The sequence below is a fragment of the Dama dama genome, chromosome 11 (assembly GCF_033118175.1).
Source record: "Dama dama isolate Ldn47 chromosome 11, ASM3311817v1, whole genome shotgun sequence".
Classification (NCBI taxonomy): Eukaryota; Metazoa; Chordata; class Mammalia; order Artiodactyla; family Cervidae; genus Dama; species Dama dama.
Window position 1 is genome coordinate 92,137,272 of NC_083691.1, and position 70,947 is coordinate 92,208,218.

General features: G+C 45.1%; 2 protein-coding genes across 7 annotated transcripts in view; both read left to right on the top strand.

Moving 5' to 3' along the window:
- The first annotated feature begins 1,402 nt into the window (after nt 1-1,402).
- DGUOK (deoxyguanosine kinase) lies at nt 1,403-37,181 on the top strand. 3 transcript variants are annotated; one of them, XM_061155745.1, is made up of 7 exons: nt 1,405-1,616; nt 12,020-12,132; nt 25,797-25,984; nt 30,126-30,273; nt 35,730-35,845; nt 36,407-36,506; nt 36,940-37,181. In XM_061155745.1, the coding sequence occupies exons 1-7, from the start codon at nt 1,475-1,477 to the stop codon at nt 36,964-36,966; spliced, it is 834 nt and encodes a 277-aa protein (XP_061011728.1). In that variant the 5' UTR covers nt 1,405-1,474; the 3' UTR covers nt 36,967-37,181. The 3 variants fall into 3 exon arrangements, with proteins under 3 accessions (XP_061011729.1, XP_061011728.1, XP_061011730.1); XM_061155746.1 differs by lacking the exon at nt 35,730-35,845 and having other exon boundaries at nt 1,403-1,616; nt 30,217-30,273; XM_061155747.1 differs by lacking the exon at nt 12,020-12,132 and having other exon boundaries at nt 1,477-1,616.
- Nucleotides 37,182-61,571: 24,390 nt separating this feature from the next.
- TET3 (tet methylcytosine dioxygenase 3) overlaps nt 61,572-70,947 on the top strand; it is a 111,783-nt gene continuing 102,407 nt past the window's right edge. Inside the window, exons 1-2 of one of the 4 annotated variants that reach the window (XM_061155748.1) lie at nt 61,796-62,193; nt 64,204-64,930. In XM_061155748.1, coding sequence (XP_061011731.1) covers nt 64,628-64,930 — 303 coding nt within the window. In that variant the 5' untranslated portion in view covers nt 61,796-62,193; nt 64,204-64,627. The other 3 variants (XM_061155749.1, XM_061155751.1, XM_061155753.1) reach the window with 3 other exon arrangements.

Sequence of the window (70,947 nt, forward strand, 5' to 3'; positions counted from 1 at the left end):
ATCTCCTTCTTCAGGGATTGAACCTATATCTAAATATACGAATGTCACTTCAGCCATCCCATATAAACATCAATATAGGAAAAAGATCTTGGCCCTGCTTTGCAAATAGTTGTCCTGAGCCTGGCAGGAAGGCAGCAGGGCACAACCATTAAAAGAATGGCACAGTTAATAAGAACAGATCACAAAAACAGGTTAGAACCTCCTAAGCCCAAGACGGCAAAAGATTTGACTTCCAGTAGATGAACCTCATTATATGCTCATTGTAATACATTAACATCTAAATGACACCCACAGGCACCATGACAGTTTTGAGGCTGACCATAAATGGGCAAAAAGTGGGTGGTGCTCCAATTTCTGGAAATTCTTGCCCCTTCTTTAAGATGTTAGAATATTCCACCCACTCCTTAGCCTATGAAATTACCCAGCCCATGAAAACTAACCACCTCCACACCTCTGGTGCTCTTGCCTTTTGAGACAGCCCATACATTGTGGAGCCTATATCTTCCTAAATACACCCGCTTTCACTTTACTATGGCTAGCTCTTGAATTCTTCCTGCAAGAAGCCAAAGACTCTCACTTTGCAACCTTTCCCAGGGATTCAGTCATGTCTCTGCTCTTTTTGACCCCATGGATTGTAGCACACTGGGTCCCCTGGTCCATGGAATTTTCCAGGCAAGAATACTGGAGTGGGTTGCCATTTTCTACTCCAGGGGATCTTCCCCACCCAGGGATCGAAACCAGCTGTTAGTCTCCTGCAATGGCGGGTTGATTCTTTACCACTGCACCACTTGGAAGCCCTCCACCCTCTTCACCCTTATGGAATTTTTGCTTACTCCTAAAAATCAACTGATTGAACTTTATATTTATTCGAGAGGCAAAACAAGAGGTGGAGTGTAACTGACAAACTAACTTGCTAATTTATTCAATAAGATACCAGCATTGCGGTGGAAGTTATACGGAATGTGAAGTTAACTTGTGTAAATCATCAGCCTGCATCATTTTCCTACTTAAAACTGTCCAATTTCTTCCCACGTAAGAACAAAAGCCAAAAAAACGAACGCTTGGGGGAAAAACTCGTTTAAAATTACAATTATTTTTACTTGTCTTTAGTTACGAAATTTATTCTAAAGTGAGACAAATATGCAAAGGTGATGAGTTGTTGGCTTATAGCAGTTTTTAAATGTTGCTTTTCCAATGAACACAAACACAGGAGCGAATAAAGCGGCTGCTACTCCAGATTTCAGTAATCTCTCCAGTATCCCACATTAGAAGTCTTTCTTGCAACACTTTCCTACAAATATCGCGAGAACAGAGAGGTTTTTTTTCCCCCCTCCCCCCCGGCCCCTCCCTTCGAGCCAACTCAACCCCACCTACTTCCCGCCTGACGTCAAAGGTGCGCCGGAGTGTCTAAACAGCAGTATCGGGGGCGGAAGTGCTCTCGACGGAAGTGATCGCTGCGTGAATCGTGGGTGGGATGACCGCTGGCCGGCTCTATCTAAGGTTGCTGCGCGCATCCTCGAAGTTCATGGCTCAGCGCTTACTCGAGGGTGTGCCCCCTTCCAGGGGTCTACACGCGGGGCGTGGTCCCCGAAGGCTCTCCATCGAAGGCAACATTGGTAAGGGCCAGAAAGTAGCTGCCAGGCTTCGGCCTCCGCAGAGCAGGTTCCTGAGAGGCTAGGAAAGGGAGCTGGGCCCAGAACCCCTTCTTTTTCGATATGATGTGGCCAGGCTCCTTGTTCTGAGCTGCCAGACCTTTCCCCACTCAAAGTGCGCTGTGTGCCTTTGCCTCTTGGATTTTTCAGACGTCAGGCCTTCGTACTGCCCCAGAGGGATACCCGTTTATTAAGGCATAAAAGCCACGCAGTCTGTTAATGGGACACGAGCTAGCTTGTTTTGGTAGATCAAAATGGAAGCGACAAAGCGAAGGGTGCAATTTCTTTGTTCTCCTAAGATGAGGTTGCTAGATTGAGGGGAGGAAAAAAGGATGTCCATTTAAAATAGCATTTCAGATAACGAGTAATATTTTAGTGCGTGTCCCATGCAGTATTTGGAACATACCCCCCCAATCTAAAATTCAAATTTAACTGAATGTCCTTATTTTATCTGGCAACCCTACCCTAAATTCATAAACTCCAGTCATTCAGATATCACTTTCACTGTTTTTGTCATGTCTCTGCTGGTCCAACTATAGTTTCTTAACATTTTTATTAGAACAGCTCACTTTTAAACTTAAAAACGTGTGTTAAATTAAAAATAACTGCTATAAGAGTGAATAGAAGTCCAGTACCTTAAATAAAAATATTTCAAAATAAAATGAAAGCACAATATTCAATTAGTTACTGTTAGTTATTAATGTTGCTAAAGTCTGACTTGAAGCTTTTACCTGTAGGGTGCTGAGCCCTAAAAAGGGGTTAGGAAGTTTTAAGTATTGAAGACATTTGGCAGCAAACTGACAATTTCTCAACTTGTTCATTCAACAAATAGTCCTTTGAGCAACTGTCATATTTCAGCACTGCTTTCGGCCCTGAGGATACAGCAGTGAACAGAACAAATAAAAATCTCTGCTCTCACGGGACTCTAGTAGAGAGAGATATACAATAAACAACATAAATAAATAGCATGTTAGATATTAAAAAGTGTGAGGGAGGGAATACAGGATTGAGAAATTGAAGGAAGTTGCAATTTTTAAGTTGAGTTGTCAAGGCAGGCCTCACTGAGAAGGTGTTAATTTGAGCAAAAGCCTGAAGAAGGTGAGGGAGTGAACCATGTGGATAATGTGGAGAAGAATCTTCCAGGCAGAGGAAAGATCAAGTGCAAAGGCCCTAAGGTGGGAAGTGTGTTCAGGGAACAAGAGGAAAGCTGCTGTGGCTGGAGTGGAGTGAGGCAAGGGGCAGGTGAGAGAAATGAGGTCAGAAGGTAAGGGGTGGCTTGATTGTATAGGCCTTGTAGTGCATTATGGAATTTTACTCTGACTGAGAGGAGAAACTGTTGGAAGATTTGAGGAGTCAAGTGACTTGATTTGACTAAGATTATAAAAAGATCACTCTGGCTGATATGTTGAAAATAGAAGGTGTCAGGAAATTGCTGCAGTGATGAGTTATGGTGTGTAGGACCAGGATGTTAACAGTGGAGGTGGTGAGAAGTGACTCGATTCTAATTTCATTTAGGGTAGGGCACACAGGATTTGGTAACAGGAAATTGTGGAGTAAAACATAAAAGGGGTCAGTGATGACTCGAATCATTCTGGCCTGAGCAACTTGAAAGATGGAGTTCCAATTTTCTTAGGTAGAGAAAAGTGGGAATAACAGCCTGGGGACAGAAAGGTGGTTTCAAGTTTTTGGTTTTAGGCATGTTAGGTTTTTATATGCTTATTAGATATCTAAGTAAGGCTGTTTTATAGTTAGTTTGATATATGAGTCTAGAGTTGAGAGTCTCCCTGGATTGTAGTTATACATGTAGATGGTATTTAAAGCCAGGAGCCTATGTATGTTGATAGAGAGGACCATGTCCTGGGCATGCAAATGTTAAGAGAGATTGAGACGATGGGAAGGAACCAGCAAAAGAGACAAAGAAAGAATGACCACTGAGATGAGAGGAGAGCCGAAACATGGTATACTGGAAACTAAGTGAAGAAGGTGTTTGGGAAAGAAATGATCAGCTGTGTAATGCTGTTTGAGTAATGGAACTCTTTGGTGAACTTGAACAATTTATAGGAGTGGGGTCATGAAAGTCTGATTGTAGAGGTTCAAGGAGAATGGGAAGTGAGGAATTGGAAACAGTGGGTTAAGACCACTGTTTGCAGTTTTCCTTGAAAGGGGAGGTGTGGAATAATAGCTCAAATGGGACGAGGGTTTGAGAGAGTTAGGATTTTTTTTTTTCCCTTTTCTTTTCATAAGAGGAATTAGATCATATTTATAAGCTGGTAGAAGGGGAGAAAACTGGTGAAACAGGAGAGAGGATAGACTTGCCAGAGTCATTTTAGTAAGCAGGAAGGAATGGAATTTCTTGCTCAAATTAAGAAAGAGAGATTGGCTTTAGCTAGGAGCAGTTTATCCCTAATAAACAGGGAGAATGGCAACATAAATTATTACTGACTTGAGTAGGTGCGGTGGGAACTTGGGGAACATTCTGGTTGTGTCAGTTTCTCAGTAGAATAGGAAGAAAGATCAGCTGAGTGTGAGGAGAGAGGAAAGACATGAAATAGTCTGGCAAGTGAGCAGGAGAAATGTAGAACTGCTGGGAGGCATTAAGGACCCATTTGGACTCAGTGGTCTTGAATTTTAAGTGAGACCAGTCACCACAGATGTATGTTTTTCTCCAGCTAAATCAGAAACATTGAAGGGAATGAGAGGGGCTACCTGCCTCATGGTTTTTGTTTTTGTTTTTTTTTTAATGGTGTTTTTTTAAAAAAGATTTTCTGTCCTATACTTTGGGAAACATGCTGCTAAAGGAAACTTTGTCCTCAGAGCCCAGAGAGGTACAGAGTACTTCACAAAATGAGTGGTCTGGACAGATGATCAAGTGAAATTTGAACTGCCTATCCCAGTTTTCCTGCCTTTTGCTTCTCTTATCCTTTCCAGATTTCTGTGCCTCCTCCTTGCTTTCTCCTGCAGCCAAAGCTCAATGAGTGCCTACTGTGGAGGTAGACTCAGATGTGGTCCAGGCCTTCTCCTTTAAGGAACTCACAGCTAAGTGGGAGGAGCAGACTTCTAAACATAATTTCTATACCAAATGATGAGTGCTATGTTCGGACATGGAAACTTGGAATCTCTGGGGTAGGAATTCCTCCCCCAGAGGAAAGAGTGTTCCAGGCACAGGAAGTAATATTTGCCAACACAGAGCCTCAGGAAACATGCAGTTTTAATATCAGGCTTGTGTCTGGAGTTTGAAGGGCCTGTGAGAGGATAGCAGAACAAGAATTTGGAAGGGTAGGATTTGCCAGATGTTGAACAGCTAGGAATTTCTCATGTAGGCTGTGGGAGGCTACTGAAGACTTAAAGCTAGTGTGTGCCATGGCCAGATTAATTTTTAAAAGGAAATGGACTAGAGTGAATGAATAAAAATAAAGCTTCATAAAGTGGGCATTTTGAATGTCTTATTTGCTGCAGTACCCATCATGCCTTGCATCCAGTTTGTTGAATGAATGTTGGGGTAGACAGACTAGGTGTTGTGGCCACTGTAGTTGTTGGAGGGAGGGAAGCTGCAGGCCTGAACAGAGAGAATGGTGGACATCATCAGACATCATGATGGTTTGAGAAAGATTTTGGAAATGGAATTGACAGGACCTCTCACTTGGCAGTGAGAGATAAGGAGCCTTAATTTAGACACTGACTGAACACTGAGGATGGGAATGAAGGAAGAAGTAGTCTGGGGACGTAAGAGTGATATTTGGAGGAGGTGCCTCTGAGACAAGATAGATGTTCTGAGGTAGATTAGAGAACCTGAGGTAGGTTAGAGTAAGTGCCTCAAGTGAATAGACAGATTGGAGCTGCAATCCCAGACTTGGAAGTTGTTGACTTGTCAGGATAGTTGTTGAAGTCTTGGAAGTGAATGCAGTTGCCCAAAGGAAGTGTGACTAATGCAAAGTGGACTGGGGGATCTTAATCTGGCTCTTTCTAGTTTTATCTCCCATTATATTATTCTCCATCACCCCCACACGGTGATGACTCTCCCCAGACAGAATTGGGCACTGCCTCCTCTGTGCTCACATAACATTTTGTACCCACAACTTCTGCAGCACTTGAGTTCTGTTGAGATTGTTGACACCCTCAGTACTTTTCCTGGATTAGCCACATAGTGTCTTGTTCATCTTTGTGTCACCAGCATCTAACCCATGTGTGGCCTATTGTACTCATTCAGTGTTTGCTAGATGCTTGAATCCTGGGCTGTGATAGCCATGTGCAAGTTAGTCATTGGTATCCACAGAGGAAATACAATAAACTGCTTTTACAATCAGATCAAACAGTTATCTTGTTCTCTAACCACAGGAGGCATTTCCCCCTGCTCCCCCCCAAAAAATCAGAGTATCCATTCAGGAAACCTGAACAGGGGAAGGTGAACCCCTGTCCCAGCTGGAGTTAGATAGGTTTAGAGGGACTTTTCTTGTTCTGCTGCTCTAAATCTTGTGAATCTGATCCTGCAGGTACACACAGTAGCACATAAGGAAAATAGATCAGTGAAGCAGCAGGTAATGGCATCTAGCATGAGTTGTGAGCCATATGTTATAATTAAAAGTCAAAGCTTGGGTCTTAGAATCCCTTAAAATCTAAAAAATAAAATACCTAGTCTGTCTTTTTAAAATAAGTGTATCCATCACTAAAGTGTATTATCACCTTCCAAAGTCAGTTATTTTGTGTTTCCAAACCTAAATTGAAGAAAGGATTGCTGGAGAAACTATTGTTAGTGAGTCATCTCAGACTAGTCTCTCTCTTTTTTTTTTTTCATTTTGGTTTTCAAAGACCCAACAGAGAAGAAGAAACCTCCCTTTTGCCATTTAGAGGCGTGTATGTAAAGCAATAGAGAGCATTCCTAATAACATATCCTCCAGCATTCAGAATTAGTGATTTAACATCACTAGTGTCATCTGTTATTTTCATTAAGTGTAAACATTTGGGCAAGATTCCTAGGGAAAAAAGGAATCTTTGTATATTGGATACAGTGTTGGGAATAAATTGGATTCTCTGTTTCTGTGATTTACATCATTCCATCCGTCCATCTCATTCTTAGCACCTGGCCAGATACTCAGGATGCAGAGGAAATAAGGTTAGTCCCTGTCTTCAAAACATGAGTTCCCAGTCTAGCTGGAGAGACTGATGAGTCAACAAATAATTACACTGTGATGCCTTTTAAACCAGCACAGGCAGTAATTAACGATGCCCAGGGATAAAGTGGAGCTGGAGAGAGTTCAAGGAGACCTCACTGAGAAGGCGACAGTGAAAGGATGAATCAGCTGGTGGGCAGAGCTGGGGAGGGCATTACGGATCAGCGAGGGTCTTGTGCTGAATGCAGAAGCTTAACTTACACTTTGGAAGTTGTGAGGAATGTTTTTTTTTCTTCTTTAACAATGATTTTTTTTTTTTCTTCTCATGAAAAGAAGACAAAAGTAATCAGGGCTGAAATATATCAAGTTTCTTTTAAGTCAGCTGATGTTTTTTTCCCAGAATGCTTTTAGGCTCAGAGCCTGTCTGATTGTGGGTATTTAGTCTCAATATAAGTTCCTTGAGGGCAGCATCTCAGCTTACTTCATTTTATAGTACCCACCATTAGTGGCTACTCTGTAAACATCTGTTGGTTGAATGAATGAATATAGCATCAGATATAGTTCCTGAAATAAAGGCTTTAAATTTTCTTTGGAAGAATTTTTTTGCTTAAAGATAGGCAGTTTTATGTTTACTGCTTTTGCTTGCTTCTTGGTAAAGGATTTTACATCTTGTTCAGAAGAAAATGCCTGGAGTTGATGGTATATTTAAGAGGCCCCCATGAACTATGGCTATATTAAATTCAAAATGATAAATCATTTTGAGTGTTAATCAAAATACTATCTTAACTATAGGCTTTAGTATAATGTAGTTGTAACAGGCATTGTATTGCTAGTTTATAGAAAAACTTGTGGGAGGAAAAAAAAGCATGATTTAGGAAAAGATGAATGGTAACAACAGAACTGTTTGATCCAGCCTGTGGAATGACAATACTGGTGCTAATAAAAATCCACTTGTTGATGTAATGTGCTCCAATAACAAAGTACCTCCCACCCTTTCTCAAGTCACAGCACGCATAATGAAGTACATCGGTGGCCACGGCCCTAAGGGAAGGTTTGATGCTGCTCATGAGGTCTGATACCTCCCAAATTTCATGATATCAGAAGTATACTGAAAGAGAGCGGTTAATTGTGATAAGTCTGAGATAATGATATCAGAGGACGCTGGTGCTCAGCATAGAGACCAGACAAGGGAGGCGTTTTTCAGTTGGCCCAGTATCATTCTGAAGAAGAGAACATCTGGACACAGATGTTCTGGTCACTAGGAGGAGACCAGTGTAGCAGTGGAGAACCAGACAGCACCATTCTTATGAAACCCCTGGGAACATTTTAAAACCTAAGTCTTAAAAAAATAAAAAAAACTTAAAAGGAAAAAAAAACTATTATGGTCAAGTATCATAACCTAAAAAAAAGTTATGTGTTATAAATACATAATTTTGAATTATTTTTTTTAAATAATTCTGTATTGGTCGGTGGTGCTTGGCACAAATGAGCTCCATTGGAGTGCAGTTCTGTGGTCATTCTATGATAAATTACCCAGGCTGTCCGAGCCCTACAGTGACATGGATGGCAAAGTTCCTAGAACCTTCCATCAGCATTCACTGTTATTCTTTGCTGAAAGTCTAGCTTCTCATTTCTAAAGTGGCTTTCCAAAATTTTTGGAGTGGGGAGTGGTGTGCAAGTTGGGGGTGTTACATTGGTGTGATTGTTCCAGTAATTGGGACTGTATTTTTCCCATTACATCTCATTTATTGGCATTCCGGCTTTTGTGTGTTTAAATAGCACCAGTCGGTTTCTCAGAGTACTGACTGCCCTTGGATGAACTAATAGTGTCTGATCTCAGAGATGAAGTTGGCACACCCTACCCCTCAGGGCCCTTCTTCCCATCTGCACTTGTTCCTTGGGTAGTTGTTTTTAACTTTTAAAAAATTTAATTCTAACAACCATTTTACCCCAAACATGTAAGAAATCAGTTACCTTCATCTTTTCATGTGAATTAAAATAGTTTTTCAGCCCATAGCCAGAAACCATGTTTTAACCTTTATCAACAACCTGCAATCTAAATATTGACCATCTCTGCCAAATATTTTGAACTAGGGACGATTCAGGGCAGGCAGCTGTCTGATAATAGAAAATTCAACCAGCTAGTAGTTTCTACGACCTTGTTGGGCACTCCATCACAAGCCTAGAAGGTCTTATTTGGTAGTCTGGGATGTGGTTTTGGAACCTGTATTTTTTAAAAACCCCTCTCTGTTGATTGTGATCAGATTGTTCTGGATAGCAATCTGAAATGTAAGTCTACATCACAGTCACGTGGGGCATACTTTAAAAATGTGGATTCCTGGGATCCAGCCTCAGAGATTCAGATTCTGTTAGGAAACCAAAATTGAGACCCATGAAAAATCAAACCAATTAAATGCTAAATGTATCAGAGGCAGTTAATAAATATTTGAGTCATCTGCCCAACATGGTAGGAATTTGGTGTGAGCTAGAGATGTCCTGAACTTTGTGGAAGAGGTGGGCCTTGGGCATGGTGGGGAAAGGGATTTAGACACAGGCCGAGCAGAGCAGGGGAAGGCGTTTTTATTCATTGAAGTGTGGGAGGAGCAGAGGCACACGGGAGCTTGGTGGACGTGGGATTGAGAGATGAGCATGACTGTACAAAATGCACAGGTTTCTGTGTGTGTTCTTCACCCCCTGTGTTCAGAGAGGAGTTGGAGCAGTGTGTAATAAAATGTCACATATTGGATGTGTGGGCTCTTGTGCTGAGACATCTCTTTACTCCCAATCATCAACCATGAATGGCTGATAGAATCGACTGGAAGGATGCCTCCCCTTTCCTTCTCTTGGTTCCATTTGGGTTCCTCCTAAGGGTAGAATTCACTTGAGAAAGGTCATCTCTGATAGGGGACATTGAGCTCCAAGTGCTCAATTGTTTTGGTTCATGTTTTGGTTTTTAACAGTTGTGGGTTTCATAGGGAACTGAAATTAATAATGTATGTTTTATTCACTCGGCTAGGTGATTAGTCTGGGCTTTGGTTCCTGCCTTGGAGGAACCCCATCTTCTATCTAGAGAAACAGAATTACAGTGGCAGTGGTGGAGTCTTATCCACATTGCCAGGCCAAGCACAAGCATTGCCAGGCCAATCCAGCTTATAGGTGTAAGGTCCTGAAAGGCTGCACACAGGCTGTGTATCTAAGCAGAATCTTGAAGACTGGGTAGCAGTTGGTCAGAGGAGGAGAGGAGGCGCTCTAGGAAGTGGTAAAGCATATCATAGTCACATTTGCAGCAGACAACACAGCCTGGTTAAAGTTGCAAGGTGTTTGGTCCAGCATGGGCTCAGGATGTCTGCAGAGAAGCCGAGGCGGAGCGATCTCTGCAGGGGCCAGGGTTTGATACGTCTTACAGGCCATGCTGGGCTTCCCTGGCGGCTCAGGCAGTGAAGAATCTGCCTGCAATACAGGAGACCTGGGTTCGATCCCTGGATCAGGAAGATCCCCTGGAACAGAAAGTGGCAACCCACTCCAACCTATTCTTGCCTGGGGAATGCCATGAACAGAGAAGCTTGGTGGGCTGCAGTCCATGGGGTCATAAAGAGTTGGGCACGAGTGAGAGACTTTCATCGTCACCACCACCAAGATAGGCCACGCTAAAGGGTTTGAGTTTTGTCGTGAAGGGAGTAGGGACCTGTCAGAGGATTTTAAGCAGGGTTATTTTGTGTAGTGTGGCTGCTGCAGTATGAATAATGGATTGAAGAGGGCAAGGCCAGAGTTTTGAGAGGCAAGAAATGAGAGCCTGGTCTTGAGCGGGAAGTGGGATTAGAGAGAAAAGGACAGATGGGGAAATTTTAGAAGGCATGTTCAAAAGCACTTGGTGGCCACTTGAAGTTCGGCAGAGGAGGAAGAAGTTGTGACTGAGGGGATAGTGCTGTTGTACCCTGAGGTTGGGATGTGGGAGGAAGCTCAGTTTGGTGGGGAAGATGGCGAGTTCATTTGGCGAATGCCAGTACTTGGAGGTGCTTGTGGGACATTCAAGTGGAAATGTCTGGAGGGCTCTTAGATAGTGAGTCTGGAATTCAGGAGGGTGTGGGCTAGATGTTGGTGTAAATAGGAAAAGAGAACGTAAATGCTGTGGTACTAGGTTAATTTCATCCCCAGAATATTTCTCATAGCAGTCACTACTTTCCACCTCCTCTGCTATTGCCTTGGTTGAAGCTACTGTCACGTTCCAACTGGTCTACCTACGTCTCCATCAGTCCCTTCTTACCTAGCTGGGGGAGTGTCTTCTAAAAATGGGATGGTAACTTGTCACTTCCCTGCTTAGAACTCTTCCTCAATGATTTCCCATTGCCCTTAGAACAGAATTCAGACTTCTTGCCATGGTACAAGGCCCCGTGTGACCTGGCCCTGCCCTGCCTGCTGCCCCCTCCTCAGTCATTTTGAGCCATTCTTCTCCCTGTTTTGACCACACTGTCGCTGCAGTGCCTTCTTCAAGGCCAAAGATTTCTCTTCTGTCTTCTTGTGCACTCTTTTTCTCTTTTCCTGACCTTTCCCCCCACCCTTGGTCTGGCTGCTCCCTCTCCGTTTACCCCTCCCTTGACCTGACCAGTCCTCATCTTTTAGCTCTCACCTCAGGTCATATTTTTCGGAGGACCCTTCCTTGATCTTTTGAGCGACATTAGAGTCAACATGCATTTTTCTTTCCTAGCACTTAACACGGTTTGTTATTAGTTACTCATGTGTTTATTTGGTGTCTGTCTCTCATACAAGCTCGATGAGGGCAGAATCCATCCTGTGTTTTGTTTACCGTTGTACCACCAGTGCCAGACAGTTCTGAGCACGTAATAGCACTCCCTGAATGTTGGCTAGATTTGTTGAATGAATGAGGGTCATTGTCTTCATTTTCTACTGAAAAGCTTGCAATTTTATACTGTCACAGAATAAATGACTGTGATTCAAGGTTTACAACATAAGTGGTTGATTTCATCTACTTTTGAGAGTCTATTCCATTTTTAACTGTTATTAAACACTCTGTTTCCTCTGGGAGGTTGGGGCGTTAAAATTACAAATCAAATCTTAGGGGTATTTTTCCTCCCTGTTACCTGCATTCATTATAGTGACTCTGGTTAGCGTGGCATGATCCATCGTCAGTCTGACAATGATTTGGCTGCTAAGTTGGGCATTTGTGGAAGAGTTGAGTAGCAGCCTTCTCCTGTGACTCTGATTTGGGAAGTGTCCCAATACATGCTGTTTGCATTGCAGCTGTGGGAAAATCCACCTTTGTGAAGTTACTCACGAAAACTTACCCAGAGTGGCACACAGCTACAGAACCTGTAGCAACATGGCAGAATGTCCAGGCTGCTGGCTCCCAAAAAGTAAGTTTTCAGTTGTGGTGGGTAGTTGGCAGGCTTGGGTTCATAAACTAGTTGTAGTAATCTAATTTGCTCCGAGTAGGTAAAGTAGTCCATTTTGGTGCCTCCTTTTTAAAATACCTTCATTTCAGAAAGCAGACCATGTACATCAGGGAGGGATGACTTGTTTGAATGAGTTTAGTTTTCATTTTTTACATTTCTGTTTAAGTGATTGCCTCTGTTCTTTCCGGTTTCCCAAAGCATGGCCAGCCATCCTGGCATTGAAGATTAATTTTGTCATTCCTACCCTTAAGTATTTCATTGCAACTGACCATCAGGATTAGTAGTTAATTACAGTGATTTTAGCTTATTTTTGAAGTCTTAGAAATTGAAAGGAACCTTAGGGAACATCTTGTCACGTTTTGAGTCGATGCAGAAATCATAGCTCACTTTTATAAAGTGCCTACTGTGTGGCAGGCACTATGCTGCCCCAGACACTGTACATTTCACGGATGCCTCTTGGCTTACGCCCTGCTGTCAGGTGTGTTGCTATGGGAGAGGCCGTAGCGTTGGTTTCTCACCAGCTACGTCAGTGTGAGTAGGGAACAACCAGCTGGACGTGAACCTCAAGCAGCTGAGGGAGTGGCAGCATCCCCACAGACTCTGTAGTTCCAGGAACAGTCATGAGCACCGCATTCTTGGTTTTATCAACCTGTTGTTAGAAAGTTCTTGTATGAGCCACTTTGCATACCTGTGACTCTGATTCATTGGTTCAAGTTCTGATCTTAAGTCTTTTAACTTTTCCACATGGCAACTTTTCATTCATTTCTAAGGCAGCGATTTCTTGCTTTTTTGCCCCCTCGCGTCTTCTCTTTGAAACCAAATACCATTTCCCTCCAGACTGTTTCTCATGCAGAAGTAGCTTTGTCTAGGAGGTGCACTCCTGTTTGTTGGTTTTCCACTGAGCTTTTGCTAAGAGCAGCGCTCAGAGCTGAACGGGACATGTTGGAGGTCGTCCTCACGGCACAGAATACCACAGCACTGGCACTCGCTGCCCTTTTCTTGTTCTTCCAACTTAGGATCGTGTTGCCTTTTTTGGCAGACACTTACACTTATTGAGGATATTTGGTTTTTTTAGCTGTCTCCATCTATGTATGTGCATGTGTGTGTATATTTGTGAAATTAACTTTTTTACTTAGTAAATAAGTTATCTTTTTCTGAGTATGCCACAAGGCACCTGCTTTGGGGATTTAATATATCCACAGATTTGGTAGTATTTCCTTCAAGAAGTAAATAGTATTAATTCGTATATTCACAATTCTCCCCTGGAGTGTGATCTGGACTTAGTGACTTGCTTCTAAGGAATACAGTGTAGCAGGGTTAACAGTGTGACTTTCTGTGGGAGGTGGTAAAAGACATTGCATCTTCCATCTTGCTCTCTCTTGATCACTTTTGGCTCTGGGGCTGCCAGCTGCCCTGTGATGCAGCATAGCTGTCTGTGAAGAGGTCCACACAGCAAGGAACTGGTCCTGCCAGAAACCGTGTGACCGTCTTCTTGGAAGCAAATCCGTGGATCCCCAGTTAAGTCTTTAGATGACTGTAGCCTCAGCCAGTATCCTGACTGAAATCTCATGGAAAACCCTAACGCAGAACCACCTGGCTAAGCTGTGTCCCAGATTCGTTTCCCGTAGAAGTGGGTTTAATGAATGTCTCTTTTGTTTAAGCCACTAAATTTTGGCACAACTTAGATAATTACTACTCTCATAATCGCATTGTCTGGAAATAAAACAGTTAACATTTTTGTCCTTTAAAATTTTTTTCCTATAAAGAAGAAAATGTATATATTAACACACATAAATGTATGAAACATACACACATTTCATCTTTTTTAACAAATTGTTTATTGATTTATGGCTGTGCTGGGTCTTCATTGCTGCGCAGGCTTTTTCTCTAGTTGCAGCAAGCGGGGACTACTCTCGTTGCGGTGCTCAGGCTTCTCACTGTGTGGCTTCTCTTGTCGCGGAGCACGGGCTCTGGGTGAGCAGGCTTCGTTAGTTGCAGTGTGTGTGCTCAGTAGGAGGTGGCGCATGGGCTTACTTGCTCCAAGGCATGTGAGATCTTGCCGGCCCAGGGATCCAACCGGTGCCCCTGCATTGGCAAGTGGATTCTTCACATTGAGCCACCAGTGATGCCCGCATTTCCTCTTTTAAAATAAGAATTGTGATCGTCACTTGCATGTCACTTGGTTCACAAGGTCTTCTTCCTTTCGTGGTAATGTCGTTTTAATGGTTGCTGTACTCTGTGTAATATGCTGTACTGTCATTTACTGATCCAGTCTTATTTTCAATGTTTACTTTTCTAATTTCTGCTTATTGTAAACAATGTCACAATGATGACTATTTTTGAGGCTATATCCTTTTTTCTTTTTAATGGCTTGATTTTGAGGATAATCTGGAAGTGGTATTTTGATGTCTAAAAATTACATGTTTTGTTGAGACTTTTGTTATATTTTGTAAAACCTTCCTTCAGAAAAGTTTTGCTATTTTTCTCATATTTTCAGCAACACTGGGTATTATTTTTTTTATCCTTTCTGACTTGAGAGTGAAGAAAACGAATGGTATGTTATTTTATTTTACATTTATCTAATTACCAATTTGTAAGGCCCTCCTCAGACACCCATTTTGCTTTTTTTGCATTTCTTTTTCTTGGGGATGGTCTTGATTCCTGTCTCCTGTACAGTGTCATGAACCTCCATCCATAGTTCATCAGGCACTCTGTCTATCAGATCTAGTCCCTTAAATCTATTTCTCACTTCCACTCTATAATCATAAGGGATTTGATTTAGGTCATACCTGAATGGTCTAGTGGTTTTCTCCACTTTCTTCAATTTCAGTCTGAATTTGGCAATAAGGAGTTCATGATCTGAGCCACAGTCAGCTCCTGGTCTTCTTTTTGCTGACTGTATAGAGCTTCTCCATCTTTGGCTGCAAAGAATATAATCAGTCTGATTTTAATGTTGACCATTTGGTGATGTCCATGTGTAGAGTCTTCTCTTGTGTTGTTGGAAGAGGGTGTTTGCTATGACCAGTGCCTTCTCTTGGCAGAACTCTATTAGCCTTTGCCCTGCTTCATTCTGTACTCCAAGGCCAAATTTGCCTGTCACTCCAGGTGTTTCTTGGCTTCCTACTTCTGCATTCCAGTCCCCTATAATGAAAAGGACATCTTTTTTGGGTGTTGGTTATAGAAGGTCTTGTAGGTCTTCATAGACCTGTTCAACTTCAACTGTTAACAGCATTACTGGTTGGGGTATACACTTGGATTACTGTGATGTTGAATGGTTTGCCTTGGAAACGAACAGATATCATCCTGTCGTTTTTGAGATTGCATCCAAGTACTGCATTTCGGACTCTTTTGTTGACTATGATGGCTCCTCCATTTCTTCTAAGGGATTCTTGCCCACAGTAGTAGATAAAACAGTCATCTGAGTTAAATTCACCCATTCCAGTCCATCTTAGTTCACTGATTCCTAGAATGTTGATGTTCACTCTTGCCATCTCCTGTTTGACCGCTTCCAATTTGCCTTGATTCATGGACCTAACATTCCAGGTTCCTATGCAATATTGCTCTTTACAGCATCGAACCTTGCTTCTATCACCAGTCCCATCCACAACTGGGTGGTGTTTTTGCTTTGGCTGCATCCCTTCATTCTTTCTGGAGTTATTTCTCCACTGATTTCCAGTAGCATATTGGGCACCTACTGACCTGGGGAGTTCATCTTTTAGTGTCCTGTCTTTTTGCTTTTTCCTACTGTTCATGGGGTTCTCAAGGCAAGAATACTGAAGTGGTTTTCCATTCCCTTCTCCAGTGGACCACATTCTGTCAGACCTCTCCACCATGACCTCGCCATCTTGGGTGGCCCCACACGGCATGGCTTAGTTTCATTGAGTTAGACAAGACTGTGGTCAGTGTGCTCAGATTGGCTAGTTGTCTGTGATTGTGGTTTCAGTCTCTGTCCTCTGATGCCCTCTCTCAGTGCCTACCATCTTACTTGGGTTTCTCTTACCTTGGAAAGGCAAAAAAGCAAAATACTGTCTGAGGAGGCCTTACAAATAGCTGTGAAAAGAAGGGAAGTGAAAAGCAGGAGAAAAGGAGAAAGGAAAAAAGGAGAAAAGGAAAGATATACCTTTTGAATGCAGAGTTCCAAAGAACAGCAAGGAGAGATAAGAAAGCCTTCCTCCGCGATCAGTGCAAAGAAATAGAGGAAAACAACAGAATGGGAAAGACTAGAGATCTCTTCAAGAAAATTAGAGATACCAAGGAAACATTTCATGCAAAGATGGGCTGGATAAAGGACAGAAATGGTATGGACCTTACAGAAGCAGAAGATATTAAGAAAAGGTGGCAAGAATGCACAGAAGAACTGTACAAAAAAGATCTTCACCACCTAGATAATCATCATGGCATGATCACTCACCTTGAGCCAGACATCCTAGAATCTGAAGTCAAGTGGGCCTTAGGAAGCATCCCTACAAACAAAGCTAGTGGAGGTGATGGAATTCCAGTTGAGCTATTTCAAATCCTGAAAGATGATGCTGTGTAAGTGCTACACTTAATATGCCAGCAAATTTGGAAAACTCAGCAGTGGCCACAGGACTGGAAAAAGTCGGTTTTCATTCCAATCCCTAAGAAAGGCAATGCCAAAGAATGCTCAAACTACCACACAGTTGCACTCATCTCACACACTAGTAAAGTAATGCTCAAAATTCTCCAAGCCAGGCTTCAGCAATACATGAACCATGAACTTCCAGATGTTCAAGCTAGTTTTAGAAAAGGCAGAGGAACCAGAGATCAAATTGCCAACATCCGCTGGATCATCAAAAAAGCAAGAGACTTCCAGAAAAACATTTTTGCTTGATTGACTATTCCAAAGCCTTTGACTGTGTGGATCACAATAAACTCTGGAAAATTCTGAAAGAGATGGGAATATCAGACCACCTGACCTGCCTCTTGAGAAATCTGTATGCAGGTCAGGAAGCAACAGTTAGAACTGGACATGGACCAACAGACTGGTTCCAAATAGGAAAAGGAGTATGTCAAGGCTGTATATTGTCACCCTGCTTATTTAACTTATATGCAGAGTACATCATGAGAAACGCTGGGCTGGAGGAAGCACAAGCTGGAGTCACGATTCCTGGGAGAAATATCAATAACCTCAGATATGCAGATGACACCACCCTTATGGCAGAAAGTGAAGAAGAACTAAAGAGCCTCTTGATGAAAGTGAAAGAGGAGAGTGAAAAAGTTGGCTTAAAGCTCAACATTCAGAAAACTAAGATCATGGCATCTGGTCCCATCACTTCATGGCAAATAGATGGGGAAACAGTGGCTGACTTTATTTTTCTGGGCTACAAAATCACTGCAGATGGTGGTTGCAGCCATGAAATTAAAAGACGCATACTCCTTGGAAGGAAAGTTAGGACCAACCTAGATAGCATATGAAAAAGCAGAGACATCACTTTGTCAACAAAGGTCTGTCTAGTCAAGGCTATGGTTTTTCCAGTGGTCATGTATGGATGTGAGAGTTGGACTATAAAGAAAGCTGAGCGCCGAAGAATTGATGCTTTTGAACTGTGGTGTTGGAGAAGACTCTTGAGAGTTCGTTTTACTGCAAGGAGATCCAGTCAGTCCATCCTAAAGGAGAGCAGTCCTGGGTGTTCATTGGTAGGACTGATGTTGAAGCTGAAACTCCAATACTTTGGCCACCTGATGTGAAGAGCTGACTCATTTGAAAAGACCCTGATGCTGGGAAAGATTAAGGGCAGGAGGAGAAGGGGATGACAGAAGATGAGATGGCTGGATGGCATCACCGACTCAATGGACATGGGTTTGGGTGGACTCTGGGAGTTGGTGACGGACAGGGAGGTCTGGCGTGCTGCGGTTCATGGGGTTGCAAAGAGTCGGACGCGACTGAGCGACTGAACTGAACTGCTTACTAATTAATTGAACAACTTTTTAATGTTTATTGGCTATTTTTTAGTGTTCTTTAGTGAACTGCTTGTTCAAAGCTCTTGCCATTATCCACCCCCCCCCCCATTGAGATCTTTAGGCTTTTGTAATGGCTTCATAAGAACTCACTGTATAGTTAAATATCTTAACTCTTTGTCATATACTGTCGATTCTTTGCCCAGTTTTGTCATTTTTTCCTTTCCTTTTCTATATGGTATATTTTGCAATATAATACTTCTAAGTTTTTATGTGGTCAGATCTACATTTTCTTCGTAGTTACTGCCTTTGATGTGAAAGTTTAAAAGACCTCTTACAAGCCCAAGATTATAAAAACATGCACTTGTTTTTCTTTCTTTTTCTTTTAAGGTTTTACCCTTTATGTGACTTTAAAAGTTACAGAAGTCTAATTTTCCCCCAATTGTTATCTGCATTTCCAGTAATAGTCTTGTTGACTATTCCTGAGTGGTTATATGTTTTGTGGTTATTGTGACTGGGAACTGTTTTTTCATCATCTTTTTCAAACTGGTTATTGCTGTTTTAAAGAAAAGCAGTTGATTGTTGTATATGTCTTGTGTGACTTAATTCCCTCTCTCTCTCTCTCTCTTTTTTTTTTTTTTTGCTTTATTTGTTTGAGGTTTTAGAAAATAATAGTTTTTCCTAAATACTAATGACTTGTAAGGGCTTTTGAATATCCAAACCTCATTTCTGTTTTCTTTTGTTGGAAAGAAGTTCCAGAATAATATTAAATAATAGCAGTGATGGTAGCCACCTTTATCTTCTCTATCTTTAGTGAAACTACCTCTAATGTATCATCATTAAGTTCTGTGCTGGTCGTTCATTTCAATAGGCTGTGTGGAGGAGGTCCCCTTCTATTACTAAGATAGTGACTGTTTTTATCAGTATCAGATGTTAAGTTTTCATCAAAAGCCTTTTTTATCATCTAGTGAGATAATCGTGGGATTTTTCTTTCTTTTGCTTTTTTCTCTTCGTGTTAGTCATAGATTTGATAATGATGTCATCCTCACATTCCTAGAATGAACCCTTTTGATCATGGTGTACTGTTGCATTAATTTGCTAATACATTGTTTGAACTTTTGCGTGTGTATTTATAAATTTAATTGGTATTACTATTTGGGTATACAGTTTTTGACAGGTTTTACCATCAAGGTTATGAAAATGAATTGAGCTTTGTATCATTTTTAGTATAGAAATTATCTATTCCTTGAAGGTATGATAGAAATTAGTTTCAAAATTACATGGACTAGTGTTGTTTGGGGGGAATATTGGACAACTGTTTCTTCCTCAGTTATTATTCAGGGTTTTTAGTCACTTTTGATAATCTTTTTCCAAAGAATTGCCTTTTATTAAGATTTTCAAATTTAATAATGTAAAATTAGCACATGTCTTCTTTTATGCTTTAAATTCTTCTGTATTGAGAGTTAATTTATTGTTTGTCTGATGTTGCTTATCTGTGTGAATATTTTGAAAGGGATAGACTTGGTAGATGATGATTCTTTTTTAAAAGGTGCAATTAATAGATTGTAATTTTTAATTCTGTTGGGAATTGCATTCTAGTTCATTACTTTTTGCTTTTAAATTTATATCTCAGAATTTTTGTATTTTTAAAACTCTTTAATAAAGTTAATGATTAATTTGTGTATTTTCCCCTTTTTTCTGCCTTAATAATACTGTTGGCCAAAAAGGTTCATTAGGTTTTTTCCCACCCATTTTTGGCCAACCCAATAAAAGCATTTGCAATGGGAAGTTTTCTTCATAGAATAAGTTCTGGCCCTATCTTCTAGATTTGACATATGAGACTGTAATTGAAATTTCTAAAAAATATGTAATTGTAGTTTTAACTTATTTTATGCTTAAGAATTATTTTTAGTGTTTTACATATTCTGAGTAGATTTTGTATGTCTATTATTTTGTTAATTCTAGTTTTATTTTGTTATGATCAGTGTGGCTTATACAGTTTCTCATTGGGGAAACTGACTGAGGTTTTCTTCATAGCCTGTGTATGGTCAGTTTTCATAAGTTTGCCATGGACTTTTAAGAAGAGTATGTATTTCCTGTAAATTCTGTGTAGTTGGATGTGACATATTTTATCCATTCTAAGATGCCATTGATTATGAGACATTATCAATTTAGTGACACTCCTAAGGAATAATTAAAATGTCTGTTATGTTTAGTAAGCATTGTACTATGTATCCCAGTTTCTGATATGTGAAAAAAATGAGTCTAATCCTCAAAGTTCTCTACTTTTTTTTTTATTAAATTCTAAGAGAAGTGTACCAAAGTTTTGTGCTTTTATTATGTTTTGTCCATTTCTCCTTGTATTTTTAAAAATGTTTATTTACTTACTTTTTATTTTTAAAATAAAATAAATGGGTCTTTGTTGCTGCAGACTGGCCTTCTCTGGTTGCGGCGGGCAGCGGGGAGCTCCTCTCTAGTCCAGCGCGTGGTCTTATCGTGATGGCTGCTCCTGTGCGGAGCACCGACTCTGTAGTTTCAGCCTCGGTAGTTTCAGCGCACAGGCTCAGGAGCTGTGGCTCCCCAGCTCTCCAGCACAGGCTTAGTTGCTCCAAGGCGTGTGGGATCTTCCCGGACCAGGGATTGAATCCATGTTTCCTGCGTTGGCAGGCAGATTCTTAACCACTGGATCACCAAGGAAGTCCCTAGTGCTTTTTTCTTAATACAGCTTTACCACATCTGCTTTCTTTTTACTTGCACCTGCTTGATGGATTTTTCTGCCCCTTTGTTTTCGACTAATCTATGTCATCTTGTTCTGGTGTCTCACTTACGGACAGGATTTTTAGCTTTGACCCATTTTGAGGGTCTGCTTCCCATTCCTGGGAATTTTTCTCTTTGATCATGATTATATTTAACTTCTTCCTGCCACCCCTTATTTTTGTGCTTTCATCTCCTTTTTTTCCTTTTTTCTGTATTTAAATATTTGTTTCATCTTTCTCCCCTTCATTCCTGTGGAAATTTTTACTATTTTTACTCTGCTAGTGGAAACATTTAAACTAAAAATATACATGTTAAATATATATATATATATATATATAATACATGTTAAATATGCATGTTAAATAAATAATAAATATATATATGTATGTTTAAGACTCACATATACAGAAAACAAACTTGTGGTCACCAAAGAGGAGAGGGGAAGGGGAAGAACAAGTGAGGAATGCAGGATTAACAAATACAGACTACTACATATTAAATAGCAACAAGAATGTACTATATAGCACAGGGAATTGTAGCCATTTATGTTGTAATAAGCTATAGTGGAGTATAATCTGCAAAAATACAGAATCACTGTGTGGTACACCTGAAACTAATATAATATTGTACATCAACTATATATACTTCAATTAAAAAATATATATATATATATATATTCATGTTTAAACCTATTTATTAATGTTAATGGCGTCTCCATGAAAGAAAAAAATAAATTTCACTACTTTTTTTTATTACTTTTTTCTCCAGGCTCTACCACCCAAGCATAGAAATCTGTAATTTTTTAGTTCTGAAATGTTTGTACATAGTGAAATTTCTCCCTTTTTTTTCTGGCTAGGCTGTATATCTTCTGAGATCTTAGTTTCCTAATCAGGGATTGAACTTGGACCCTACCAGTAAAATCACCAAGTCCTAACCACTGAACCACCAAGGAATTCCTGGAAATTTCTCTTTTAACTATAGAAATGGGCAGTAAACTTCTTAACCGCATTAATAATAATTTATACTTAACTCTCTTCTGCTGGTCATTCATTGAACACTGTTTTCTTATTGCCACTTCTTCCCATTTCTTAATTCTTTGATTCGTTTTTCAATTGGTTGAAGTTTATTTTAGAGGAATTTTTTTTTCTTTTAGAATGTAGATGGTATTAATATAGTCTCTGAGTGATTGCTTATCTTAAAATGTCTTTAGTTTCTGTTGTGATGTTCAGTTGCTTAGTTGTGTCTGACTCTTTGTGACCCCACAGACTGCAGCACACCAGGCCTCCCTGTCCTTCATCATACCCTGGAGCCTGCTCAGACTCATGTCCATTGAGTTGGTGATGCCATCCAACCATCTCATCCTCTGTCAGCTCCTTCTCCTGCTTTCTGTCTTTCCCAGCATCAGGGTCTTTTCCCATGAGTTGGCTCTTTGCACCAGGTGGCCAAAGTATTGGAGCTTCAGCTTCAGCATCAGCCCTTCCAATGACTGTTCAGGAACTGATTTCCTTTAGGATTGACTGGTTTGGTCTCCTTGCAGTCCAAGGGACTCTCAACAGTCTTCTACAACACCACAGTTCAAAAGCATCAATTCTTGGTGCTCAGTCTTCTTTATGGTCCAACTCTCACATCCACACATGAATACTGGAAAAACCATAGCTTTGACTCTAGGGACCTTTATTGGCAGAGTAATGTCTCTGCCTTTTAATACACTACCTAGGTTTCTGCTGTAGGGAAGTGTTATGTGGTTCTGATCCTTTTTTAAATGTAAGAAATTAATATTTCCCCCTCCTTAGGTTTTTGTTTTGTTTTTATGAATTATTGACATCTTGCCAGGATAGATCTGGGTGCGTGTGTGTATGTGAGAGAGAGAGAGAAAGAGAAAATATGAAAGCCACATATGTAAATCCGTATTAAATCTTTTCTGGTACTCAGCAAATTTCTCTGGTGGAAAGTCACGTCTTCAGAGATACTCTTTAATTTTTTTCTTTGGTTTTGGCTTCTTTTTCACCTGAACGGTACCATAGTAAAAATACCATGATTTTAAAATTTATTTTTGTCCTAAAATACCTAGAGATATGTCATGTTTCTAGCAGACAGTGATTCTCGGTGACAGTAAACTTTGATGAGAGACAGACCTTATAAGTAGTGGTCTTCCTCTGGGAGGGAGTGGCATTTCACCTCTCTGTATTGGGCTCATCACTTGAGAAAGAAAATTGTTTACTTTGGGTAGGTAGTTTTACATGAAATATGGGTACTGTGAAGTTGCACATCATTTTAGCTCTTGTTTGAAAAGTTATTTGATACAAAATTGTATTAACTGCTGTGGGACAAGGTGACATTACAGCTTGATGTATCTTTCCAGGAGAAAGAAAAAACAAAAAATACCCTACCACTGTGTAACAGTGTATATTGGATCTCCTAAACTGTTTCTTTTTATTTCTTAACTTACTGCTTTTTTCCTCTTAGTTTAGGAAAAATCTTGAGTTGATACTCTGTCTGTGCTGTGCTGTGTTTAGTCGCTCGGTCGTGTCTGACTCTGCTCAGTCGTGTCCGACCCTTTGCGACCCCATGGACTGTAGCCCGCCAGGCTCCTCTGTCCATGAATTCTCCAGGCAAGAGTACTGGAGTGGGTTGCCATGCCCTCCTCCAGGGCATCTTCCTAACCCAGGAATCAAACCCAGGTTTCCCACACTGGAGGCAGATTCTTTACTAATCTGAGCCACGAGGAAACCAGTATTCTGTTTGATACTCACTAATTAGGTTTAGTGCAGTTTACAGTCTGCTGGTTACTATCTTCACTGGGAGTTTTGTTTTGGCAATTTCATTTTTTTCCTCTAAGAATGTTCTTTTGATATTGTTCCATTTGGAGCATGGCTTCATTTCTTTTGTTGGGGGGCATGCCATGCAGTCTGTGGGATCTTAGTTCCCCAACCAGGGATCAGACCCGTGCCCCTGTAATGGAAGTGTGGGGTCTTAACCTCCAGGGAAGTCTCTGGCTCCTTTTTTTGATGACCTGTTCTTATCAATGTGGCAGTCTCTTGAATCTCATTGAGCTTTTTCCGTTTTCTCCTGTTTCTGGCAATAGCTCTGTCTCCTGAGAGGCTGCTTGTCCTGAGCACATTGATGAGTTCACTCCTTTTGAATTGCTGAGTATTTTTTATCCACTGATTGTCCCCTTTTTTGTTTATATGTCTGAAGGGATATGTGCTTCATGTTCTGTAGTTGAGATAGGTTCTTTAGAAATCGTGTAGGCCTCTGTACAGATTTTTCTTCTACAGCAGGCTCCCTTTGGTACCCAAAGCCTGCTGGTAGAAGCCCCCACCCAGTCAGCCTGGTGCCTCTGCCAGCAGAGTGCCCCACTCCAGTCAGCTGGCTTTCCTGCCATCTCAGAACTATGCCACGCACCACGGGCTCCCTACAGTCTCCAGTGACCCTGCCAGAGACCCTAGTAGATCCACATTTGTCTTCCTGCTTCACCCTCCAGCTCTCAGCCAGGGGCCGTTTGTGAGGCTGGTTGTGTTTGTGGGTTGGGACTGGAAGGAGGGAAGTTGTTTTGTGATCTGTGTGCTCTACCTGCATTGTTCCTGATGAAACCTTCCAAAGCGTAAGACCCTTCTTTGGAATCCAGGGTTGATATTCTGTGAAACTGGACCACTCGTGGTTGTCTAACCTCCCCTTCCCCACCCCCCCCACCCCAATATTTTTGTCTCTACGTGAACTTCTTTCTTCTTAATCCCCATTTCCATCTATGGAGATTCCATGTACCATTTACTTCCCAGCTTAATGCCACTTTTTTCCAGAAACTTACCAGATTCTCTCCACCATATGTGATCACCCCTTTGTTGTATGTTCTGCTTTATAGCCCAGTTTTCCATATTTTTGTCACCCCCTTTCTGTTTGCATTATGAGCTCCTTAAATTTAGGAACCATGTCTTGCTCACTTTTATATAGAGAAGTATCAGAATGAAGAAGTTAGCGGAAGCCAGGTTTGAGTCCCCATTCAACACTTACCATGAAACCTTAAACAAGTTCCGTCTCCTTTCTGAGTGGATATTCTCCTCAAGGAAATGGGCATAACAGTGGTACCTACCTCATGGTGCTGTTTTGAAGATTAAATGAGACAGCATAGCGCAGTGAACACTGAGATAAATCTTAATTTTGTTTTCTGTACCCCTTACAGCACCTAGCTCACGTAGCGCCTCATCCACACAGGCCTTCAGTTAATGGTGACTAAATGAACACAGATGAGAGTGCTTTGCGCAAAACTCACTTTTGCACTGAGTCTGTGGCAGAGCCCAGGAAAGAATCCAGGGTTCCTGAGTATCTTACACACGTTCCCACCTGCACATGCTGAGTAAGTGGGTCTTCACGTGCCTTTCGTAAAGTGTCTGGAATCCAGGAGGAAGGATTTGTGTGTTTTTGTTTGTGTGTGTGTTTGCTTAACAACTTGTAGCTCCGCCATAAGAGAGACAGAACTCTGTTTTGTCGGTTGGATTTTATAGTCAGTTACTTTCTTGTCTGGGTTAGTTTTAGAAAGAAAGAACCACAAATGAGAAGCAACATAGTGTTGCAGTAGGAGCAATATGATTCCAAGTAGAGCTTTAGATGGTCGTCGTTGTTAACTCTCCCTCCGACACGCTCTGCAAACGCGTCTGTCGGTGAATGTGCTTATTCTGTGGATGGTTCTACCTCTGCTCTTCTTTGCCATGTTGAAGGTGGCATGTCACCTCCATCTATCAGATTCTCATCTAATAAAGGAGGAAAATCTCTTGCTTGATTGTGTAGCTTTGACTACACAAATGGTAAGGGATGCAGTATCTTTTTAGCGGGAGGAAACTTCTGTTAATTGCTTCTCTCAGTGACCACAAGGTACAAGGTAGAAGGATGGTAAGCACTGTGAAGGAAATGTGCCTCCTAAGAAGTTCTTCTCTTTTGTAATTTCCCTCTAGGCCGGAGCTGCCACCAGGCTTGGAAACTTGGTGGATATGATGTACCAGGAGCCAGCACGATGGTCCTACACCTTCCAGACATTTTCTTTGCTGAGCCGCCTGAAAGTACAGTTGGAACCCTTCCCTGAGAAGCTGCTAGAGCTTGGGAAGGCAGTGCAGATCTTTGAGAGGTCTGTGTACAGCGACAGGTAAGCTCCCGATCCTCTGCCGGTCATGAGCTCTGTGCTCGGCACTGCAGGTTTTCTTTTCTTGCTCAGACCCTCTACTGCTCTTGTCATTGAATGTTATCCTTGGGAAAATTGTCTTCTTTTTAAAGACAACACTGTAGAGATTTGTTCAGACTTACAGTTTCACAGTTACCATACATGTCAAGAAAGGAAACTGTGTTTTTCATAAACTAAATGCATTTAATTTCTCACATTGGCTCTTCACCTTGTCTTCTTTTCTGTCACAGAAGCAGGCTGGTGGATACCTAGTATAACCGTTATATGCAGAAAGGCATGGGAGAGACACTTAAGTAGCAGCGTATGTTCTAGCAAACCAGATGAATCAGTGGCTGGTTATCACCTTGAAGAAAAAAGCAGATGGAATTAAAATCTGTGTTCCTAAAATGATAGGAGAAATACATTCATCCTTGTTTTATTCTTCGCGAAAGGATTTCTCAGTAGAAGCACATCTGAAAAATTGACTTCTATCTTGGGTTTAACCATTTTTGACTCTGTCGTGTGAGAGGACTTATTATTGGCTAGAGTCTATAAGAGATATCCAGTCTCTCATAGGTCCAGTGGAGAAGGCAATGGCACCCCACTCCAGTCCTCTCGCCTGGAAAATCCTATGGACGGAGGAGCCTGGTGGGCTGCAGTCCATGGGGTTGAGTAAGAGTCGGACACCACTGAGCGACTTCTCTTTCACTTCTCACTTTCACGCATTGGAGAAGGACATGGCAACCCACTCCAGTGTTCTTGCCTGGAGAATCCCAGGGACAGGGGAGCCTGGTGGGCTGCCGTCTTTGGGGTCGCACAGAGTCGGACACGACTGAAGCGACTTAGCAGCAGCAGCAGCATCGGTCCAGGGAAGGGCATTGTGCTATCTACCCGAGGGAGTGAGGTGAGGAGTCACTTTTCACGAAGGCTAGCAGCTAGCTTGGGAATTGAGCCCCTCTATTCTAGAGGAGCTAGTCCGTCTGTACGCCAGAATTCCTGGTTCTGCCACAAGACCAGGCTGAGACTTGTGTTTCAGCCATTTGAAGGTGAAATGCGGGTGCCTCGATCTGGACATCGCTGAGGGTTTTTTATCTGAGGGCTACGAATGACCTATGTCAGTGTGAGAGGGTGGCTCAAAGCATGATGAGCTCTGAAGCCCTTTTGAATTGTCAGAATGGAAAGTTTCACTTTATTGTCCATTCACGTCTTTTTAAAAAATTTTATTTATATATTTTCGGCTGTGCTGGGTCTTCGTTGCTGCACAGGCTCTCTCTAGTTGCAGAGAGTGGGGGCTGCTCTTCATCTTGGTGCTCAGGGGAGCAGTGGCTTCTTTTGTTGGGGAGCACGGGCGTTAGGGCATGCAGCCTTCAGTAGCTGCAGCTCCCCAGCTCCAGAGCACAGGCTCAATAGTTGTGGCAAATGGGCTTAGTTGCTCTGGGGCATGTGGGATCTTCCCAGATCAGGGACTGAACCCATGTCTCCTGCAGGCAGATTCTTTACCGCTGAGCCACCAGGGAAGCCCTGTCCATTCCCTTCTCAAGACACTGGATTGGTTACCTGTTTACTTCCAGGTTACAAAGGTAGCTCTGCTTCTTAGTCCTCCCATAAGCCTCCTGGAGGGAAAAATAAGGGAACATTTGTAAATGTATTGTGACTTTTTTAAGCATTACTTAAAAATCATTCAAGATATGTAATGCAAACCCTATAGGCTAGGCACTCCTTCTCTGTAGACCCCAAGAAAGAGCCTGTTCTTTTTAAAAGCTTAATATGTGAATTGTAAATGGTTGAGCTATAGATTTTTGTTGTTTTTTCAACTGTTGGATAAACTACTATTTATCTTCCTTTCCCCTCTCCCAAGCCTTGCCTCTTGAATTAGGAAGATGAATTACATATTGCTACCTGCCTGGAAACATACTCGCCATTGGTCTTTTGATTTTCAGCCCTTTAGTGAGGTAGACATGTGAAAGACCCCTTAAAAATAGAAATACTTTGTTTAGAAGGTACATGGACTTTAGAAGATCTGATTAGAAGATCTCCAGACTTCTCTGGCGGTCCAGTGGTTAAGACTCTGTGCCTCTACTGTAGGGGGCATGTGTTTGATTCTTGGTCGGAGGACTAGGATCCCTCACGTGGCGTGGCATGGCCAAAAAAAAGATACGCGATCTTAACATTTACTTGTAAAGGAAGACAACTGATTGCACTGTAGGCAGCTACAACATCCTAGATGTTTTCTTCAGAGGGGACATTTTTGGGACAGAAGGGATAACTGATTACACACTCTAACCCTGATGGTAATTTAGAGCCTCTCTCCTTTAAAAATGTATTCATTTGGCTCAGTAAAGGAACAGATTTGCTGAATGCCACCTGTGTTGAGGCACTGGGTCAGACCTGGGGGCTGCAGCAGTAAGTAGAGCAGACCCAGCTCCTGCCCTCATGGTGACCGTAGTCTGACAGGGAGCTCTGAGGCTGCATACCTGCTCAGGTGTGTCATATGTGTTCCAGAGGAGGAGCATGGCTTGTTTGGGAGAGAGGATGACAAGGGGAGAAATCTAAATCTTTTCTGTTTGAGTTGAAAGAAAGCAATAACATGTGGTTTTAGAGCAGGGACCCTGATGCCTTGGTGCTTAAGCTGGCTCTTTCCTGCAGCCCCTCATTCAGGCTGCAGTGGCTCCCCCCAAGCCCCTCAGCATTTAGCACCACGGCCTCTACGTCCTCTTGCCCCTTCACTACCAGCTTTGGAGAAATAAAGAAGTGCTCATACCCAAAAAAATGGTCAGGGCCTTTTATAAGACTAATTAACAGATATTTACTTGCTCTTTATAAGATCTGCATTTCCATGTTACTTATGAAGAAGCTGAAAACATTTTTCAGATACTGAATTAGAAATGCACCTCTTTTCTTTGTTGCCTTCAGCTAGGCTATAGTTAAACCATTTCAGACTGGAAGAGTTGGCTTCTAGAGCTCCCAAATTAGTGCCTTCATAGCCTGACAACGAGGTCGTTACAGTGACAGCTAAGGTGTCTTTAGTGGTATGTGCCAGTCACTGTTTAAGCACCTTGTAAGTATTATGTACAGTTCTCACAACTCTATGAATTAGGTTCAGCTGTTATCTATGACAGAGGAAGAAGCAGCCTGCGAGTTTGATGACTTGCCCCTGGTGACACAGCTAGTGAATTGTGAAGGCGGGTCAGACTCAGGACTGTGACTCTCCAACCCATTCTCTTAGGCAGCACTCGCGGCCTTGTGGTGTATACCTCCCTGAGCCGTTCGTAGACAAGTCTTGTGAATTTCATTTTTCCAGAAGTAGCCAGTTGCTGAGGATTGCCTTAGGAGCTGGAATTCATTGCTTGAGATGTAAACTGTGTTTTGTACCCAGATGCCTGAGGTTGGAAAGCGGAGTTGCCCCTCCTGAAACGATGGTTCTAGTAGGCTCCGACCTCTTGTTTACCAGGTGCTCCTTTAGTTACGGAAGTAAGCAAGGGGCAAAGTGAGACTGATTTTTAGATTTAGCCTTCTCATATCTGGATTAGAAGCTCAGAAGCAGAGGAGGCTTGCTTTGGAGGAGAGTTTGTTTTCTTGGTGATACTGCAGTTATAGGAAATGCGTTTCCTGCTCCACAGGGGACATGACTTAAATACAGTTCCTGCTCTACTTCTCGGCTAGACAGAAGGATGGCTCTGCAACCTGGAGCCTCAGAGCCCTTGAGTCCTTAAAGCAAGTCGTGGGTGCTTTATACTAGGTTGTTTTTTGTTTGGGGGCTTACTTACAGTAATAATGAAACCTTAAAAGTTTGCATTTACACCATTTGCACACGTTTTGACTGGTTTCCAGGAGGGAAAATTGTTAGCGACCAGTGGTACTGTCTTTCAGTGCCCTTTTTCTTCCAGTGGATTAATCCACTCAGAGATTTTGGCCTCTAAAGTCTAAATGCTATTCTCAGTATTGAGCAAAAGATGTAGGTGAAGAATTCAGACTTCTTAAAAATCAGTAAGGAGCCAAAAAGGTTATGTGGTTTGGACAGACGTGCAACAAGTTGTTATTAATGTGTTTTTTGCTTCTTTCTTTTGCCTTTCATTCCATTTCCCATTCTCTTCCCCTCACCCATCCCACCTACATTTCCAACCAGGTATATCTTTGCAAAGACTCTTTTTGAAAATGGTTCCCTCAGTGACATTGAATGGCATATCTATCAGGACTGGCATTATTTTCTCCTGCAGGAGTTTGCCAGCCGGCTCAGATTACATGGCTTCATCTACCTCCAGGCTGCTCCCCAGGTAAGACAGAATTTAAAGCCTTAAACATTAGGGCCATATGAAACTTAAGAGGTGATGTTCTCTGAGCCTCTCATTTTCCATTTGGAGAAAGTTGGTTGTGGGTGTTACCTGGAGCATGGAGAGCAGTGGGTGAGCACCCTCCTATTCTAACACAAGGACCCAGTTCCCATAGGCTTTCTGCAGCAGAGGGCTAAAGGGTCCCCTCTTGATGTAGCGACCACCTAGAGAAGATTGCGCTTTATCACTTGGATCTACAGTTTCGACCCTCTGACCAGCTGATCTTTAGCCAGTTGCCTCAGCTTTTCCTTCCCTCTAACTGGGTCATCAGAGTCCATGGTGGTCTTAATGGTTTCCTGACTAGCATGTCATGAGGACGAAGAGGGTTTCCTCACCTCATCCTGATACTCTCCTAATTCGTTGTCTGTTTTTTTGAACCTTAAGAGTGCCACTGGTAAGGCACGATGGACTGTGGGAGTTGCATCCATGACCTCTGACCTGGACCATGGGGCCAGCCCAGCACACAGTAGGGTGGTGATGTGGAGTCTCTGGAGACGGCAGGGGTCCTTGGCTCTGCCAGCCACGGGCAGGCCCTGGAAACCTTTCCCCTGGAGGGGTCCTTGTCTGTCCAATCCAGTGTCACAGACACGTGATTTCTTAAGGGCTCTTCTGGAGTGGGAGTCAAGGCGGGGGGTGTTTTTGAGGGATGTGTTGCTCTCACCTTTTTAGACAGATATCTGACGTACAGTCAAATGCCAGGTATAACACATAGTCTTAGGAGGGAAAGTTCTCTTCAGGCTAGAGGCCAGGCTTTTAGGGATATGACCAATCTTGTGGAAGGAAGAATCCTGAGAGCAGACTGGCCAGGGTCAGAAAATGGGTGGGAGAGCCCCCGGGAATCAGAGGGGAGAGGACCGGATGGAAGGGCCTGACCTCAGGAAGGGAGGCAGCAGGCAAGGGCCTTGGGTGTGAAAGGGACCAGGTATCGGGGCTCTTTATGTCAGGAGCTTCTGAAGATTGTGAGGAAATAGAGATTCCATGGAAGTAAGTAGGGTCTCAGGTTTAAGTGAAACTCAGCTGGAGATGCAGTGAAGCCAGAGGGCTGAGAACATTCTGTGAAAAGAGCAAAGCTGAAGGTGGGAGCTTCGCACACTTATGACTTCTTGCAGTAGTTGTCATTTCCTGGGAGCGGGATCAGAAGAGACCAGTTATGACGTGACTGTACTGTAGGGGCGGGGATTGGTGTCAGTGTTTAGGGGAGAAGGAGACCCCTGCCAAAAGGATGGTTTGAGGTAGCCGAATGTAGGGTTCAGGTGAGAGGAAAGTCCTGGCCCCTAGGAAGGCTTGTGGCCTGAGCCAAGGATGAGTTAAGAGCATTGTGGACTTGAACTGAGTGAGGATTGTGGTTGGATTTGAAGAGGTGACAGGTTTCCAGGAGGAGTTCATGGGGTGGAGAGTTGAAAGCAGCAGTCGGTTGAGGGGCTAAGCATTAAGAGAAGAATTGAAAGTACTGACACCTAAGCTTTTCCTGGTTCCTGACCTAACCTGCTGGGACACTGGGACCCAGCACGGAAAGGAAGAAAGTCTTCCCCACATCTTCGTGTACTTGGAATGACTTTGTGAGATGGGACAAGGATGATAACAATGGTGGTGGTGATTGTAATTATTATGGTGTAGCTGATAACATCTTTTTGGAGAGACGAATTGAGGTGTTTCAGCTGGGGTAGAATAAGGGTTGAAGGATTAAGGATTACTGCAACTTGATGGTAGAAAAAAATTGCTTATTCATTTTGGGATTGGATGGGGATTTTGGTGCTATTTTCATGGCACTAGAACCGAGAATGTTGATTTCCTTCCCCTGAAGTCACTCCTGGCCTCTGCTGTGAGACCCGGAGGGACTGTGAGAGAGCAGAACAGAAGTGAAACATCGCTATGTAGAAAGCGGTGTGAGCGCCCAGTCCCCAGTGCAGAGTCCCGGCAGATGTTGGCTTAGAGCTCATGTGATGGGCTTCAGAAGGGCGTTTTGCTCCTTCCTATCTACTCTTCACTAACCTGTAAAAAGCAAGTGAACCAACAGTGGGGGAAAAAAATCAGAAGAGAAATGGCTGGGCCTCAGTGCCCCAAAGAATCAGCAAGAGAGAGTGCGGCTGGCCAGTGTGCCTCCAAGAGCCAGGCCGTGTTTGCAGCCTGGACGCTGTGTGCTGCAGAGACCTGGGGACCGGTGGCACGTGGGCCAGACCCACGAGCAGTCCCTGTCCAGCTGCTGTCTGACCTCAGTCAGTCCGATCGGTCTAGGAGGGTGGGGTGGAGTGAACAGCAGCTGCCGTTTGTGGCTGCACTGTCTCTCCAGTTCACATTCAGCGCGTCCTCCCCATGAGGACTGAGGTAAAGAGGAACCAGACTGAAGCACTGTTTGCACAAGGCTGGTGTTTTGGGTTTTTTTTTTAAGAACTTGTAACCGTATCAGTACAGCAAGAATTACCCGAAATGTTCAAAATAGAAGTTTACCTAGGCTTCTGGGTGGGGGGAGAAAAGTTTGCTCTATTAAGTAAATTAATAGTGCAACGGGAAATGTTAGCCTATTTTAACAGGAAAGACTTTAGCATCAGTGTTTGCCTGCCAACAATGAATGAATAATTACAGTTTTTATAAAAAGAATTGCTCCGCCCTAGTGTATAATTGAAAACGTAACGTCACATTCTAAAAAATACGCGTTTTCATTAATTCTGATAATATTTTTCTCTCAGGAAAATTAGGTAGCTTTGCTATGTTTAGAAATCCTGAAGCTACCTTGCTGGCAGGAATGTGAATTGGTCAGCCTCTAAGGAGGCAGTCTGGCAGTGTGTGCTAGCAGGGTACATAGTTTTGCCCTATTAATCATGCTTCTTGGAATTTACTCCATAAATATGCTCCCACCTAGGCAAAATGGCTCGTGTGCAGGGCGGCATTGTTTATAATAGCAAATTATTATAAACAACCCAAGTAGTCATCAGTAGAGGCCAGTTAAATATATTGTGCTCCATCCATGCACTGAAAAACTCTGAAGCCATGAAAAAGAACTGGAAGGTACTATACTGACATATAACAATCTTCAAAACATATTCTTAAGAAAAATAAGAACTAAGTATGTAATAGGAGACCTTTTATATATATTTTTTAAGTGGAGGTAAGACTGCGTCTATATGTAAAATCTTTCTGAAAGTAGACAACAGTCACTAACATCTGTCATCACTGGGGTAGAGAGCTGGGTTGTGGTTAATCAGGGCTGTAAAGCTGTGTGATGGGGAAGCCGGGGAACAGAGGGAGAAGTCTTGAAGCAGGCAGCAATGAGGAAAAGATGTAGGGACAGAATGACAGAAGGAAAAAGAGGAGGTTCAGAGTGAAGGAAAGTAGAGATGGAAAAAGATGAAAGTAGTAGCAAACAGTCAACAGAGATAGACTAGGTCAGAAATGAAAACATTCAGTGAATATGTGCAACAAATATGCATTGACCACCTGTCCTGCCAGGCCGTGTGCTCAGCCCTGAACCAGACAGATCCTGGCCTGCCTTCTGGGTCTCCCCCAGTCACCGTGCCCTCAGAGCACCCCGTGCAGACCTCCTCCTGTCATGTGATACAGCTGAGCCACCAGTGGTCTGTTTGTCCAGGGCCCAGAGAGTGCCTGGCTCACAGAGTGTGCTGAGTAAGCTGGTACCAGCGGCGAAGGGGGAGCCCCTGCCTCTTCCAGGAAGCTCCTCGGACTGCCCCAGCCCAGTTGCTGTCTTCCTTATCTGACTTCTGTGCTTAAGATCCAAACCTCACAGTAGAGCACCTGACCTGCTGTTTTGCATATGTTGTTTTACTTGTTATCTAATTAGATTATAGAATCCCTAGGACAAGGACTTCATCTAACTTTAGAACAGTTCTTGATTCAAGGGAAGGAGATGAAAAGGGCTAAGTGCTAAAAGTATTAGCATGTTAGACTGTTAACCTGTGTTAATCAATTTGAAAAGTTGGGCAGAAGATCATAAATGAAATTTGTTTATATGGTTTTCTTTCCATAGAGAAAAGATGGTACAAGAGGGAAACAGCGAAGATTGCATCTTTGGGAATAGTATACATTGTACTTGGGGATAAAAGTTTGCATTTGTGAATAAAACTTAACTATTTGAAAGAGAGAAGTCCTAAATCAGTGAGTTAATCTATGTGTTCTTCCAGGACAGATGACACTGAATAATGAAGTGTTTGCCATGCATAGAGAGGAAGGAAGGCAATTCAGGCAAAGCAGACATTCAGAGCGAAAGTTTTGAGATGCGAAAGAGCTTGGTCTGTACCGCAGACAGGAGGTCACATCCGGCTTCAGGAGAGGAAGGAGCTAAGGATGTCAAGAGTGGAGAGTTAGGAGTGGCCAGACTCTGGGAATGGCCCTGTGTGACCAGTAAAGGAGAAGGTCGCAGTCCCTGAGCCATTGTGCTTCAGATTTTCTGACCAGATGAAGACAGACTGGAATTATGCGCACACTGGAAGGACTGAGAGACAGTGAGTCTCAAGCCTCACTTTTTTATTTTTTGAACTTTGACCTATGCAGAATTTGCATTCTGCCCCAGAGTGAATGTGTGATACGACATGACTTCAGCAAATTACTTACCCTTTTGTAAATATGATGTCACTCATACTTCCTTGTGCCTGGGACTGCAGGCGATAAGCACCCTGTGAGGTACTTTAAGCAAGGAGAGTCATACCATTAGAGTCAGCCCTCCGGATCCAGACATGGAACCCCCAATGTGGAGAGCCCTCTGCCATTTCACACACATAAAGGGCTCTAGCAGCCTTGGAATTTTGTACCTCCAGAGGGTCCTGAAACCAACCCCCACTGCACACATTGAGGGACAGCTGTTTATTGCAATACTCTGGAAGGGTGGACTGAGCAGGAAGAGTAGGAGAAAAGACAGCATTTGCCGGGAACTGACGGGCTCCCTTGTGTGAGTCTTCACAGTGACCCGTGGGGTTGATGAGAGGGCGTGAGAGCCCACCAAGCTTACCCCCTGGTGCCTGGTGAAGATGGGAATTTAGTCCTGGACGTTCTGACGTTAAGGCCTGTGCTCCTTCATACACTTCACTGCCTCCAGGAGGCAGAGGGGCAGAAGGCTCTTGCTCCATAGTCCAGGTGAGCAATGCTGGGGCCCTGACCAGGACAGGGCAGAGAGAGAGGCAAGGAGAGAACCAGCTGGAGAGAGATGAAAGAGAGTTCAGTGACTTCCTGGGTGTGGCAGGGAGGAGGAAAAAAATAATAATTCCAGGTTCCTAGGGTAGATGATGTTTGCCACTAACCTGTGATTCACTAAGAAAACAAGGCCGCAGAAGGAATGTCATAGCGCTAGTGCCCAGGATAGACGTAGCAAGTAGGCCTGAGAGCCCCCCAGCTTTTGTAACAGCTGAGATAACCCATGAGCTCAGCAGAGCCTGGGGACTGTCTTTCAGGTTTGTTTAAAGAGACTACACCGGAGGGCCAGGCAAGAGGAGAAAGGAGTTGAGCTGGCGTATCTGGAGCAGCTTCACGGTCAACACGAAGCCTGGCTGGTCCACAGGACGACCCCGTAAGTGGAGGAGAGAGCAGCAGCGGGCAGAGGTCGCCTTCCTGCAGCCAGTCATTGAAATCCAGACAGCTGGACACGCAGCCCCTTAAGCAGGCTCAGAATGTCCTGGAAGTGGCTGGAGTTGTCAAGCATTATCCCCATCAGAAATTTAATACTGGATATAATCCATATATTCCAAAAAACTTTTTTTACTAGATTCTGTTTCCCAGCTTTTTTATTTTTCGATATTCCCCTAGACTGAACATGGTGATTGATGATGATGAAGTAGTTGACTCAGGGTAAAAGGCTGAAAAATAGTCAGTGTGTACTAAGTTAACATCCCTAGTTTGCTGTCCATTTAAGTTGTTTGGGGCTCTGACCTTCAGTATCAGTCTTCAGACCAAAGAGAAATTTCAGTCTCGTCTTTCTAGCCAGCTTTATTGAATTCCTTTTTTAAACTGTTTACATGAAATTTCCCTGAGAAGCCCTGTGACCTTAGAGGTGTTCTGAATTATTGAGACTGGTGAGTATGTGAAGCTTACCGTCTTTTTTCTGTTCCCTAAATATTCGTGCTTCTTACAGGCTCCACTCTGAGGCTCTGCTGAACATCCCAGTGCTCGTGTTGGATGTCAATGATGATTTTTCGGAAGAAGTAACCATACAAGAAGAGCTCATGAGGAGGGTGGGAAGATCTTAACTCCCGCTTTTCTTTTTTTTACACTTCTGTCACTCCCTAACTTCAGTATGGGTCCTATGCATTGCGCCTCAAATTGCATTTCAAACTCCAAAGCCTGTGGGGCCTTGGATAAGTTATTATTATAATCTCTATTCTCTAAAGTATTTGGGGCTAATAATTGTTAAATACTTGCCTTTTTAAGATGTGTGTTCCAGCTGACTTCCTCGTCTGAGGTATTCTAGAACTAGGCAAATGAGACTTCTGGGTTCTCTCCAGCTCTGCCACTTGATACCCTGGGCAGGTCACATTTCCCTTGCATACTTGTGTTCTCTTCCTCACAAAAAACTTGAAGGCTTGGCTACACATGCATTATGGATGGACTAGTGTATAGTCTCCTGAAAATGTGAAATTTAACTTTTCGTTTTTCTCTTTCCCACAGGTAAACATCTTTGTAAAGAATCTATAACCAGTACTGGGATATTCTAGCTGGGATCTTGGCTCTCTGACTTTCTAAAGCCAGAAAATACCAAACCACCCACCTTTCTGTCCCCTGCTCCCACCTGCTTTTACCCCTAGAGTGCTCTGACACTTGGGGGGTTCGGCTTCTGTTATCCGTAGACCTAGCCCTCGTCTTCTTTTGTATCTTAAGGACTTCTTAAATAAAGTCTATGCCTTTGTGGATTTTGTTAATCCATTTGTTCATTTATTTCAGCTTGTATCTACTGCTCTGAGCTCCCCTCTAGACTAGCCATTTTCACCTGAGAAGAGTCCTTGCTTGCTTTTAAATCCTTCACCTGTCAGATTTCCCTGTGTGTTCACTGGTTCCTTTTGACATGCCAGGGCAGGAATTGCTCCAGAACCCTGACCAAGCTCTGCCTTAGGCATGAAGAAGGGGAATAACGTGACTCAGGAGTGGGTGGATGTGAAGCCCAAGCCCGCAGAGCCAGGAAATGCAGCTCAAACTCCAGGCAGCTTCTCTGTCTCTTCCCATCCAGCACTCCTGGCGTGGGTGATGGGGTGGGTGCTTAGACCTTTGTCCCAAAGCTGAAGAACCTGGATGAAAGAAAAGGAGGGATGGAGGGAGAGAATAAATCACAAGCTTAAAAGTTCAGCATATGACATTTAGGGCTTGGTCATCCTGGCACTCTGGCCTCCTCCATACGCCTACCAAGTGAGTTTCAGGTTAACTTCATGGAGTGAATTTGTCTATGCTGGAAAGAAAGAAAATTTTTTGTGTGTGCTGCAGTTCAAGCTTCAAGGGCAGGTTATTGTTAAGAGAGAAAAATACATGACTGTATAGAATTGAAGTGCTTCATTGAAAGAAGCCTACAGATTCACGATTCATCGGGATTGGGATTCCTGCACTGAGCCCTTAACAGCTGCACAGGCCCACGAGAAAATGGATGAGCTTGGGACCCAGAGTGCCCCAGAAGACAGAAACCTGCGTTTCCCTGATACTTGGGAAAATGAATGTGAGATTGGCTTCTAATAAATGTGTGATGTTTTGAAATAGCATAATATTTCTTTATCCTACTTAAAAAAATTTTAACAGCTTTATTGAGGTAATTCACATACCATACGATTTACCCATGTAAAGTGTTCAGTAGTTTTTAGTATAGTCATAGAGTTTTACAGCCATCACCACAATCAATTCCAGAATGTTTTCATCACCTCAAAAAGAAATGCCATACCAATTGCAGTCACCCTTGATCCCCCACTTTCCCACAATCCCCACCCACCTGTACCCTGCTCTGGGCAATCAGCAGTCTACCTTCTATTTCTACTGATTGGCCTATTCTGGACATTTCATGTAAACAGAGTCACATAACATGTGGCCTTTTGTGACTGGCTTCTTTCATTTTCAAGGTTTTTAAGCATTCAAGTTGTAATACATATCAGTTCTTCATTTCTTTTTATGGTTAAGTATTTTGTAAATATACATTTTATTTATCCATTTATCCATTGATGGACATGAGGGTTACCCATTTTGACTATTACAAATAATGCTGCTATGAAAATTCATCTACAGGTTTTTGTGTGGATGTATGTTGTAATTTCTCTTGGGTATATACTGAGGAATGGAATTACTGGGTCAGATGATAACTCCACGTTTAACTTTTTGAGGAACTGCTAAACTTCCAAAATTGCGTGTTACATTCCCTCCAGCAGTGTATGAGTGTTCCACTTTGTCCACATCATTCCATCTATCATTTTGATGATAGCCATCCTAATAGGAGTGAAGCTGTATCTCACTGGGATCTTTACATTCCACTAACGGCTAATGATGTTGAACATAACTTTCATGTACTTACTGGTCATTTGTATATCTTCTTTGGGGGAAAAAACGTCTATTCAAATCCATTTTTTCAATTGTGATTTGTGGTTTTTTATTGTTGAGTTGTAAGAGTATATATCCTGGATACAAATCCTTATTACATTGATAACTCATATTTTCTCCCATTCTGTGGGTTATATTTTCATTTTGATAGTGTCCTTTGAAGCATGAATGTTTTTAATCTTGATGAAGTCAAATTTATTTTTATCATTTATTTTGGCATCATGTCTAAGAAAGTTTTGAATAACCCAGGGTCACAAATATCTGCTATGTTTTCTTCTAAGAGTTGTGTAGTTTTAGCTCTTACATTAGGTTTGTGATCCATTTTGAGTTAATTTTTGTGTAGAGTGTAGGAAGGGATTCAACATCATTCTTCTGCATGCATATATCCAGTTATTCCAACACTATTTGTAGAAAAGATGACTCTTTTCTCCCATTGAATTGTCATGGCCAAAAAAAATAATAGTCTTGGCACCATGTTGAAAATCTGTCCCACTTGTTTGTGTGTTTATTTGCCACTTCAGGCTTTGGACAAGACCAGGGATGAACACAGGATATTAGGTGTGTTTGGAAAGTCAATGGTTTTGGTACTTGAGCTCTGAGGGGCTCAAATGTTTCATTCCTATTTAAGTTTCCAGGAGCCACTAATGTAGAAATCACCTGTAAACCCAGAGTAAGAGCACTAGGTCCCCACCCTTCCTTCATTCATTCAATCGTCAACAAATACTTGAGTATCTCCCATATGCTAGGGACCAAGAAGGTAACAGTGAACACCGCGCAAGGCAGACCTCACCCTCACCTCACAGAAACTGTCATCTAATGGAGAGCGTGATAGTCACGGACCAAGTGTTGCAGGTGTAGTGACTGTTTCAAAAGATGCGCAGGTGTACTGTGGGGGCCTATAGCAGAAGTAGCCAACGTGATCGGGGACAGTCCCCCTACAAAGTGTCACCGATTCTGAAGAATGAAGTATCTAGGCAGAGAAAAATGTCCTGTGCCAAGGCTTTCGTGTGAGAATGAGGCATTAGGCCCAGAATGACAACACTTGATGAGGTTAATGAGCTTATCATTTATGAATGCTCTCCTCTCTACACTCTTAAAGGCTGAAGATCTGCAAATACTGTGTTTCTTTCCATTTGTAAACATTGCCTTTAGAATGTAAATATTCTCTGAGATAATCAAAGCTGTCAACAGTCTCACCTGAAACAATTTGTCGTTTTCCAAATTGGTAGCTGAGCTGGTCTGGTGAGAGTAAATATTTTAAGGAGGAGTAGTTTGGGACTTTGGAGAAGGATATGGCAACCCACTCCAGTACTCTTCGCTGGCAAATCCCATGGATGGAGGAGCCTTGTAGGCTACAGTCCATGGGGTCGCTAAGAGTCAGACACGACTGAGTGACTTAGCAGCAGCAGCAGCAGTTTGGGACTTTAAGAAATGTGGGTAGGGGTAGGTCTGGGTGAAGTGTTTAAATATGGAGATTAGGTCTTCACTGGCAGGCTAGACTGGGGGTGCTGTTCTCAGTCTTGGATTAGACGGTCCCCCAGAGTCAAGTAACTGGGATTAACACATAAAACAGCTACACTTCTTTCCGGCTTCAGTTCAGTCGCTTAGTTGTGTCTGACTCTTTGTGACTCCATAGATCGCAGCATACCACGCTTCCCTGTCCATCACCAACTCCCAGAGCTTACTCAAACTCATGTCCATTGAGTCGGTGATGCAATCCAACCATTTCATCCTCTGTGCCCTTCTCCTCCTGCCTTCAATCTTTCCCAGCATCAGTGTCTTTTCAAATAAGTCAGCTCTTCGCATCAGATGGCCGAAGTATTGGAGTTTCAGCTTCAACATCACTCCTTCCAATGAATATTCAGGACTGAGCTCCTTTAGGATGAACCAGTTGGATCTCCTGGCAGTCCAAGGGACTCTCAAGAGTCTTCTCCAACACCACAGTTCAAAAGCATCAATTCTTCGGTGCTCAGCTTTCTTCACAGTCCAACTCTCACATCCATACATGACTACTGGAAAAACCATAGCCTGTCTCTGCTTTTTAATGTGCTGTCTAGGTTGGTCATAACTTTCCTTCCTTTAATTTCATGACTGCAGTCACCATCTGCAGTGATTCTGGAGCCCAGAAAAAAAAGGCAGCCACTGTTTCCACTGTTTCCCCTTCTATTTGCCATGAAGTGATGGGAACTGGATACCATGATCTTTGTTTTCTGAATGTTGAGCTTTAAGCCAACTTTTCACTCTCCTCTTTCACTTTCATCAAGAGGCTCTTTAGTTCTTCACTTTCTGCCATAAGGGTAGTGTCATCCTCATATCTGAGGTTATTGATATTTCTCCTGGCCATCTTGATTCCAGCTTGTGTTTCCTCCAGCCCAGCGTTTCTCATGATGTACTCTGCATATAAGTTAAATAATCAGGGTGACAATATTTAGCCTTGATGTACTCCTTTTCCTATTTGGAACCAGTCTGTTGTTCCATGTCCAGTTCTGACTGTTGCTTCCTGACCTGCATATAGATTTCTCAAGAGGCAGGTCAGGTGGTCTGGTATTCCCATCTCTTTCAGAATTTTCCACAGTTTATTGTGATCCACACAGTCAAAGTCTTTGGCATAGTCAATAAGGCAGAAATAGATGTTTTTCTGGAAGTCTCTTGCTTTTTCGATGATCCAGTGGATATTGGCAATTTGATCTCTGGTTCCTCTGCCTTTTCTAAAACCAGCTTGAACATCTGGAAGTTCACGGTTCACATATTGTTGAAGCCTGGCTTGGAGAATTTTGAGCATTACTTTATTAGCGTGTGAGATGAGTGCAATTGTGAGGTAAGTTTGAGTATTTTTGGCATTGCCTTTCTTTGAGATTGGAATGAAAACTGACTTTCCCAGTCCTGTGGCCACTGCTGAGTTTTCCAAATTTGCTGGCATATTGAGTGCAGCACTTCACAGCATCATCTTTTAGGATTTGAAATAGCTCAACTGGAATTCCATCACCACCACTAGCTTTGTTCGGAGTGATGCTTCCTAAGGCCCACCTGACTTCACATTCCAGGATGTCTGGCTCTAGGTGAGTGATCACGCCATGGTGATTATCTGGGTCATGAAGATCTTTTTTGTACAGTTCTCCTGTGTATTCTTTCCACCTTTTCCTAATATCTTCTGCTTCTGTTAGGTCCATATCATTTCTATCCTTTATTGTGCCCATCTTTGCATCAAATATTCCCTTGGTATCTCTAGTTTTCTTGAAGAGATCTCTAGTCTTTCCCATTCTATTGTTTTCCTCTATTTCTTTGCACTGATCATTACCATGTCGTGAAACCTGCTGTTCTGGAACCAGAATAATTACCTTAATGGGTTTATAATGCGGACTGAGGTTGTGAAAGTTCTTAAACTCTCAGGCTTTTAACATGAGGGAGAAGGTGATAGTTCCAGGTGAAAGTTGTTTGTTATATCCAAATGCAAGAATCACTGGGAATATGAAGCAAGAAAATAACATATACTTTGAAAGACTACTACTTAATCTTTAGCCATCACTTTAAAGAGTAGGCAGTTTCAGTCTCTGGACCACTTTCTCCTTCTTGAAACTCTTTCCTTTGTTGGTCTCTTCTGGCTTTTCCAATGCTTGGTATCTCCCTTTCTGTCTCTTTGACTGCCTCACCTTTTTCCCTCTAGTCTGAAATGCTGGTGTTGCCTCAGGCACCCTTGGCTCATCTCTATCTCTGCTCACTCCTCTGGGTGATCTTGCATTGGTTTCTATTGCTGCCATACCAAATTACCACCAAGGTGATTTAAAGCAATATAGATTATTATCTCACAGTTTTGAAGGTCGGAACTCTTACCTGGGTCTCACTGGGTTAAAATCAAATTATCTACATGGCTGCATTCCTTTCTGGAGGTTCTGGAGGAGAACTTGTTCCCTTCCTTACCTTTTTTGTCTTCTAGAAGCTGCCCACGTTCCTTGGCTTGTGGCCCCTTCCTCTTCAAAGCCAGCAGTGTTGCATCTCTGACTTTTCCACCATCTCATATCTTTCTGACCACAGCCAGGAAAGGTTCTTTTCATTTAAGGGCCCACTTGATTACACTGGACTCATCTGGATAGTCCAGAATACTCTGCCATCTCAAGGTCTTTAGCCTTACCTACATCTGCAAAGTCCTTCTTGCTAGTGAGGTAAGATTCACAGGTGCCAGGAATTAGGGTCTGCATGTTGCGGGGACAGGCATCATTCTGCCTTAGACCTCAAACACTGTCATGGTGCACACTACTAACAAGGGGTGAGGGCTTTTTAAAAACTTAGAAATGTTATGGAAAACATGGATCATTTACAATAGAATAGTATAGAGAATTCCTGTATCCCAGTTGCTCATGACATAATCAGTCAGCCTAAGATCACTGGGAACAGAACTGTATTTTGGCAAAATCAGGTTTATTAACTCATTCAAATGAAGGAAACTGCATACCAGAGAAACTATGGGGTGTCTCACCAAACAGACAAAGAGTTAACAGCATTTAGGGTAAGGATAGAATTTAGGTAAAATTTAAAAGAAGCCATGTTTTGATAGACTCAAAGCAAAGCAGGAGTCAACATCTGGTCTGAACTGCCCACTTTCCTTAGGAAGTGCAAAGTTAAGCTAAACATGAAATGTTGTGTTCAGAAGCCCCTTATCTGAGGCTCTGAACCTGGGTTGCAAATCAAGACAGCTTCCCTGTGTCAAAGTGACTTAGATCCTCCTGGCAACAGAAGGGTGTTTCATTTTTACTGATAAAATTTCAAACAGCAAAGTTTCTGATCTATCATTTTAGAGAACAAGGTTTCCCAGTGAGTCAGAAAGCAGTAGTCACACAAAGGAGGGGGTGGTTATGACACCTTAGCTGCAGCCTGCCCTTGGGGGGAATATTGTTTCATGGTAACTTTGTAGCTAGCCTTACCTATGTCTGTCCTCCCAGCCTGACTAATGGCAGGGCAGCTTTTTTTTCCCCTTAGCATGAGCTAATTTTTACTTTTTCACCCACTTCAGTTATCTACTCATAGCCAGTTCTGTTTCACTTATAGCCTACCCACCTGGTTTTGACACATGGTTTTGAAGCAAATTACAGACAGGAAGAGGACTTCTAAAGCTACAGCTATATTGACCTCTGGATATCATGACCTGGACATCCATTATGCTCATTGTGTACAAGACAGCGTCTCATCCCCACCCACACGCTACACCCACCCCCAACCTGAGCTAACAAAATCCACTTCTCCTTTCTCCATTCACCTAGTTGACTCACCAGCCTCTCTGGAGTCATCTTTGCCCCTTCCAACATGCCCTCCTTTTTCACCAAAGTCTACCTGTTCATCTCCAAAATAGTGCAGATCTTCTCTGCACCTTGGTTTGTTTCTCTAGTCATAGGGGTAGTAGATATTGCGGTTGACTCATTCACTCTACCTGCTCTGTCATGGCGCTTACATGGCTCCTTCCCTGCACAGGCATGCCAGGAGTGGCTGGAATGCCCACTCCCTGCCCAGACCCTGCCCATCACTACTACCAGTAATCATCTCTTTCCTAAAATACCTCAACTAAAGTGTGTGTATGTGTGCTCAGTCGTATCTGACCTATTGCGATCCCCTGGACTGTAGCCCACCAGGCTCCTCTGTCCATGGGATTTCCCAGGCTAGAATACTGGAGTGGGTTGCCATGTCCTCCTCCAGGGGATTTTCCCAACCCAGGGATCAAACCCGGGTCTCCTGTGTCTCTTGTATTGGCAGGCGGATTCTCTACCACTGAGCCACCTGGGAAGCCCTCCCCTCAACTAAACCATGTGTTAAAAAAACAGTGGTTACTTGCAGCTTCCAGTTGGGTCTCAGGCCCCACCCCCACAGCCCTTCCAGTGCAGAAGTATTCTAGCTGCAAAGTTTTGATAACCTCATTTCCCACCACTCATTCCATACAAGACTAACATAGGTTCCACAGTATGACCTGTGTTTCCCACATAATGCAATTCTCTCTCTCTCTCCCTCTCACCTTTTCCTCACTCTTTTTTTACTGAAAGACCTACTTATTCTGCCAGTCCCAAGTCTCTTCCTCCTCTGTCTGTGAGGCTCTTCCCTCACCCCTCACGCAAGTAGCCAGGCTTTGTGCCTTTGTGCCTTGGGCTTATTAAACTACGTCAGACTATGTATCAGACCTGAATAAAGTTCTCTCTTCCTCCTGGGCTTTGCCATTTTTGACGCAAACCATCTTAGTCACTTAGCACAGAGCCTGGCAGTTACCTATTTATTGATATTTAGTGAGTGACTAATAGAGACTTGCTCAATAAATGAATGCTGTAGTTGGAGTCATGATCTGCTCTTTCTGAAGTCACTGGGTTGGTGAGCTCCATATCACAATCATCAGTGTATGAATTGCTTTGCCAATGTTAAGCGCTTTGAGGATATGCAAGAAAATTATGGGCTCAGCCCTCACCCTCCTGTTGTCAAGGGAGCCAGTTGATTACTGAATGCCTCTTGTGTGCCAGGCCCCCTACTGAACACTTTGTAAATGTTAATCAATCCTCTCAATAATCTTATGAAGGGAGTTTAATATTCCAGTTATTATCAGTAAGGAAACTGAAGCTCAGAGAAGTTCAGTAACCCACACATGGTCCCACAATAAGTGGTGGACTCAAGACTCAAATCCTGGTCCATCCTGATCCTAGAACTGGTTCTCTTTCCACATCAAATTGAATTGTAAGGGAGACAAGTCTAGACTTTCAGAAAAGAAGGCAAACACGCATTTCTTTGGCTGCCTGCCTGGGTTTACCAGCCAACTTCGGGTGTCTAGGCAGGGAGACCTTCTAGCTTGCAGCACTGCTAGGCGGAGGCTCCCAGGTCTCTCTCTCTCTCTCTCTCTTTTTTTTTTAGTTTTCCAACCAGTGATGGAACCTGGGCCCTCAGCAGTGAAAGCATGGTGTCCTAACTACTGGACTGCCAGAGAATTCCCAAGGAGGAGTTTTCATTTTTTTTTTGCTCCCCAGTGTATCCTAAATATATCTTTGGCCCCCTGAGCCCTGAACAGGCACAGAGATGCTTCCAATGGCCCAGGTTTCCTCTTCCTGGCAACTGCATTTTCAAGGTGGTGAGCCCCTTCAGATGCTGGGCAGTGGGATGTATTTGGAAGTTCGAAGGTTCTGGAATGCCTTCCTATCTCACTTACTGGACCATTGCTGTCAGATGGTTCTCCTAAAATGCCTTTAATGTTAATATTCTCCTTTAAAAAGGTTGGTGTCTAAATGCAGAATGGTACCCTGGAGAGGATTATGGAATAGAAAAGAAAACTTTAGTGGAAAAACTAGTGAAATCCGAATGAAGTCTGGAGTTTGAATAATAGTAATGCACCAATGTCAGCTTCTTAGTTTTAACAAATGTACCATACACTATAAGACGTTAGCACTAGGGAAAACTGGGTGAGGGACATATGGAAACTCTCTATGGCATTTTTGAAACTTCTCTGTAAATCCAAAATTATTCCCAAGGAAAAGTTCATTTTTCAAAAATGTTGGTGCTCCTTACAAGATGATGATGAGGTTCCTTAACTGGGATTTTGAGGTCCTCCAACCTCATCTTCTCCTGCCTCTATGAAAGAACTCTCTGTGCCAGCTCAATGGCTTTACTCACTGTCCTCTGAACAAAGCCATGCTCTCCTGGGCCCCATGTTTGCCATAGGCCAGCCCTCTGCTGGACTGATGACAGCCAAAGACTCCATCATGGTCCTAAACTGCAATGAGGAGCAAGTTACTGTGAAACTGATGAAGCCCTAGGGCCCATCACCTGCAAGGTCTCAGAGGGTCCACCACAGTTGTGCTGAGAATGTGACACCCCCCCCCCCCCCCACACACACACAACTATTGCTGTCACAGAAAGTTCTTAGGGACCTGACTCCGGTAGGGATAGCTGACTCCCAGAATCTAGGCCATGGGCACTTGATATGCCAAGTGCCTGCAAGGGAGTGTGGGAAAAACAGAATCTGAGTCTTCATCTTCACTGCGGGAGGTGGGTTCTACCTTCAGCCAAGGTGGGTAAGTCTCCAAACAGGACGTTCTCAGACAGCAGCCCTTCACAAGGCGGCGGGGTTCACTGCAGGTGGGTTTTCTAGAGCCAGAGCTTCTGCTAGAGACTATCAGACTCGGGTGACGCTTGGGAAATGCCAGCTGAGTCTGGCCTGGAGGTTGTATGGTGCAGACTGTGCTCCTATATTTGATACGCTAGGCCAGGGTCAGGGGGACTTCATCTCCTGAGGGCACCTGGGTTAAATCTCTGAGAGAATGAAGGGCCCAAATTCATGTCTTTGGGAGCAACAATGGGAAAGCAACCACCTGCTCTGAAGCAAGAAAGCACTAGGCATCTGTGAGAAGATCCATTGTTTAGCGTTCTCCCATCATTCCTACAGCCAGCGGGAGCAGCCAACTTCTCTCACTCATCCCCGACATCCAGCCAGTCGTCTGGAGCTAACAGCATCCCTCCTAGAATTTCTCATCTATCTCATCAGCCAGTACCCTCTTCAGGAAGGCTCAGCTGACCCCCTTGCCCTGCAGCTGCGTCAGGGGTCTGCCATTTGACTCCTGTTGAGTGCCTTTTGCATATACCTTATTGTTGCACTTGCCACATAGCATTAAAATGATCTGTTTTCTTGTCTCTTTATAATAAACTCAGAATGGGTCTTATTCCTCTTTGTCTCTCCAGTGCTTGGCACAGAGGTATAAGTAGCTTGATAAATGTTAAATGAATGGAAAGAAGTAGGTTGGGCTTGAGAAGGGCCCCTTGGACTAAGCAATGAAATGTCCCCCACACCCTTATCCCTTTATGCGCCCAGCTACATGCTATAAATTTGCCAAGTCCCAGGCCAGCTCCCAGCTAGGGTCCAGCAGCTTATCCACCTCTGGACTAGACTATGCAACTGGGAGATCCTTAGAGTAAATGGCAGGAACAGAAGATGGTGCTTGGATTCTTTTGGCAGCACCCCGCTCTAGGTGATCCTGGAGTCACAGGGGACCATGAGTACCCCATGAGGAGGGAACTGCAGGAGAGAGCAGCGGCTCAGGCCCTGACTCAGCAGGACTGCAGCAGCAGCAGCTTTGGATTGCCCTCCTCAGACAAGAAAGAAATGCTAAGTGACAGTCGTTTGGGATGTTACCACTATGTACAGCTGTGACTCTGAACTTGTTGCAACATCCTCTCCTGTCTAATTTGGAGCCTTGCTGCCAGGCAGTTGTCAGATGGCTTGCAACTGGGGACCCCAGGAAATGTTACCTGGTATTAGGGACCACTGCAGTTGACAGGTGGTTTCTGGGAGAGATGAGAAAAGCAGGTAGGAAGAAGATGTGTCACCTTGGGTGAGTCATGACACCTTAGGCTACCTGCATTGAAAACAAAGATAATCTTCAAGGTCCTAACAGTCTTAGGCTCAAAATATTTGCCCTGTAAATGAAGAAGTTGAGTGGAATGGAAGGAAGGCTTGGGTTCAGGCATCACACAAGCCTGGGTTCCAATCCTGGCTGGGCCACAAGGTAGCAATGCAACTCAGACATTTTTGTAACCTCTCTGAGCTCCTTTTCTTACCTCTGAAAGTGAGACTCTGCACTGACTTTGCAGAGACGTTCCAAAGATTAGAAATACCAGAGAAAAACTTCTGGGCACTGAGGAGTCGCTCAAAAGATGGAGCCAGCATGTCGATGGGGAGAGCTGGAAGGTCCTTCACAGTCTGTTTCTGAGCTGAGCCTCGAAGGCTGAGGTGAGGGATGTGATGGTGGCAGAACCTTAAAGATGTGTAGGCAGGTGGGCAGCACAGATCTAGGAGGGAAGTCACATGATGCCACGGTGAGGAGTGGATACAATGCAATTCCAAATCTGGGCGAGACAACATGACCCACCTGTGATGCAGAACAGACGGTAACAAGTGCTACTTCCAGCTATGGGAGCTTCATGGGTCACATGGCTTTCCAGCTGGTCATAAGGATTTCCAGAGCATAAGTCGTGATGAGAATGACTTTGGGGTAAACACCAATGGCACAGGCTGGGAGCTGAGAGAGAATCCTGTGTCTAGGGGAGGGGAGGCCGTGAGGCTGGAGGAGGGCGGCAGTGGGCGAGGAACTCTCTAAGGCTTTCAGGAGAGCGCCCCGAGAGGCCGAGACTCGACCTGCCGGCGCCGCCCGGGTGCTCGCACCTGCTTCTCCCACGCCCTCAGCACGGGCTGCATCCGCGAGGCCCGAGCCAGGTGGCCGGGGTCTGGAAGAAGGCTCCGCGGTCCCTGAGGCGCCCTGGCAAAGGGGCTAGCGCGAGTGTTCAGAAGGCGAAGGGCTGGGAGAGCAGGCGGGCATTCACTGCAGCTTCCTTCCCGCCTGGCGGCTGGCTGCGTTCCCTGGACTTGACCTCAGATGACCTGTGTATTCCCTTCTTGGAAACAGTTGCATTGCCAGGAGCAATTGGGCTCTGTCTTTGGCTTTCTTTCTCCTTCAGAGCAGGGACTTCGTCTCAGCAGAGTCTGCTCTTTCGCTCTTTCGGCAGCACCCAGCTTTCCCAACGCAGCCCTGCCAGCAGGGTGCCTGCTGTTAGCAACCTGCTCTCCTTGCTTCCTGTCCTCCTTCATTGTTCTTAGGATTGATGGCTTTTAGAGTGTGAGATCATTGATGGATAAAGACCAAGGGGGGGAGCTGTGAAGTCCCCTCCGCCCCCCAGGCCACACAGCTAGTTACCCGCTGAGCAGAACCAACTCAGGAGTTCTGACTCACAGGCGATGCTCTGAGTCCTGGCTGTGAGCTGCTTAATTCTTTACTTCTCAAATTCATTAGTGTGTGGAGGTGTGGACCTCGGCTAAACTTCAAGTCTTAATTTGGATTCATGTCAGTGTCTTGAAATTCTTTTGTGAAAAAGTATTTTGGGTATCGTCCTTATTGACAATACCACGTTTGTGTGTTTTGAGGACTGGGTTGGCGTGAAAAATAATTCCAAAACTGCCTGGATTTGCCCAGTGTTGCTGATTAGTGTTGTCTTAGGAGACTAAATCCAGTATTAGCCCCAATAAGGGGAAGGAACTGCATCATTTTCTCCTTAGTCAAATGCGTAAGGTATACCCACAGCATAGTTACCAAAAGAAAGGGACAGATTTCTAATCAGCATCCAAGCTAGATATTATTAATCTCAAACAGGCGGCTTTGTTCAAAACCTTTTCCAGACTTACAGTTTCTGGGGCCCAGTAGAGAACCAGGCTCTATTCACCACTCAGAAGACTCTGTTGACTGTGCCATGGGGCGGGGGTGGTGGTGGTGGTGGTGCTGGGAATAACCCTGGAGAGCAAGACAGACACACACTTACAAGTGACAGCTTCACTTAAAAAATAAACTGTCTTCACTCAAACTATCGGCCCTCTTTCTTCAGAAGCTGAATCTCCTTGTTTCTGCAGCTGAGTGATCTCCCATCTCCCAGTCACTCCCTCTCACTCACTGAAGTCTTGGCACTACTTGTCTTTCTCTTCAACCCTACTCTTATCATATTTGTCCAAACAGTCTCCTATCTAACACCTCGACCCACCACTTTTTAAAAAAAATTCTCTATGATGTTTTTCTTGCCGTCATTCTCCCCTTGTCTACCTTTGATTCCTTGATCCATCATTATGAAAAGCAACTCTGTGTGTGCTCAGGCACTCCGTCGTGTCTGACTCTTTGTGATCGTGTGGTATTTTTCAGGCAAGCATACTGAAATGGGTTGCCATTTCCTCCTTCAGGGGATCTTCCTGATCCAGGGATTAAACCCACATCTCCTGCATCTCCTGCATTGCAGGTGGATTCTTTATCACTGGGAAACCTATGAAAAGCAACTCTAGTTCTTTTATATTCACTTATCCTGCTGGGTATAACTCCAGACCTTCTCTAGGCCTACAGCCAACTAGCTGAACATGGAAACAGTGCCTTATATTTATGACAACAACATAATACTCCAGGATGCAAGCAGCCAAATCCAGAATGTAACATTCTATAGGGAAAATGAGTTGATTTCATTAACAAATAAATGGTGATTAAGAACCTGCAAATTAAAAGAAATTTAAGAGTCATAAAAATAGTCTTACCTAGGCTTGAATACCTTATTATTTGTCACATTTGGTTCTGAATGATATTTTTGGCTGCTTTCTAAAGTTAAACTTCTCTTTAAAGGATGGCGAATGAATTCACTGATTGAAAAATACTCAAATACTGTATCTTAGACAAATGTATCTTAGCCGGTCTCAAAAGAGGAATTACTAAGACATTTAAGCAACAGCCACATAATCTCCCAAGGAGATGGTTTAGATAAGAACATTTATTTTGAGGTGACAGTCTGGGGTATTTGTGTAAAAGGTGTAGGCACATTTTCATGAGAACAAGATTTTAGCTTCCAGAGGCCAGCCACCTTTCAAAGCAAGATGACCAAATGGTCTGAGCCAACTTGGATCTATTGGCTACTGTCCACAGCCCATGAGCCCTCAGGCTAGGACTGCCCCAGGCATCCACATTTGACACCACCTGCCTATAGGATCTCTGAATCAAATCAAATTACAAGACTGATACAGCTTAGAAGAAAACCTGTTTATTTGCATGAGCTCCCGAGTTACCAAGGATATTTCATCGATCAAAGATAATTGCTATCATCTGAGTTTCCAGGTTCTCACAAAGAGCGCATTCTATATGCTTTCTATTTCACACAGCACTTTCTCATTTATTCCTTCCTTGAAGCCAGACTCCAAATATTGCATTAAATATTCCCATTTTACAGATAGACTAAGATGCAGTTAAATGACTCAGCTAAAGCACAGAGCTAGAGAGACCACCTGGGTCCTCCTGAGGAGGACAGGCAGTTCCTCCTCCACCAGACCACAGTGGCCTAAGCTCTTGAGGAAACTTGTGATGACTTATGCAAGTGCATCCCAGCCTGGCTGCACATTATGTGCCCACCCAAGAGTGACTAGATATTGCCAAGGGCATAAAGCCCAGGACCCGGCTCAGCCCATCCCACCGGAACCTCTGGGAGCAGGGCCCAGGCCACGGCTTCCTTAAGTTCCTTACGTAGGGCAACTCCAGTGTCAAAGTCAAAACCACCCTGTTAATTGTCATTATTTGCATCCTGCTCTCTCAACAACCTGCTTTCAGGCAGGTTCACTTGTCCTTTTACAGAAATAGTTTTCTGTCAATATTTCTCAATTATAGGATTCACATTCATTTGTTGTAGAAATTTTAGAAGTATGAAAAACAAAAATCATCCAGAGATCCATTGTTAATATTTTTATGTATTCCCTTCCAATCTTTATGCATATTTACTTACAAATTCTTAATAGTACAATATATACTGATTATTTTGTTTTGACTTCATATGGTAAATATTTTCCAATGTTTCCAAATATTTTTCAAAACACTATATTAACACTAAGATATAAAAAAATTTTAAAGATATAGTCCATGATGTTAATGGTGATTAATATTGGACTAATGCAGGTTCTTAGATTTTTCTTTTTGCTCATTTGTATATTCTTATTTTTCTATAATTAACTTGTGTTTAATTTTAATTTTTAAATTAATGAAATTATAATAGCTGCATCATGTTTTATTGTGCTTATAGCTTATGAATTAATCATTCTTTAATGTTGGACATTTAGGTTGTTCCTAAGCCTTCCATTAAGACTCTTGTATCTTGATTTTTGTGCCCCACTTTCCTAGAAGCGGGATTATTGAGAGGGTGTAAACATTTTGAAGATTATTGATAAGCATGCTAAATTGTTTCCAAAAGGGCATGTGAGTTTATGATCCCATTAGTGGCATATCTTGGGGATGAAAACTGTTAACAATATTTGCAAAATTGAGTATAGTTGACCTTTGAACAACACGGGGTGGCAGGGAGGTTAGGACACTGACACTTTGGTAAGTCCAAAATCCCAGTATAGTGTAGTCAGCCCTCTGTATCCTTGGTTCTGCATCCTCAGCTTCAACCTACCACAGATGGCGCTATACTATAGTACTGTGTGTGTGTGTGTGTGTGTGTGTGTGTGTGTATTCAGTTGCTCAGTCATGTCCAAGTCTTTGTGACCCCATGGACTGTAACCCGCCAGGCTCCTCTATCCATGGGATTTTCTTGCCAAGAATACTGGTGTGGGTTGCTATTTCCTCCTCCAGGGGGTCTTCCTGATCCAGGGATTGAACCTGGGTCTCCTGTATCTCCGGCATTGCAAACAGATTCTTTACTGCTGAACGACTAGGGAAGCCCAAAACTATAGTACTTACTACTGAAAAAAATAAAGGTTAAGTGGACCTGCTTAGTTCAAACCTCCTGTAATTTCAAGGGTCAACTGTATTTTCATTTTGTGATCTGTCAGTTTGCTATAATTAATGATGCTGGACTTTTTATATCTTTACCGGTCATTTGCCTTTCTTCTTTTGTGAGTGTTGCCTTCTGCCCGTCCTTGTGGGTATCTTTTTTATTATATACCAACTCTATAACACTTTTTCTTTTCATTTGTTTTGTAAGTATTTTCCCTGAGTTTATAATTTAACTTGGGTTGTTGACATGCAGAAGGATTCACTGATTTTATGCTTAGAAATACTTTCTGATTGCTTGATCAGGCAAATAGTTCCATTTTTCTGCTACAGGTCTCAATGAATAAATGCCTGCTTAAGTAAGAGCAATTTTTCTGGTTAAGCAGGATTTTATTGGTCTAGACTAAGAAGCAGTCCGGGATTCCCTGATGGCTCAGATGGTAAAGAATCTGCCTCCAATTCGGGAGACCCGGATTCGATCCCTGGGTGGGTAAGATCCCCTGGGGAAGAGAATGGCTACCTACTCAATATTCTTGCCTGGAGAATTCCATGGACAGAGGAGCCTGGTGGGCTACAGTTCATGGGGATGACAGGCAATTAACACTTTCACACAAGAAACAGCCCATCTCCTATAGGAACCAGATTTGGAAGTATCAAAACTACTTTTATGGTATACATTCCTTGAACCATCTCATCAATACATGTAAAAAAAAAAAAAAAAACATGTTGGTAGTTCCTACTTTGTAGGAAAAAACTTTGAACAAGCAAAGTAAGACCCCCACCCCAAAACTAACAAAAGCCCATTTCCACTCGGTATTGAAAAAACAGGGTGGGTCTTAGGATAGAAACTGGGTCTCAGGTAGAAACTTTCTTTCAAGCCAACCCCTATACCTCTACCCTGCCCAGTCCCCACTCCCCTGGTCCCATGCCTGGAGTACAGACTCTAATCCTGGGTAGAGTTGCTCTGGCATGTAATATGTGGGGCATACATACACTAATAACCTTTTTGTTGTTTCTGACTTTTGAATTTAACTGGATGCTCTGTATTTTTATTTGCTAAATCTGGCAACCCTAATCCTGAGGTTTTCTTTTGGTGCTGATATTGGAGCCCAACTCCCAGGAGAGCCCACAGAAAACAGTAGATAAACCTGGCATCCCTGGCACACACATGAAGGAATTTACCTGCCTGTGTCCAAAGAGGGCTCTCACAGCCAAGAGGCACCAGAGATGTTCTCCAGAAACCATACTTATTGACTTTTCTACAGAGATTAGCATCTGCTTGTAAATCTGCACTTGAAGCCAGGCCTCTAGGGTGGGGACCGGGGGTGTGTCCACACTTCCCGTACTGAATTGTTCTTCTTCCTCCTTTTTCCAGCAGCTCTGAGGCTCCTCTTGGGCCTGTGGTTCTGTGCAGGCCCTGTTGAGTGCCTACCACTGCCTCACTCAGGAGCCCTTCACCTGCTGCACACATCTCTGTTTGAATGGCCAATCTGTTTGTTCCCTGTGGCTTCTTTTGCCTTAAGGTTCATTTTCTCTCTTACAGGCTTTTGATTCACTATAAATAATTTGATTGCTTTCCAAAGGCTGGATACTCAAATTCAAGTTTTATTGTGGTTTGAGATGGCTGAATATCATCAGGTGAATGTAGGTGATGACCTAGTCACACCACCATTAGGACAGTCCCAGAGATTGGCAAGAAGACTGAGACATAAGCTGATAATCCTCTGCCTGGCTTAGCAGATAAATAGTGCAATGCTGGGAACACAGAATAGCTCCCCAGGAATGAGGCTAGAGTGACCTGGAGTGACTGGACCCATCAGTGCAGGTGTTTCTAAGAAAGCCTCACCCAGCTTGAGGGACACCTGTGTCCTTTTTCCTCTCTAACCTTCTTATCCCTAGTCCTTGCAGACTTCTATTAATAAGGCAGAGCTTCTCAATCTTTGGAGCACCTATGAATCGCAATGGCTGAGTGGGAAGAATGTGGTCTCTGGTAGGGGTTTTGAGGATTTGTCTCCCTGCATTGCACAGTTGAGCAAATGGGGCTTGACCTTCACCCGTAAGAGGATATGGGGAAGGGGTGTCTCAAGGACAAAAGGAGTTGATATCAAGTTCAGGTCTCAAATGGGACAAGTAGGCCCCTGCTCAGCAGGAAGTGGGATGGGAGGAACACTCAGTTCAATTCAGTTCAGTCACTCAGTCGTGTCCGACTCTTTGTGACCCCATGAACCACAGCACACCAGGCCTCCCTGTCCAGCACCAGCTCCTGGAGCCTACCCAAACTCATGTCCACTGGCATCAGTGATGCCATCCAACCATCTCATCCTCTGTTGTCCCCTTCTCCTCCTGCCCTCAGTCTTTCCCAACATCAGGGTCTTTTCCAATGAGTCAACTCTTTGCATCAGGTGGCCAAAGTGCTGGAGTTTCAGCTTCAACATAAGACCTTCCAATGAACACCCAGGACTGATCTCCTTTAGGATGGACTGGCTGGATCTCCTTGCAGTCCAAGGGACTCTCAGAAGTCTTCTCCAACACCACAGTTCAAAAGAATCAATTCTTCGGCACTCAGCTTTCTTTATAAAGTCCAACTCTCACATCCATACATGACCACTGAAAAAACCATAGCCTTGACTAGATGGACCTTTGTTGACAAAGTGATGTCTCTGCTTTTTAATATGCTGTCTAGGTTAGTCATAACTTTCCTTCCAAGGAGTAAGCGTCTTTTATTTATTTATTTTTTTTAATTCTTGAGTAAGCGTCTTTTAATTTCATGGCTGCAATCACCATCTGCAGTGATTTTGGAGCCCAAGAAAATAAAGTCTCTCACTGTTTCCCCATCTATTTGCCATGAAGTGATGGAACCAGATGCCATGATACTAGTTTTCTGAATGTTGAGCTTTAAGCCAACTTTTTCACTCTCCTCTTTCACTTTCATTAAGAGGCTCTTTAGTTCCTCTTCACTTTCTGCCATAAGGGTGGTGTCATCTGCTTATCTGAGGTTATTGATATTTCTCCCAGGAATCTTGATTCCAGCTTGTGCTTCCTCCAGCCCAGCGTTTCTCATGATGTACTCTGCATATAAGTTAAATAAGCAGGGTGACAATATACAGACTTGATGTACTCCTTTTCCTATTTAGAATCAGTCTGTTGTTCCATGTCCAGTTCTAACTGCTGCTTCCTGACCTGCATACAGATTTCTCAAGAGGCAGGTCAGGTGGTCTGGTATTCCCATCTCTTTCATAATTTTCCACAGTTTATTGTGATCCACACAGTCAAAGGCTTTGGCATAGTCAATAAAGCAGAAATAGATGTTTTTCTGGAACTCTCTTGCTTTTTTGATGATCCAGTGGATGTTGGCAATTTGATCTCTGGTTCCTCTGCCTTTTCTAAAACCAGCTTGAACATCTGGAAGTCCAAGCCTGGCTTGGAGAACATACAGAAATAGTTAATGAGACAAATTGGTTGAAGTTGAGCCAATCTTTCAGGGAGGCTCAGCTCCTTCTGTGAAGCCTTTGCTCTTCTCTAACTGGATTCTCAGGAATTTCATGATTTCTATACCACACATATATTCTGTGGCTTCCTCCCCTGTTCGCAGATTCGATGTTGACGTTTAACCACGAGGCAGATCTAGGAGCTGGGTGCAGCCACTCTCCACTCCTGAGCCCTGGCCCCTCTGTGCACTGCTTCCACTGTTCTCTGTGGACTAGCCCCCTAGGGGCCCCAAACGGGACATGTCCTTGCTGACCTTATGTAGCAACCTGCTCCTCCTCTGGGCCCCTCGATGCTACCGTCTACCCTGCTACTCTTCCAGAAACTTCCTTGCCACCTCTCCTCCAATCAGTCCCTTTCTGTTATTTGATTCTCTAAATCTCTCCTGTACATATTGCTCTTTACCCGACTCCCACTACCCTAAGGGAGACCATTGTATTTTTGTCACCTAGGATCCTGCAACGTCCTTCCAGCTCATTTCTCTACCTACGTTCCAAGACCCCAGACTGCAGCTGGCACTGGGCAAGATATGGTCCCTCTCCACAGCACTGTGGATGGGACAGACTGACTCATGATGTGATCGGTGGGCTCAATCTTGAAAGATCAAAGGCCTCCTAGAGTGCCACCTGAGTTTAGCCAGGAAGGATGAGGGGGAGTGAATGGCAAGAAGCAGGAAATGCTTCTGCCAAAGCTATGCTGTCTTAGTAGTTTTCCTCATGAGGCAGGCCCTTAATGACACATACACCCTGAATCTCTTCCTTTTCTGGATTCTTTTTCTATTTACACACTAATTGCTACTGAGTTTGCCCCACTGTCACTTACCTCTCCCACCAGGCTTCCCTCAACTCAGGTTTCTTTCACCCTAGCCTAAATCTCTGAACATGTGTTGGGGGAGGAATCACAAACCATTAGAGTGGAAATCTCAAATACATGTCCCTAGGAGGGAGAAATGCTCTAGAAATGGGCAGAACTCACTGCATTAGCACATGCCTCAAATACACACCATCTACCTCACACACACGCACACATACTATCCCCCATGTATTAGTTATTAGTGCTATTAACCAAGGATTTTTGCTTCTCCTTCCAGGCACATGAAAGCATTGCACCTATGGCATTCCCCTGCCCCCTTGTGACTTGCTTTGGCCAATGAAATCAGAGCAAAAGTGATCTATGTTACTTCCAGGTAAATGCTTTAAGAGTTCACGCTCAATTTGCCCCACCCTCATTTCCTGCCTTCAGAGTTGAGGAGGCAGCATGTCTAGTTGCAACAGCCAGAGTCCCTAAGTGGCTATGGAAAACAGAGGTCCTGTTGATCTCCAGAAGACATATATCACGATGGAGACATAACACTGTGTCAGACCACTGATCTAACTGATCCTGATTGATACACGCAGTCAAACCAAGGTTTGGGGGCACCAAGGCTTTTATTCCTGTTGGATATTCAGCATCTTGAGTCTCTGAGTCAATCAAAGTTCCCATCTTCCAGCCCAGTCCCCTTAGGTTGGAAGATTTTTAGGTTATTTAATCTCTTTTCCATTATGAAGGGGACTCTTGCATGTTCCTTGTAAGAGTAGAACAAGGAGTCTATTTGACAGAAACTAAATTAAAAATGAAGTCACAGAAATAGCTGTAAAACACAAAAGCAGGATTTCCCTGGTGGCACAGTGGATAAGAGTTCTCCTGCCAAGGCAGGGGACACAGGTTCGATTCTTGGTCCAGGAAGACTCCACATGTCGTGTGGCAGCTAAGCCCGTGCACCACTGAGCCCATGATCTAGAGCCTGTACTCTGCAAAAAGAGAAGCCATGCAATGAGAAGCCCGCGCACGGAAACCAAGAGGAGGCCCCACAACTAGAGAAAGTGCGCACAAAGCAACGAAGACCCAGCACAGCCATTAATTAATTGATTTAAAAAAATCACGAAAGCATTTGCTGAGTTATTCAAAAGCATAGTCTAGATACTCTACATATATCACACTAACTAGTGCACGTCCAAAAGCAATCCACTAACAAATCTCCCTTTCACCAAGAGCAAAATGCCAGTTTCTTCCCCCGGAAAAGCCCTGGCACTAGTAGGCTAATTTCAAAGGTCCCAGATTGTAGGCCTAATTCTGCCATTTAGTAGTGGATGACCTTGGAAAAATTACCTCTTCGAGGCCTAGTTCCCTTATCTGAAAACGGTTATAGTAACAACGGGCTTCTCTGGTAGCTCAGATGGTAAAGTATCTGCCTGCAATTTAGGAGACTAAGGTTTGATCCCTGGATCGGGAAGATCCTCTGGTGAAAGGAATGGCTACCCACTCCAGTATTTTTGCCTGGAGAATTCCATGGACAGATGAGCCTGGCGGGCTACAGTCTATAAGGTCGCAAAGGGTCAGATACGGCTGAGTGACTAAAACACACACACACACACATAATAATAATAACTATGTCATAGAAAGAAAAGGAAAGTTACATTTGCACATTTGGTATACTCTTCAGACAGACTGAGAAAGGGTATGGAAAGGAAAAAGGAAAGCTCTATGCAAATGTAAGTTGATAATGTTTTTAACCAAAACATGACCAAAGAAGAAACATAAAATGAACTTCCCAATGCCTTCAGTCTTTAAAACCAAGCTAAAGTGTGGACATTGGGGTGTATTTACATTTCTGCAAAAGGTCCCATAATACAAAGTTCATTCTTCAAAGAGGACAAATTGCTTATTACCTAAAAGGGAAGCAGTGGTGTCAAATGCCTCAGAGAAGGTCAGTCACATTCAATCATTTGCTGGTTGGGCAAACACCCAGCAGTGGCGCTTCCACGCAGTGACTTCCCGGAAGAACCGCGCGCGCACATCCAATTATACCTCTTGTGCCCTTTGCTCAGTGCTGAATTAAGGTTCAGTTCATCAATGGAAGCCGTCCTTCTTCCCCAGCCCCACCTCCATCCCCCTCCTGCGACACGCCCCCTGTCAATTTTGTAGTGCCAGCAGTCCTTTAGGCTTTTCCCTCTCCAGACGGTATTTCCCTTTCTAGCCCTCGGACCACCGGCGCAACCAGGTCCTGACCAGATCGGAGCGAATGCCTAAAAGGCTCAGCCCTCGGCCCCTGGGGATGGGGCCCGCCAAGCCGGTTTATAAATGGAGCCTCCTTGGGTCCGCCTCCTCTAAGCGCCTCCGGCGTGATCTTGGCCGGCGCCTAGGTGCTGAAGTAGCTTCCCGTCCGCTTCTCAAAGTTGAGGGTGCAACACCTGAAGGGCTTGTTAAAACAGAGCGCTGCGCCCCACCTCCAGAGTTTCTGCCTGAGTAGGTTTAGGGTGGGGTCCAAGAGCTTGCATTTCTAACAAGTGCCCAGGTGTCGGTGACGCTGCGCATCCGGACCGCACTTAGCTTCTAGGCTGCCTGGAGACGGAGAGGCTCGCTGGCCACCTCCACGCCGGTCCCGGCTGCTCTACTGCCCTGAGCGCTGGTCTAGTAGGAAGAACCCGGCAGCACAGGAGGCTGCAGCCCTGGGAAGGCAGGGCCTGAGGAATTTGGACTTTATCTTAGGGGCCCCTGAAGGGTTCCTGCAGGTAGGAAAGCAAGCAGGAATAAACCTCGGAAGCCTGTGGGTGTTCGGTGTTACCAGGATATTTCATTCATCAGGTTCTCCTGACCTCGTTTCTGCATTGAACACATATTGATTGATTGTCTAGGTTTAGGGTTATAACGGTGAAAAGACAGGGTCCCAACCCTCCAAGGGCTCATAGTAACTAGGAGGGAAATGTGCAGACGATTACAATACAGGTAAGACAACTGTTTCTAGGGAGGCAGCGTCAAACTTCTGGGGAGGGAGAGTGGGTGGGACTCGGAGTCTGAGGAGCTGGAAGCCGTTTCATGGAAGAACTGGGATTTTTGCAGAGACTTGCAGAATGAATGGGAATTTGGCAGGTAGAAGGAGAAACTGGGAAGGGGTTAAAGTGGGAAGGGTTAGGCAGACGGAATGAGCGACAAGACTGATGAAATACAAGGTTCCAGAGGGAGACTGAGAGCTTGTCTGGTAGCGGTCGGCCTCCCTCCGACCTCTCTGGCTGCTCCTCTGTCTCCTTTCTTTGCTGGCCTCTTGTCAGCTGCTGTCCCTCACGAGCTGGTGTTTGCCAGGGCTCTGGTCTGGCTGCCTTTTCCTCTCACTCTCCATGTCCGCTCCTCCAAACATGAGGCCCTGAGCTGCTCCCTGTTGGGGCCCACATGTGTTTGCAGCTGAAGCCTAGCCTCCTCAGCTCCACGCAGATGGCCCCAGTGCCTCCTGCACTCTATCTTGGTGAATGGGGCCCTCATCCACCTTCTCACCTAAGCCAGAGGATTCTGTGACATGCCTCTTCCATATACAGCTGGTGAAGACCGAACTGGCACAGTAAATTGCTGGTGCCATTCACCAAGACAGAAAACAAGAGGAAAGATGCCGGGCTCAAGTTCTGTCTACAGTTCACTAGCTGAGTGACCTTGAGCAAGTTAATCTATTTTCTTACCTGTAAAGTGGGTTTCAAGATTGTCATACAGCTCACAAGGTTGTTATATGGATTAAACAATAATTGTTGTTTATTAAGCACTATGTTAAGTATTTTACATGGGTTCCTTCAGAGTTGGTGAGTCAAAGGTCACTCTGCTACTAGTGCCAGAGCCAGGTCTGGAAGCCACAGTTCCCCACCTCCTAAGCCACCTTATCCATTGTCACACTATCTGGAGATTGTCTATCAAATAGGGAAATACTTACAATATAATGTTAAGTAAAAAGTGGACAACAAATTGCATAACCAGTGTGAGTGCAGCCATCTTTTAAAAAAAGGAAATAAACACAGAAAACGCTAGAAGGAAATATAGCAAACGGTTAAATGTTGTATTGAGGTTATTTTTGTCTTCTAGTTTTCTATTTCCTGTGTTTTCTTTAATATACATAATGTTTATTAAAAATAAAATATTTAAAACACTAAACACTCATTACATTAAAAACAATTACAAGTCCACAAACTGTTCTCATGTTTGACTGAAAATTACACTCCATTGGTATCTCTTCTCAGTTCTAGTCTTAACTTCCCTGAACAGAAATTCTTTCCTACTCTCAAAGGCCAGAGTAGGAAGTAGGTATTGCAGCCATGTTCACCACCCTCCCCACAGCTGACAACCTGGCCACTCGAGGAGGCTGTCAAAATCAGGTCTGTGGGGAGGGAAGTTCCAGACAGAACGCGGGCTTCTCCTACCGCCTAGGGCTTTCTGGACAGCGCTGCTTGAAATCAATTACTTTTTTCTTCTAAATAAGCGGCCGAATGCTCTTTTTCCAGTTCTGGCTGAGTTGTTAGCTTCAGCCCAGTGGTGACGCCTGCCAGGTACCTGGCTCGGTGAACACCGCCCAAACTGGTCAGGCCAGTCCTCCCGTGGATGTTTCTGCCAGGACTTGCCTGTGTGAGTGTGTGTGTGTGTGTGTGTGTGTGTTGTTAGAGACCCACCCTTCTCCCCAGCAACCCAGGTAGGTGGAAGGTAGCTTCGGGGACCAGCCTGGCAGTGAAGCCAGATGGGTGGAGCTGAATTAATCTAACCTGGAATTTCAACTTGGCCTGCACAACAGGTGAGAGGAAAAAAGCAGCAGAGAGAACGGGCAGTTAGGCAACTTAGAAATATTCTTATGCCTTGCCCCTTGCCCCCTGGCTGGAAAACAGCCCGGGGTGACTTTTCAAAGTCTTTGCGATGGGTTATAGGGCTCGACCCCTCGGAGCCTGTCCGAGCCCCTCCTGAACGCCGTCCTCCTCGGTTACCCTCCGCGACGCGCCCGTTCCCCCTCCTCTGGGAGGCAGGGCGGGGGTATCGGATTAGTCTTTGTTTTCGACGCGAAAGAGCCGAGAGCGGCGCAGGGGAGGCTCGCGATGGCAGGGCCCCGGGGTCCGCCTGGGTAGGGCGCTGGGCTGCGATCCCAGCGAAGGTTCCTGCCGGCTGGCCCTTGGCCTCTGCTCGCGGGGTATCCCCTCCGTGCCCGCTAGGCTGACTCGGTACGCAAACGCGCGATGTCCCCCATTGTCCTGCCTCGGAATGAGCGAGCGGCGGCCAGGAGAGGGGGGTCAGTGGGGCCCGGAGCTCAGGACTCCCTGGGGCACCGGGGCCGTCCCAGGCCGCTCGGCCCGCAGGGAGTGGCAGGAAGTGGGGGCACCGAGGCCGGCTCGGCCGAGGGCCTAGGCTGGGAGGTCCGCGTGCCCCACCCCGCGCCGCCCGCCGCGCCCGCTCGGCTGCAGAAGCGCCGGAGGGCGGGGGCGGCCAACCCGAGGAGGGCGGCCGGGTCCCGGGAGGACCGACTGTGGGGGAGGGGAGGTACTGCAGGTGCAAAGGCGCGGCGTCCGGGCCGGGCCCTGCCCCCATCCGCTCCGGGACCGCCCGCGCCGTCCCCTCCCCCTCCACGGAACTCCCCTCCTCGCGCAGCCCCGAGCCCGGCGGAGGGGGCGGCGGCGGGGCCGGCGGGGCTCGGCGGGGCCGCACGTGCGCGCCCTCCCGGGCGGGGGAGTCCCCGGGCGAGCACGTGCCGCGGCGCGCGGGGGGCGGGGAGTCCCGCGGACGCCTTCATTGCTGCTGCTGCTGCTGCCGCCGCGGCCGCCGCTGCCTCTTCCTTCCTCCTGCGCCGTCCCCTCATCGGCCCGGGCGGGGGGCTCCGTGCGCCGAGCTCGGTCGGGCCAGGCGCTCCAGGAGGCGGGCGCCCCAGGCGGCGGCGGCGGCGGCCGCGACGGTGGTGGCGGCGGCGCGGGCCGGGAAACTTTGCCCCTTTGTGCGCTCCGCCCCGGAGGCGGCGGGCAGGTCGGTGCAGTCGGTGCTTTTCCGGCTCCGGGGTGGGGGAGGGGAGGCCTGGGGGGGGGGCCCGCAGGGGAGGGGACGGTCGGGGGGGGGGCCCGCTACTTTGTTGCGGGAGACGAGGCGGGGGTGCTGCGGGTCACAGGGTAGCGGAGCAGGGCGGGGGCGGCGGGGCGGGGCGGGGGCTGCGGAGCCGCCGAAGCCGAGCGGCCGAGGCCCCAGAACAAAGGAGCCCGAGCGGCTGCGCGCGCGCGGCCGGGCCCGAGCCGGAGCGCGCCCCCCTCCCCGCGCCCCCTCGTTGGAGCGGGCCGCCCTCTAGGGTCCGGCCCGCTGGCGGGGCGGCCGGCGCGGGCTACCCCGGGCGCGCCCCACTCCAGGCCGCCTCAGTGCCCGGGGCGCCCGGGCAGCCCCGCTGAGTGAAGCTCTCGGCAAACTTTATTTTGAAAGCTGTGCTCCCTTGGGGAAGGCCCAGCGACCTCCAGTGAGGGGCGTGTGGGAATTTTGGCAGAACTCTCCCAAGCCCGTGGGGCAGGGGAAAAGGACAACTTTCTTAGACATCTCTCCTTGACCGCCCCATGGATTCGCCGTCCTGGTTTCCTTAACACCCCATCGGGCCCTCGTCCCGCTCCATCAGGGAGCGGATGCCAGTGTGCCCTGCCAGAGGTTCTGGACACAGTTTCATGAGAGCAAGCCCGTTCTCTTCCCCCAGCTTCTCTTTTCCCAGAAGCAGGAAGAGGTAACAGGAAGAGTGAAAGTTGTCCCCCAGCCCCGAGTGATGCGCTTCCCCTTTCTGTCTCTTTTCCAGGCTGCGCGCTGCCTTCTCCATCATTCTGACCCGGGAGAGGAAAAGCCAGAGGAGAACCTCCTCACCCTCCCCTGCCCCCGTCACACACCCACCTGCTCACCTCATGCCTGGGTCCAGGGTGGGTGAGGGTGAAGAGCCCACCCAGCCAAGATGACCCCTTCTCTGGGGACTGCCGCTGATGTCCTCCCCCCGATCCCCGGCCCCGGCAGGTGGGAGAGTGGCCCCCAGCTGAGTCCTGTCAGACTGCTGCAGAGGAGGTGAAGCGGGGTTGAGAAGAGGTGCCCGTCCCGCAGCCTGGAGCTACTTGCCTTCGCTCTGTAGATTTTGACTGCTTTAGGAAGAAGGACTCGTTGGTGGCCTTTGCAGGCAGGAAGCTGGACTGTGGCTCTGCCCCAGCACCTATGCCCCCACCTCTGGCAACGTCATGAGTCAGTTTCAGGTGCCCCTGGCAGTCCAGCCGGACCTGCCAGGCCTTTATGACTTCCCTCAGGGCCAGGTGATGGTAGCGGGCTACCAGGGGCCTGGGCTTCCAGTGGCCGGGAGTGAACCCCAACTCCGAGGGGGTGGAGATGGGCGGAAGAAGCGGAAACGGTGTGGTACTTGTGAGCCCTGCCGGCGGCTGGAAAACTGTGGGGCTTGCACCAGCTGTACCAACCGCCGCACACACCAAATCTGCAAACTGCGCAAGTGTGAGGTGCTGAAGAAAAAAGTGGGGCTTCTCAAGGAGGTAAGCTGGGTCTTGCTTGACAGCCCTGTTCCTTGAGGGTGCTGCATTCACGAGAGTCTTGCTGAAGACCTTTAAGTCCATTCTCCTGTTTTGATCCTCCTGGTCCAACTTTGAGTTGGGCTGTGAATAGGAGAGTAGCTGTCTTTAGAAGATGGTTTGGGTTAGTTTGCCGCGCTTAGAATTGGTGGGAGGGTAACCAGGTTGCACAGGGCTTTGAGCTAGTACTCTCATCCCTGGTGTTTGCATTTGACATGGGACAGTGGTATCCAGCTTTATCTTTAGAAGTTTTTTGTCTGCTTGAAGCTTCAGATATATTTCAAGGTCATGCTAATGCTTGGGTGATCTGGGAGTGATGGTGTCAGGTAAGGGTTGGAGGCTGATGCTTTGGGAAGGAAAAATTTGGAGTGACAGGATGGTCTTATGCTGCCCTGATGGAGTGGGATGTTTCTTTCCCTAAATCTTTTTTTGGGTGCCATGCTTTTGGGGATGGTACCTAAAAATATTTGGGAATTTAATGAGAACCCCATGGTTTGAGTTCCCCTGCTAGACAGTACTTCTTGAGGTCAAGGACTTTTTATGCCTTGTGTTCTTAGGATCTGGCTCAGTTCCTTGGTGTGTCGGAAGCCCTCAGATGCTAGTTGAATGAATGAATGAATGATGTGTGTTTGAGACGCTGTCAACCCCAGGAAGGAGTACTCCCTTAATTGGGAGTTGGGAGGGCAAAGGAAGGGAGGAGGAGTTGGAATGAGAACAGAGAGGGGAGAGGGAGGCAGTGGCACCGCACTGGCCGCCTTGCCTTTACATGCTGGTGGTGGGTTGCCGGCCGTGAGGCTGGTGGCAGCCGTAACGGCGGAGAGTTGGCAGGAGTAGGGACGAGCGAAGTGAAGCAGCTTGGGAGGAGCGGTGTAGCGGCCGAGGTCGCTCCAGGCAGCGGGACTCGCGCTGGACAGAGACCGGGGCCTGCGCTGTCTGTGGGGCTTCCCCGCTTTGCCACTGATTTGTCCAAGGGCTCGGACGGCTCAGGTCCCCTCTCTGAGTCTGTCTTCTCCCTGGGGACGTGGAGGGGCTGTGCTTCTTGGCCTTTGAAGCCCTTTCCAGCTGAGCTGGAAACCGCTGTGCTTCTGGGAGCCGGGGCACCTGTGGCTTCTGATGGGCTGGCGCCTTGCACTTGGGATTTCCCTGACCGCTGAGTTCAGAGCTGTGCCGCCAGTTTGGTGGGGCCGTGGTCTTGTGGCTGGGAAGAAGGATCCAAGTGTTTTGGTCAGGAAAGTGGCCGTTGCTGGGATGTTTCTGCCGCTTCTTTCCTTCTCCTGCCTGCTCCCTGTGGAAGCTGCATATCACGGTCCAGGGACAGCGGATGGGTGCCCTGTTTCCCCAGTCTAAGGTTAAAGCAGACATCTGGATCACATCTGTAGCTCCCCACCCCAGCCTGGGAGACTGTGTGCCGCCCCTTTATGTTGCTGCGGTTTACGGGGGAGTTGGTACCCTGCTGGCCCAGTGCCCTGTGGGTCATTTCTGAAAGCGGGGGTGGGACCAGGGGTAGGCTTCACTCCTGGGCACGAGAGCTCTTGTTTCGGTATAAGGACGACATGCCCCATCTACTTTGTAAGGCTTGGTTCCTTTGCTTGCTTCCTTCTAGGGTTTATCTCCTCCTTTTCTGCCTTCCTGTCACTCCATTCCTCTCAAACCCTGGGGGATGAGCTTTCTGGGCTGGATGTTCCTAGAATGCATGGCTCTTGTGAACCATGTTTAAGTTCTTCTTTTGGCAACAAGGAGGTGCACCTGAGTGAAAGGGGCTGGGAGTGTAGCCAGGGACCTGTCATCCTTGTGTATAAGCTGCTGCCCTGGGTTACCAGTGGTCGCGCTTAAGAGAGGAGGAATCTGGAGTGGCTGAAGCTTAGAGTCAAGCCCGTGGATGTCTACGTCCCTGTGGACCTTGCATAGCCGGCTGCCTCTCAAGGCCCCCCGGGACTGGGGAGAACGCAGCTGGTGCCCCGTGGTCCCCCCAGACAGAAGGTCCGGACCAGTGCTGCCTCGTGACAAGTTCTCTGGGTTTCTGCAGAAACCATGGAAAGGGGACAATGGAGTGGGCTTTGTCTTAAAGCTAACTTTGTTTGACTGAAAGAGTAGAACTTTGTTTTAGGGATGGGTACTTTCTACTTTTTGATGTTTGAAAATATACTTTCTTTTATGGAATGGAAGTGTTGATAGAAAGTAGATCTTTTTTTTTTTTTTTTTCCCTAAAAAAGAGTCTTTACTTGGCAAAATACAGAATAGTAACTAGTGTCTCTCACCATAATTTTTTTTTAATTGGTCTGTGAAGGCTAAGAGCGTGGGAACCACTGTCCAGGCAACACTCTATTTGACAAATGTATCGCTGGCAGAGCTGACAGGCCCTCTAGGCTGTTCCTGAGTGAGAGCCCCGGGAACCAACCCGGCATTTATAGCCCCTAGGGGACTGCTGGGATCTTCACCACCAGGTCTGAGCAGCCATATAAAAGAGGGGACATGTCCTAGGATCTGGGAGGTTGGGAAAGGAGGAAACCTATCCCTTGGAAATAGAGCTTTAGATCTTAGCCCCTGCTCTTCAGGTGGGACAAGACAGAGCATCCCAGGAGCCTCCTGGGGAGGTCCTCCCCTTGCATCCGTGCTTCTGTCTCCTCTTTGGGCATCCTTTCTTCACGTCCATCCTGTCCCCACCTCCTCCAGCTTCCTTTGGGACTTCCTCAGAGCTGTCTGCTGACAGCTGCTTTGTGTCATCCTGTAAGAGGGGGAACATTATCTTGATTTTCTTGTCTTCTTCCCTGCTCTTCACTCTTTTACCCAGTGTGGGTAGGTGGTGCTACAGAGCCCCTCTAGTCAGAGACATTCCATATTTTAATACTAGAGGCGACTCCCAGGCCTGTTCCTGTCCACCACAGAGGTAAGTGACTACCACTCCTCTGGGCCCTAAAGAGAGGTAACACGCCTGAAGGAGTTCGTTTCTGCAGCGGTGGTCTTCCTTCCTGGTTGCAGAAGGATTAGGATCCTAGGCTGATGTCGGAGGCTGTTTGACTTCCACATCCTTGTTACCTGAGTGGTGGCTTCTAGCACAGTGAAGATGGCTGATTAGAAAAGTAGGATTTGGTGAGTGTGGAGATGCAGAGCCCAACGTAAGTGCTGTGCTGCCTATTTTCTTGAGCATTTTTTTTTTCTCACATGTCAGATGGGGTAACCCTTCTTTGTGAGGATTAATTGAGATAAAACACGCAGAATGTCTAGTACATGGTAGGTAATCAGTGCCTGGTGACAAAACATTCCTAGAACATCTAGAAGAGAATTAATCTTTATGCATAAAAACTGTGTATGTTAGTCTCTGAGCTGTAATTGTTAATTAAATGTTTATTTCAAGACATCCCAGCTTACTCACAGGACTGTGGGGCCAGGCAAGAGGAGGCAGGAGTTTGCCAACCTCTTTCCTGGGGGAGGAGGCTGGACATCCAGGAGCAAGGAGCCGGTGTGGCCCTGGGCCTGACTGCAAAGTTACCCATGGGTGAGGGAAGTGAGCGTTTGATAAAGAGGGTAGGAGAAAAACTCCTTGTGAAAAAAACCTTCCTGGAAGTATGTATACATAAGGTTGGGAGCATGATTGAGACTATTGTGGGTGAGAAATAGAAATATATATGGTGTGTCTAGCCCTCAGCCAAGTGGATTTCATGGCGGAAACAAAGCTCCATGCCCGTGTTGAGAAAAGATACTTTGGAATTTGGGATCTCTGGACAATATCGGAACACCTGACCAATTCTTGCCTTACCTGCTAGTGGTGCTGTCTTCCTGAAGATGGAAGCTGTGGGTGGGTGGGGTAGGGGATGCTATCAGGAGGGTAGCAGTTCCCACCAGCAAAGGGAGAATTGATTGGTAAAGGAGAAGTGATGAGACTGGGAGCCCATCTCAGCATTTGTGAGTCCAGGGAGAAGCCTGGGCAAGGAGAGATGTTGACCATAGACTTCAGAAAATTGTTTTTCAGATGCAAACAGTTTTAAACCCCATGGCTACAGACTCTCAAAGGGAAGTTAGCTGGAGGGATAGGATTGCTTTTTAAAAAGAGAATGCTGACTCAACAGTCCTAAATGGGGCCCTAAGGAGGAAGGTGGTGGGGGCTAAGAGCTGAACCATCTGTGTGGCTGCTTGGGCAGCTGTCTAGTGAGTGCAGATGGTGAAAGAGCATGCTTTTTACATGGAAAGGGGGTGTGAGTCATTGGTAGTCTGACCGTTTAAGAAGAATATTAGAGAGTCCAGTGGCCAGAATGTGCTGAGGTGGTGGAAGATGCTCAAGACAATAAACGTCTTTTATATGTTCCCAATAAGAACAGAGAAGGAAAGGGTGGTCTTACAGTTTTGGAGCAGAACTGGTGACAGAGAGAAGCCACTGGGTTCTTGTTGTGTCAGGGAGTATAAACTGGAGAAAGTATAAACCATGGCATGTGTGGTTAGGGAGGGAGAGCCAGCTACCCTACCTGAATCTGAGTCATCAGCTTCCTACTACACACCTTCAGGTATGCCCATGGAGTGGCATCGTTGTGGAATTAGATGATGATTGGGAGAGAGCCAGAAGACCAGAGACAGGTAGAAAGTTCAATTTTTCAAAGATATGCTGGAAATTGTAAACCAGTGGCAGTTTTTGACCATCCTAGAGCAGATTTCTAAATCAGTTATTTTTTATCTGTGGCTGTGCTGGGGCCTTGTTGCCGCCTGCTGGCTCCTCTCTAGTGGTGGGCAGGGGCTACTCTCCAGTCGCGATGCTCGGGCTTCTGATTGCAGTGGCTTTTTCTGTTGTGCAGCGTGGGCTCTAGGGCATGTGGGCTCCAGGGCATGTGGGCTCAGTAGTTGTATTGCATGGACTTAGTTGTTATGTGGTGTATGGAATCTTCCCAGATCAGGGATCAAACCCCTGTCCCCTGCATTGGCAGGCAGACTGTTAACCACTGTACGACCAGGGAAGTCCTAGAGCAGATTTTCTAAAAGGTGGTTCGTGAGATGTAGAAACACAAACGGTGGGCTTGGGGATCCCTGTGGTTCTCTACAAAGCAACTGAAGTCAAACCAGTGGACCTGGATTTCTGCAAATAAATGGTAGTGCCTCCTTCCAGCTTCATAGATCAGAGGGCCAGTTTTTTATTTAGAGCCATTCTGAAGAGGACACAGGTATAACTACCTTTTCAGAATTTTTATCAACCAGTATGGATCAGGGATTCCATGTTGGGATCACCTGGATCCCACTCCCAGGGATTCTGTCAGTCGTTTGATTTGATTGTTCTGGGGAGGACTCCAATTGGGCTGGTGCTCCCCAGGTATATCTAATGTGTAGTTAGAGTGGAACTTCTCTGACACAGATGAGAGCTGATTTCATGGGCAGTCACTTGGACGCCAAATTGCTCACCTGAATCTTAGGGGACCTGAATGGATTACAACCATATTTCCACCTTGCTAATCAGTGGACTGGCAGAATCAGCATCATCTGGGAGCTTGTTAGAAACACAGAATCTCAGACCTTACATCAGACTTACTGAATGAGAACCTGCACTTTAACCACACTCCCAGGTGATTTGTATGTCCTTGAGAGTTTGAGGAGCCGGTCTGTGGCGCTTCTGTGAGTGGAGAAGAGGGTGAGGCATGGAAAAGGGGACAGAAATAAGTCTTGATGAACACAGGTAAAGTACTCCCATTGCCAACAAGAGTAAGGAGGGTGACCCAACCTATTTTTTACCCTGTAGGCCAGGGAGACAAGAACATCTTGAGATTTACTCCATGTTTGTTCTTGTTTTTCTGGAGTCCATTTCAGTCTAGTCTTATCATTAACCCTTTTAAGAACATGTGTGTGTGTCTGTGTGTGTATGAGTGTGTATATGTGTGTGTTCTGAGAACAGTTGGGGAAGGGTTCTCAGAAGATGTTTGCTGCTCAGCAGCCTGACTTGGGACATGGGGGAATAGTAGCTGGTGGTAGTTGTGAATAGCAGGAGCACATCCATAGAACTCTGG

Coding starts and splice junctions, on each gene's coding strand:
- DGUOK (XM_061155745.1), top strand. CDS start 1,475: ATGACCGCTGGCCGGCTCTATCTAAGGTTGCTGCGCGCATCCTCGAAG. Junction 1,617..12,019: donor CTCCATCGAAGGCAACATTG/GTAAGGGCCAGA, acceptor TTTGCATTGCAG/CTGTGGGAAAATCCACCTTT. Junction 36,507..36,939: donor AAGAAGAGCTCATGAGGAGG/GTGGGAAGATCT, acceptor TCTTTCCCACAG/GTAAACATCTTTGTAAAGAA.